Below are 72,089 nucleotides of genomic sequence, written 5' to 3'. Positions count from 1 at the left end.
TGGCAACTCAACGGCTGTAGTGTAGTTCTACTGTAGTGTAGTTCTACTGTAGTGTAGTTCTACTGTAAAGTATTTAAACTGGAACAACCATTTCAGTAATGGAGTCATTATATCCAAGTAACAGATTAATAGTTTAGAAAAATGTATTTTATTTTTCTGTAACATTCAAAGTCAGCAGGCTTTGTATTCTTGAGACCTTAGTCACTCCAAAAGTGAACCACCCACCTGGGAAAACTTCCCCCAAACAGAGTGAGATGGAGGACATTCATCAACTGCCTATGAGCTTAAGTCAAGTAAGTCCCATTAAATCCTCAGATGTACACCAAGATAGAAGCTTATTTACACTTATTTTCTCTGATCTGCAACTATTCTGTTGTGTACATAGAACTTTACTGCTCTCCTGTCCCTGTTTACTAGCGCTTGGCCAGAAGCAGCAATGCATTTCTCACAGTCTTGTTTTCCAGGCGTTTTTCCCATTCGGATAAAATTCATCAAGGAATCTTCAACTGCATCCACCTCTATTGTCGACCAAAACCTTTTTGTTCCTTTGGCACCTTTGGAAAGAGATGACATTATGAATGACTACATTAAATAAAGGTTGAGTACAATACAGTATGTGTTCATCTCTGTATTAACTCTACCAGGTTGCAGCTGTATCTGCAGAGAGTGTTGAGGTTAAACTAACAATTCCAACTAAATAACTACATAGATAAGGATGTGAGAGAAGAATGTGCAATGCTGACATCAAGGCAGAGTCAATCTGTATGGAATCTAAGCCCATCAAAAGGTTTGCAATGTAATCCTTCTAATAAAAGCAATACTTATTAAATTAAGTTCCCTCACCCAGGAAAAACAATGTAAAGTGTGGTAATCCTTCTGACACACTAGTTCAGATCTAACGTCTTGACTTGTGTCCAATCCAAACTGAACCGTTCTGTGCTGGCATGGTTGGAAATACACTAACTGATGAAAACAGGATTGATCTGGACTAGCACAGTACCAGGTCGCAATTGTAAATGAGAACGTGTTCTCAATTTGCCTACCTGGTTAAATAAAGGTGAAATAAAAATAAAATAAATAAATAAAAGCTGACACTACAGAGTCAAAACGCACTGACTGAAGGCAGCAGGAAACATGCTTACTGTGTGAGCCTCTCCTTTGTCCCAGCTTTCCCTTGGCCATTGGCTGTTTGGCCTGAATAGCTGACATCTCTCCTGGAAAACATCAGTGGAAAACATGTCGAAAAGGACATTGTAATTAAGAATACGTCCATGTAAGGTATAGGCATACCGGTCAGATTTTCTTCATAGGATTCTTCAGACGACTCCTCTCTCTCAGAGTCATTCTCTGATGAACTATCAGTGGCCGCTGCATCCATTTATTCAAACATAACATTTTGTAAAAGACAATAAAAACAAAATCAAATTGCAGCAAGTTAAATCAATGCACAACCAATTAGAGTCAGCATTATTCCCAGAGTGAAAATGCACTGACTGAAGATAGCAGGAAACATGTTTACCGTGTGAACGTCTCTTGTTCCAGCTTTCCCTTGGTCATTGGCTATTTGGCCCGAATCGCTGACATCTCTCCTGGAAAACATCAGTGGAAATCATGTCAGTTTCACCCAATCCAACCTATCAACCAATCCATAAGCGATAACTGTTGGAAAAACTCAAAATGCAGGTTTATAACAGCTGTGCCATTCAAGCCTATTGAATATGGTATGAGAGGGACGGCTACAGCCACCAAAACCCTACAGATACAGCCATGTATTGAGAGGGGAAAGCACAATACCATGCTGAAATGAAGGCAGACTCCATCCTAACCTTTTTCACACCACTGTACAATCCAAACTGAACCGTTCTGTGCTGGCATGGTTGGAAATACACTAACTGATGAAGACAGAACAGATCTGGACCAGCACAGTACGGCCAGAATACTTATGGCACCGACAGAGATGGTCGCCTCGCATCGCGTTCTTAGGAAACTATGCAGTATTTTGTTTTTTAATGTGTTATTTCTTACATTGATACCCCAGGAAATCTTAAGTTTTATTACATACAGCCGGGAAGAACTACTGGATATAAGAGCAACGTCAACTACCAACATTAAGTCCAGGAATATGACTTTCCCAAAGCGGATGCTCTGTTTCGACTACCACCCAGGGCAATGCATCAGATCCCTGTAGGTGACCCAAAACAACGGCGCCACAGATGGCAGATGGCGCGGTCTTCTGGTCAGGCTCTGTAGACGGGCACATCGCCCACATCTCACGAGTATACTACTCGCCAATGTCCAATCTCTTGACATCAAGGTAGACGAAATTCGAGCAAGGGTTGCCTTCCAGAGAGACATCAGAGATAGTAACATTCTCTATTTCACGGAAACATGGCTCACTTGGGATACGTTATCAGAGTACGTAGAGTCACCCGGTTTCTTCACAAATCTCAGAAACAAACATCTCTCTGGTAAGAAGAAGGGCGGGGGTGTATGCCTTATGATTAACAATTCGGGGTGTGATCATAACAACATACAGGAAACTCAAGTCCTTTTACTCACCTGACCTAGAAATCCTCACAAATGCCGGCCGCATTATCTACCTAGAGAAATCTCTTCGATTATAATCACAGCCGTGTATATCCCCCCCAAGAAGATACCTCAACGGCCCTGAAAGAACTTCATTGGACTCTATGTAAAATGGAAACCACATATCCTGAGGCTGCTTTTATTGTAGATGGGGATTTTAGCGAGGCTAATCTGAAAACAAGCTCCCTAAATTTTATCAGCATATGGAATGCGTGACCCGGGCAGGCATGATTCTGGTTCATTGCTACTCTAACTTCTGCGACGTATACAAAGCCCTCCCTCGCCCTCCTTTCGCAAATCTGACCACGACTCCATTTTGTTGCTCCCAGCCTATAGACAGAAACTAAAACAGGAAACGCCTGTGCTCAGGTCTGTTCAACGCTGGTCCGACCAATCTGATTCCACGTTTCAAGATTGCTTCGGTCACGTGGACTGGGATCGAGTTTATTTGAAAGTGCATCAGTGATGTTGTACCCACGGTGACTATTAAAACCTTCCCCAACCAGAAACCGTGGATTGATGGCAGCATTCGCGCAAAACTTGAAAGGGCGAACCACTGCTTTTAATCATGGCAAGGCGACCGGAAACATGACCGAACACAAACAATGTAGCTATTCCCTAGGCAAGGCAATCAAACAAGCTAAGCGTCAGTATAGAGACAAAGTAGAATCGCAATTCAACGGCTCAGACACAAGACGTATGTGGCAGGGTCTACAGTCAATCACGGATTACAAAAAGAAAACCAGCCCCGTTGCGGACACCGATGTCTTGCTCCCAGACAAACTAAACAACTTCTTTGCTTGCTTTGAGGACAATACAGTACCACTGACACGGCCCGCTACCAAAACATGCGGGCTCTCCTTCACTGCAGCCAACGTGAGTAAAACATTTAAACGTGTTAACACTCACAAGGCTGCTGGCCCAGACGGCATTCCTAGCCGCGCCCTCAGAGCATGCGCAGACCAGCTGGCTGGTGTGTTTACAGACATATTCAATCAATCCTTATCCCAGCCTGCTGTGCCCACATGCTTCAAGAAGGACACCATTGTTCATGTTCCCAAGAAAGCTAAGGTAACTGAGCTAAATGACTAGCACCCAGTAGCACTCACCTCCGTCATCATGAAGTGCTTTGAGAGACTAGTCAAGGATCATATCACCTCCACCCTACCTGACACCTAGACCCACTCGAATTTGCTTACCGCACCAATAGGTCCACAGACAACGCAATCGCAATCACACTGCCCTAACCCATCTGGACAAGAGGAATACCTATGTAAGAATGTTGTTCATCGATTACAGCTCAGCATTTAACACCATAGTACCCTCCAAACTCGTCATTAAGCTCGAGACCCACCGCCCTGTGCAACTGGGACCTCGACTTCCTGACGGGCCGCCCCCAGGTGGTGAGGGTAGGTATAAACATCTCCACCCCGCTGATCCTCAACACTGGGGCCGTTCTCAGCTCTCTCCTGTACTCCCTGTTCACCCACGACTGCGTGGCCATGCACTCCTCCAACTCAATCGTCAAGTTTGCAGACGACACTACAGTGGTAGGCTTGATTACCAACAACAACGAGACGGCCTACAGGGAGGAGGTGACGGCCCTCGGAGTGTGGTGTCAGGAAAATAACCTCACACTCAACATCAACAAAACAACCTCAGGAGGCTGAAGAAATTTGGCTTGTTACCAAAAACACTCACAAACTTTTACAGATGCACAATCGAGAGCATCTTGTCGGGCTGTATCACCGCATGGTACGGCAACTGTTCCGCCCACACCGTAAGGCACTCCTGAGGGTAGTGAGGTCTGCACAACGCATCACCGGGGGCAAACTACCTGCCCTCATGGACAACTACACCACCCGATGTCACAGAAAGGCCAAAAAGACAATCAAGGACAACAACCACCCGAGCCACTGCCTGTTCACCCCACTATCATCCAGAAGGCGAGGTCAGTACAGGTGCATCAAAGCTGGGACTGAAAAACAGCTTCTATCTCAAGGCCATCAGACTTGCACTGACTGAAGGCAGCAGGAAACATGCTTACCGTGTGAGTCTCTCTTTTGCCCCAATCCCTTGGTCATTGACTTTTTGGCCCGAATCACTGACATCTCTCCTGGAAAACATCAGTGGAAAACATGTCATTTTCAAACAGGACATTGTAATTAAGAATAGGTCCATTAGTATGTAAAGTATAGACATACCTGTCAGATTTTCTTCATAAAAATTGCCCTTCTCTGATGATCCTGGGACATAACCATCTACACTGTTGCCAATGCTGGTTATTGAGTCATCAGTCTTGTATCCAAGCATAGCTTTGGTCAACTGTATTGAAGAAAAAAATTATATTGGATAACTAGACAGATGACAAAGTATTTGGACACCGGCACATTTTGATTAGTTACGACTGTGCTCCTCTACTTGTTTATGTCATAATACTATGAATATGGGATGAAAGTGCAGACTTGCCCATCTTTGATTTACAAAGCTGATTCACAAGAACTTACATACTGTAAGCTGGTGTTGAATGACACTTTAACTTACGTATATACTGTCTGTTCTGATCAACGGTGGTGCATCATCCAACACATTGACTATCGACCCAGAAGTACTGTCCGCCTCAGAGGTACTGGCAGCCTCGGTGTCTGACATCTAAGGATACAATAAAATGATAGTCATGTGCAAATTAGGCAATAGGATATGATAACGATTCAACCATCCCCAGTATCCTCATTCTAAACAACTGACAAACCTGCGCTTCGGGATTTATCTTTTCTTTTCCTTTTCAAATCTGGTTGAAGTTGAACTATGCTTCTTTAGATTTTACATGCGCCTTCTTAGCCTCTGCAGTGCCTTTGTAAAGGAAGACAAAAAGAATAGTTGAGACTTAATAGAATGACAAGATTGCTCGGCACACAACAGGGGATGGGCTGGGGGACACCAATGACTGTTATCATTGACTAAGAGGTCCAACAAACATCTATTACCATTTCTGTTTTTTAAAACTACTTTCAAGGTAAAAAAGCAAGTATAAGCATAAAATAAGCACATTATGCAAGTTCCTGCATGCAACTAAAGCTGAATGTTCTTTTATGGATGGACTAAAAGAGAATCAGTATGAGTGGTTTGGCTAAAGCAAGGCAAGCGTACTCTAAATACTAGGCAAATCAGAAAACATACCGCATTGGTTACTTTGTAGGTTCCTGGACTCTTATCTTCCATTATGTTTTCGATCTTAAAAAATGTGTGTAAGAAATAGGGATTTGGTTAAAGAATCTGCCAATATATGTATGTATTGTATGTATGTATTTTTCAAGACAGTGAATTGTCACAGTCCTACCAAAATTGACACTTTCCACAACCCTTATTCTTGTTGTGGTGTTTCACTCTTTTATGTGCAAAAAAAAGAAGAACGAGGAACCGCACCACGCCCCTCCCCCCACCCAAAATAATGTCCATGGTTTTCAATAAAAAAAATCTGGTCACTTATTTCTTAATTAGTTTAACATATTTCTTATTTTCATCTGAATTATTTCAATGTAAAAAACGGTATTTGGGTAAGAAAGTGCTATAAAAAACGGGCGCAACTTCAATACATGAATTTAATGAGGGGGTTTAAATATTTTAACACACATACAGGCTTATAACTTGACAAAAATGATGAAAAGGAACTGGCTTTTCTTGCTAGCTTGTTACACTATAGCAATATTATCTTCCAATACATGCAACATTGTTAACCACAATCATGTATTCTGAATCAAAGACACGTTTACCAATTATGCTAAACTTATTAGCTAGCTTGCAACCATAGCTACCTTCTTTTTTTTTTAACTAGCATGGGTAGCATGCTAACCGTTAGCAAGCCACAAATACCTATAAGGTAGAAACATGCAAAGTAACAATTGCACATTAATGAATTGTTTGGATAAACCTGCCAATTTCAATCTGTCATGACGCAGTATATCTGACACAATGCGGCTTTCAGACATCATCAATGCATGTTGGATTCCACCGAAAGACATACATGACTGACATTAATTCATTAAAAATAAAGACAACGAGAACATGCATTGCTTGTCAATACACCAAATACAATTTTAGCTAAAATATTGGTTAACAGTTTAGTTAATAGCTTACCTTCTTGCATGAATGCAAACATCTGCAACCATCCTCCTCTTCCTTAAAACACGTGCTGCACAGCTACTTCAGTGGTGATCACGCTCAGGCAGGGACAGGCTTGCCAGGTCAACTTCAAATTTCTAGGAGTCTGCGCAAACCAGACTTCAAAACCCACCTTCACTAGCACAATTTTAGCAGAATACAGGGAAAATAATGATTTTTAAAAAATGCCATGTTGGTAACGTTGCAATATAGAAGTAGTATAACAACTTCCACCTAGCGACCAAAATCTTTCACCTGCCGCAAAGTTTTAAAAGTACATCAATAAACCACAAAATAGTGTACATGGCAACCTTGGGCAGAGATTTATGCTGCAACATGGGGGAGGGGGAACTCTGTATCTTTTATTATTATTATATTTTTATTAACAACAAATCAATACAGGAAGTACATTTGGGAACACAAGTATATATAAATAATATACAAAGGTCAGGGGGAGGGGGGGGGGACTGTTGACCTATAAAACCTTTGATAGTTTGGTACTTTTGTGCACTTTGCAGTGGGGGAGGGGCAGGGTCTCAAGCGGAAATTATGGCCAGTAGATATGCATAACAATGATTCCATCAGCCCAGATTTCTGAATATGTCTGCAATGTTATTACTGTTAGCCACATTTCCTTAGACAATTTGGGTTTGTAGCTTACACAATCAGTATCAGTGAGGTGTTAAGTGCAGCTACTTGAATGGTCTGTACATGAGAGATGGAGTGGTGGATATGTACATTTTTAACTGGGGAGACTTGCTGACACAAAAGTAGCTTATGGCAGGTTAATATTCGATCTAGCAACCTAACCCATCAGCAATCAGATTAATTACCTGCCCACAGACCACTCAAACAGCCTACTGATATTAACAGCCATCTCTCACTATAGGCACTCAGCTACTCCCGCAATCTCTCTTTCTCTCTTATAACAGGCCTTTTTTTAATCATATTTGCATTTATCTTCCACTAGATCCCTGGTTTCACAATGTGGAATAAAATGTCATGATAATACGTGATTTCAGGTTTGTACTGCTGTGAAGACGTAGGCCTTTACATCAGCATTGATCTCTTTGCAAAAAGCCTCAAGAAAACTCATAATAACATTGGGTAGCTGATGGGTAGCTGATGTTCATATCTTAAAGGACAAGTCCCTATAAGCCTTTGTCAGGAATCCGGACTGGGTTAATAAAGCCAATGCAACTGCATGTTTTAGGCTATCAAATGTTAGGCCTAGTTATAAAAGGACATTATAGGCCAACATTGTACACTATAGGCCTATTTCTTTTCCGGGTAGAAGGTCTATTGCAGACTTGCCTAGCGCGCAAAATGGCCGAAACATGGCCTGGTCATGGATGAAAAGCACATTTTAAAACTGGGGTAGAACTGAGGGAACATAAGGCAGACCCCAGGATTTCAGCTTCCTGTGTTAGCTGTTGTAATCCTCTTGCTGCGTATATTTGTTGAAAGCTTCACCCCAACAGAGAGTTATGGGGAGGGAGGTATAATCAAAATGTCTGCTTAATGTTTTTGAGGGAGCAGCAGAAAAGTGTACCCAACCTGGGGTACAACTTGCTAGAATTGGTAGTTGAAGCAGTAGTAGTAGCCATGTAATGGCAGCAGTGTTGTAGTTGAGTCACAAAAGCATAAGTCCGAGTCAATTCACAAGACCCTATGGCTACTCTGAGTTGAGTCAAAGTCACCAATGTTGGAGTCAGGAGTCGAGTCACAAGTCCCTATGGCTGAAATCAGAGTCCCACTGTTTGGTCCAAGAGTTCAAGTCTAAGACAATGGGTCCATATTAACTTAATATTAAGTTATTAACCCAGTCAGATAGTGTCAGGAGGAATTTGATCAATCATTTTTCATATCCCCTTTCTTTCTGTGCCAACAAATGTTTATATGCTACAGGTCAACCAGATTGTCAGCTAGCTAGCTAATTAGGTAACATGTTGAACATGGTGTGGCTGCACAGCTTCTTCATATTTGATGTAGTCTAAATAGAAACTGAAAGACACAGACAGACAGATACACCTCTATAAACTATACTGAAGTCAGATATTAGTGGCTAATGTGCACATTCTGTGGAGGTCAACTAGATCTGTTAAAAGGTCTACAGCAACAACACATTTTATGTTTGTGTTAGAGAGCACATAACATGCCTATCTGAATTTAACTTAATCATTTGAAATCCCATATTTCAATGTTAAGCTTTGATTTGTAACATATTAACTGTTTTTCAGTGCATAGTAGTCTACAAGAGTCTGTAGAACAGGTTCATATTAGTGGTACAGTTGAGTGAGAATTCCAGCCAGCAGTTGAAATTTTGATACATTGTATGACACGCCCTACACTACAGCCAATCATTGAGCAGCCTCCCACCCCCTTCTCTGCTCCCATCCCCCTCTCCTTTACCAGGTCAAATGCTGTATATTAAGGCCACATATAAGTATTAATGAACAAACAGCTATAGACAGTACTGAAGTCAGATATTAGTGGCTAATGTTAACATTCTGTGGTCAACTGCTCCTAGATCTGTTAAAAGGTCTACAGCAACAACACATTTTATGTTTGTGTTAGAGAGCACATAACATGCCTATCTGAATTTAACTTAATCATTTGAAATCACAAATTTCAATGTTAAGCTTTGATTTGTAACATATTAACTGTTTTTCAGTGCATAGTAGTCTACAAGAGTCTGTAGAACAGGTTCATATTAGTGGTACAGTTGAGTGAGAATTCCAGCCAGCAGTTGAAATCCCCCCCTCCCACAACCACAAAGTCATATACACTGCTCAAAAAAATAAAGGGAACACTAAAATAACACATCCTAGATCTGAATGAATGAAATATTCTTATTAAATACTTTTTTCTTTACATAGTTGAATGTGCTGACAACAAAATCACACAAAAATGGTCAATGGAAATCAAATTTATCAACCCATGGAGGTCTGGATTTGGAGTCACACTCAAAATTAAAGTGGAAAACCACAATACAGGCTGATCCAACTTTGATGTAATGTCCTTAAAACAAGTCAAAATGAGGCTCAGTAGTGTGTGTGGCCTCCACGTGCCTGTATGACCTCCCTACAACGCCTGGGCATGCTCCTGATGAGGTGGCGGATGGTCTCCTGAGGGATCTCCACCCAGACCTGGACTAAAGCATCCGCCAACTCCTGGACAGTCTGTGGTGCAACGTGGCGTTGGTGGATGGAGCGAGACATGATGTCCCAGATGTGCTCAATTGGATTCAGGTCTGGGGAACGGGCGGGCCAGTCCATAGCATCAATGCCTTCCTCTTGCAGGAACTGCTGACACACTCCAGCCACATGAGGTCTAGCATTGTCTTGCATTAGGAGGAACCCAGGGCCAACAGCACCAGCATATGGTCTCACAAGGGGTCTGAGGATCTCATCTCGGCATCTAATGGCAGTCAGGCTACCTCTGGCGAGCACATGGAGGGCTGTCCCCAAAGAAATGCCACCCCACACCGACTGACCCACCGCCAAACCGGTCATGCTGGAGGATGTTGCAGGCAGCAGAAGGTTCTCCACAGCGTCTCCAGACTCTGTCACGTCTGTCACATGTGCTCAGTGTGAACCTGCTTTCATCTGTGAAGAGCACAGGGCGCCAGTGGCAAATTTGCCAATCTTGGTGTTCTCTGGCAAATGCCAAACGTCCTGCACGGTGTTGGGCTGTAAGCACAACCCCCACCTGTGGACGTCGGGCCCTCATACCACCCTCATGGAGTCTGTTTCTGACCGTTTGAGCAGACACATGCACATTTGTGGCCTGCTGGAGGTCATTTTGCAGGGCTCTGGCAGTGCTCCTCCTACTCCTCCTTGCACAAAGGCGGAGGTAGCGGTCCTGCTGCTGGGTTGTTGCCCTCCTACGGCCTCCTCCACGTCTCCTGTCCTGATGTACTGGCCTGTCTCCTGGTAGCGCCTCCATGCTCTGGACACTACGCTGACAGACACAGCAAACCTCCTTGCCACAGCTCGCATTGATGTGCCATCCTGGATGAGCTGCACTACCTGAGCCACTTGTGTGGGTTGTAGACTCCGTCTCATGCTACCACTAGAGTGAAAGCACCGCCAGCATTCAAAAGTGAACAAAACATCACCCAGGAAGCATAGGAAATGAGAAGTGGTCTGTGGTCACCACCAGCAGAACCACTCCTTTATTGGGGGTGTCTTGCTAATTGCCTATAATTTCCACCTGTTGTCTATTCCATTTGCACAACAGCATGTGAAATTTATTGTCAATCAGTGTTGCTTCCTAAGTGGACAGTTTGATTTCACAGAAGTGTGATTGACTTGGAGTTACATTGTGTTGTTTAATTGTTCCCTTTATTTTTTTGAGCAGTGTACATTAAGGCCAAATATAAGTCTTAATGAAGAAACTGCTATAGACAATACTGAAGTAAGATATTAGTGGCTCATGTTAACATTATGTGGAGGTCAACTGATCCTAGATCTGTGACTTTAAGTGCCTAAAGCCAACTCTAATATACAGTAACAGTCAAAAGTTTGGACACACAAACTCATTTAAGGGTTTTTCTTTATTTTTACTATTTTCTACATTGTAGAATAATAGTGAAAACATCAAAACTGAGAATAATACATATGGAATCATGTTGTAACCAAAAAAGTGTTAAACAACTCAAAATATATTTGAGATTATTCAAACCCTTTGCCTTGATGACAGCTTTGCACACTCTTGGCATTCTCTCACCCAGCTTCACCTGGAATGCTTTTCCAGCAGTCTTGAAGGAGTTCTCACATATGCTGAGTACTTGTTGGTTGCTTTTCCTTCACTCTGCGGTCCAACTCATCCCAAACCATCTCAATTGGGTTGAGGTTGGGTGATTGTGGAGGCCAGGTCATCTGATGCAGCACTCCATCACTCTCCTTGGTCAAATAGCCCTTACACAGCCTGGAGGTGAGTTTTGGGTCATTGTCCTTTTGAAAAATAAATGATATCCCCACTAAGCGCAGACAAGATGGGATGGTGTATCGCTGCAGAATGCTGTGGTAGCCATGCTGGTTAAGTGTGCCTTGAATTCTAAATAAATCTCTGACAGTGTCACCAGCAAAGCACCACCACACCTCCTCCTCCATGCTTCACGGTGGGAACCACACATGCATAGATAATCCGTTCACCTACTCTGCTTCTCACAAAGACACAGTTGGATCCAAACATTTCAAATTTGGACTCATCAGACCAAAGGACAGATTTCCACCGGTCTAATGTCCATTGCTAGAGTTTCTTGGGCCAAACAAGTCTCTTCTTATTTTTGGTGTCCTTTAGTAGTGGTTTCTTTGCAGCAATTCGACCATGAAGGCCTGATTCATGCATTCTCCTCTGAACAGTTGATGTTATTTGAACTCTGTGAAGCATTTATTTGGGCTGCAATCTGAGGCTGGTAACTCTAATGAACTCATCCTCTGCAGCAGAGGTAACTCTGGTTCTTCCTTTCCTGTGGCGGTCCTCATGAGAGCCAGTTTAATTTGGGCGCTTGATGGTTTTTGCCACTGCACTTGAAGAAACTTTAAAAAAGTTATTGACATTTTCCTCATTGACTGACCTTCATGCCTTAAAGTAATGATGGACTGTTGTCTCTGTTTGCTTACTTGCGCTGTTCTTGCCATAATAGGGACTTGGTAATTTACCAAATAGAGCTATCTTCTGTATACCACCCCTACCTTGTCACAACACAACTGATTGGCTCAAACGCATTAAGAAAGAAAGAAATTCCACAAATGTACTTTTAACAAGGCACACCTGTTAATTGAAATGCATTCCAGGTGACTACCTTATGAAGCTGTCTGAGAGAGTGCCAAGAGTGTGCGAAGTTGTCATCAAGGCAAAGGGTGTTTACTTAAAACAATCTCAAATCTCAAATATATTTTTATTTGTTTAACACTTTTTTGGTTTCTACGTGATTCCATATGTGTTATTTCATAGTTTTGATATCTACAATATTATTCTACAATGTAGAAAATATGAGTATGTGTGAGTATGAGTATGTGTGTCCAAACATTTGACTGGTACTGTATATATATTTTGCGGTTGGCTAAAGACTCAAGTATGAAGGTAGGGTGGCCACGCCCATCTCGTTTATGAACTTTATAGGGCCTAAGGCCATTTCTAATATATAGATGCTGCTATTGGCTCAGTATTTAAGTATGATGTCGGGAGTGCCACGTTGTGCCACCCAGTTAAGCTACAAGTGTCCAGGAGCAAGCCTTCTTATATCAATGGTCTGATTAGCTCGAGACTCACATACGCATCTCCCCTCATTGCCATAGACATGTTTAAGCTATGACCCCCAAGACAAATCCCCTCAATAGCTTTGAAGACTAGAAATGTAAGAATACCCTTAATTAGATAGAATTTGTAAACGTTCCAAAAAGGGCCAAACAAACCGGATAAAAATCTGTTTTTATAATATGTACCGGTTCATGAGGGTTGCCTAATCACACACATGACATTTTAGAAAGATGTGACCTTTTTAACCCTTTGAAACAGCCCCTATGACCCCAATTCAAGGCACTTCCGGTTGTCACAGGAAGCTGAAAATAAACACATATCCTCATTGGGGTAGGCTTTTACAGAATCCTGAGTTTCAAGTCTTCACGTTAAGAACTGACTGATTTACAGAGGGTTGAACTCAGTGTTTATACAAACTGCAGGTTGGGTATATCAAAACCACTTTTAGGGTAATTTAACCACTTCCGGTTGCTCTAGGAAGCTTAAACTCAACACAGGTAATCCTCATAGTGGCCTGATGGATTGTCATTGAAGACAGCTTGAGATGGCAATCATAACCCACATAGGCATCAGGTTGAATTTAGTGCAGCAGGCAATGTATTCCTATGGGGAGAGATGTCAATGTAAACTGTTAGAAGAAAACACCCTGTTTTCACTGTTAAGGGTTAATTCCACACTGTCAAGGTTAGGCTTGCACAGATCGGGAGGACCTTGGGAAGGTTCCTGTGATTGAATTGTGCTTCTAGCCTCAACGGTTCTGCCGCTGTCACCCAAAAGCACCTCACATTTAGGTCAGGCTTCGTTTTGGGCCTTGTGCTAAGACCTTTCTGGATGTCAATATCGTTCCCCAAAAACGTCAGAGACAGCTGCTCTTCACATATGTGGCTCTGTATATGGCCCCCAACCATAATCTGGAAATATATTAAATTCAGACTATACATGGATACATAGCACTACCTAGGTGGAACTTGTAAGTCCTCCAAAAAGAGCCAAAAAAAACGGATAAAAATCTGTTTTTATAATATGTACCGGTTCATGAGGGTTGCCTAATCACACACATGACATTTTAGAAAGATGTGACCTTTTTAACCCTTTGAAACAGCCCCTATGACCCCAATTCAAGGCACTTCCGGTTGTCACAGGAAGCTGAAAATAAACACATATCCTCATTGGGGTAGGCTTTTACAGAATCCTGAGTTTCAAGTCTTCACGTTAAGAACTGACTGATTTACAGAGGGTTGAACTCAGTGTTTATACAAACTGCAGGTTGGGTATATCAAAACCACTTTTAGGGTAATTTAACCACTTCCGGTTGCTCTAGGAAGCTTAAACTCAACACAGGTAATCCTCATAGTGGCCTGATGGATTGTCATTGAAGACAGCTTGAGATGGCAATCATAACCCACATAGGCATCAGATTGAATTTAGTGCAGCAGGCAATGTATTCCTATGGGGAGAGATGTCAATGTAAACTGTTAGAAGAAAACACCCTGTTTTCACTGTTAAGGGTTAATTCCACACTGTCAAGGTTAGGCTTGCACAGATCGGGAGGACCTTGGGAAGGTTCCTGTGATTGAATTGTGCTTCTAGCCTCAACGGTTCTGCCGCTGTCACCCAAAAGCACCTCACATTTAGGTCAGGCTTCGTTTTGGGCCTTGTGCTAAGACCTTTCTGGATGTCAATATCGTTCCCCAAAAACGTCAGAGACAGCTGCTCTTCACATATGTGGCTCTGTATATGGCCCCCAACCATAATCTGGAAATATATTAAATTCAGACTATACATGGATACATAGCACTACCTAGGTGGAACTTGTAAGTCCTCCAAAAAGAGCCAAAAAAAACGGATAAAAATCTGTTTTTATAATATGTACCGGTTCATGAGGGTTGCCTAATCACACACATGACATTTTAGAAAGATGTGACCTTTTTAACCCTTTGAAACAGCCCCTATGACCCCAATTCAAGGCACTTCCGGTTGTCACAGGAAGCTGAAAATAAACACATATCCTCATTGGGGTAGGCTTTTACAGAATCCTGAGTTTCAAGTCTTCACGTTAAGAACTGACTGATTTACAGAGGGTTGAACTCAGTGTTTATACAAACTGCAGGTTGGGTATATCAAAACCACTTTTAGGGTAATTTAACCACTTCCGGTTGCTCTAGGAAGCTTAAACTCAACACAGGTAATCCTCATAGTGGCCTGATGGATTGTCATTGAAGACAGCTTGAGATGGCAATCATAACCCACATAGGCATCAGGTTGAATTTAGTGCAGCAGGCAATGTATTCCTATGGGGAGAGATGTCAATGTAAACTGTTAGAAGAAAACACCCTGTTTTCACTGTTAAGGGTTAATTCCACACTGTCAAGGTTAGGCTTGCACAGATCGGGAGGACCTTGGGAAGGTTCCTGTGATTGAATTGTGCTTCTAGCCTCAACGGTTCTGCCGCTGTCACCCAAAAGCACCTCACATTTAGGTCAGGCTTCGTTTTGGGCCTTGTGCTAAGACCTTTCTGGATGTCAATATCGTTCCCCAAAAACGTCAGAGACAGCTGCTCTTCACATATGTGGCTCTGTATATGGCCCCCAACCATAATCTGGAAATATATTAAATTCAGACTATACATGGATACATAGCACTACCTAGGTGGAACTTGTAAGTCCTCCAAAAAGAGCCAAAAAAAACGGATAAAAATCTGTTTTTATAATATGTACCGGTTCATGAGGGTTGCCTAATCACACACATGACATTTTAGAAAGATGTGACCTTTTTAACCCTTTGAAACAGCCCCTATGACCCCAATTCAAGGCACTTCCGGTTGTCACAGGAAGCTGAAAATAAACACATATCCTCATTGGGGTAGGCTTTTACAGAATCCTGAGTTTCAAGTCTTCACGTTAAGAACTGACTGATTTACAGAGGGTTGAACTCAGTGTTTATACAAACTGCAGGTTGGGTATATCAAAACCACTTTTAGGGTAATTTAACCACTTCCGGTTGCTCTAGGAAGCTTAAACTCAACACAGGTAATCCTCATAGTGGCCTGATGGATTGTCATTGAAGACAGCTTGAGATGGCAATCATAACCCACATAGGCATCAGGTTGAATTTAGTGCAGCAGGCAATGTATTCCTATGGGGAGAGATGTCAATGTAAACTGTTAGAAGAAAACACCCTGTTTTCACTGTTAAGGGTTAATTCCACACTGTCAAGGTTAGGCTTGCACAGATCGGGAGGACCTTGGGAAGGTTCCTGTGATTGAATTGTGCTTCTAGCCTCAACGGTTCTGCCGCTGTCACCCAAAAGCACCTCACATTTAGGTCAGGCTTCGTTTTGGGCCTTGTGCTAAGACCTTTCTGGATGTCAATATCGTTCCCCAAAAACGTCAGAGACAGCTGCTCTTCACATATGTGGCTCTGTATATGGCCCCCAACCATAATCTGGAAATATATTAAATTCAGACTATACATGGATACATAGCACTACCTAGGTGGAACTTGTAAGTCCTCCAAAAAGAGCCAAAAAAAACGGATAAAAATCTGTTTTTATAATATGTACCGGTTCATGAGGGTTGCCTAATCACACACATGACATTTTAGAAAGATGTGACCTTTTTAACCCTTTGAAACAGCCCCTATGACCCCAATTCAAGGCACTTCCGGTTGTCACAGGAAGCTGAAAATAAACACATATCCTCATTGGGGTAGGCTTTTACAGAATCCTGAGTTTCAAGTCTTCACGTTAAGAACTGACTGATTTACAGAGGGTTGAACTCAGTGTTTATACAAACTGCAGGTTGGGTATATCAAAACCACTTTTAGGGTAATTTAACCACTTCCGGTTGCTCTAGGAAGCTTAAACTCAACACAGGTAATCCTCATAGTGGCCTGATGGATTGTCATTGAAGACAGCTTGAGATGGCAATCATAACCCACATAGGCATCAGGTTGAATTTAGTGCAGCAGGCAATGTATTCCTATGGGGAGAGATGTCAATGTAAACTGTTAGAAGAAAACACCCTGTTTTCACTGTTAAGGGTTAATTCCACACTGTCAAGGTTAGGCTTGCACAGATCGGGAGGACCTTGGGAAGGTTCCTGTGATTGAATTGTGCTTCTAGCCTCAACGGTTCTGCCGCTGTCACCCAAAAGCACCTCACATTTAGGTCAGGCTTCGTTTTGGGCCTTGTGCTAAGACCTTTCTGGATGTCAATATCGTTCCCCAAAAACGTCAGAGACAGCTGCTCTTCACATATGTGGCTCTGTATATGGCCCCCAACCATAATCTGGAAATATATTAAATTCAGACTATACATGGATACATAGCACTACCTAGGTGGAACTTGTAAGTCCTCCAAAAAGAGCCAAAAAAAACGGATAAAAATCTGTTTTTATAATATGTACCGGTTCATGAGGGTTGCCTAATCACACACATGACATTTTAGAAAGATGTGACCTTTTTAACCCTTTGAAACAGCCCCTATGACCCCAATTCAAGGCACTTCCGGTTGTCACAGGAAGCTGAAAATAAACACATATCCTCATTGGGGTAGGCTTTTACAGAATCCTGAGTTTCAAGTCTTTACGTTAAGAACTGACTGATTTACAGAGGGTTGAACTCAGTGTTTATACAAACTGCAGGTTGGGTATATCAAAACCACTTTTAGGGTAATTTAACCACTTCCGGTTGCTCTAGGAAGCTTAAACTCAACACAGGTAATCCTCATAGTGGCCTGATGGATTGTCATTGAAGACAGCTTGAGATGGCAATCATAACCCACATAGGCATCAGGTTGAATTTAGGGCAGCAGGCAATGTATTCCTATGGGGAGAGATGTCAATGTAAACTGTTAGAAGAAAACACCCTGTTTTCACTGTTAAGGGTTAATTCCACACTGTCAAGGTTAGGCTTGCACAGATCGGGAGGACCTTGGGAAGGTTCCTGTGATTGAATTGTGCTTCTAGCCTCAACGGTTCTGCCGCTGTCACCCAAAAGCACCTCACATTTAGGTCAGGCTTCGTTTTGGGCCTTGTGCTAAGACCTTTCTGGATGTCAATATCGTTCCCCAAAAACGTCAGAGACAGCTGCTCTTCACATATGTGGCTCTGTATATGGCCCCCAACCATAATCTGGAAATATATTAAATTCAGACTATACATGGATACATAGCACTACCTAGGTGGAACTTGTAAGTCCTCCAAAAAGAGCCAAAAAAAACGGATAAAAATCTGTTTTTATAATATGTACCGGTTCATGAGGGTTGCCTAATCACACACATGACATTTTAGAAAGATGTGACCTTTTTAACCCTTTGAAACAGCCCCTATGACCCCAATTCAAGGCACTTCCGGTTGTCACAGGAAGCTGAAAATAAACACATATCCTCATTGGGGTAGGCTTTTACAGAATCCTGAGTTTCAAGTCTTTACGTTAAGAACTGACTGATTTACAGCATTCGCCACAATAACATCTGCTAACCATGTGTCTTTATATACGGTATGTTATACCATATATGGCATCTTGCCTATGCCGCTCGGTCATTACTCATCCATATATTTATATGTATATATTCTATTCCATCCCTTTACTTGATTTGTGTGTATTAGGTAGTTGTTCTGGAACGGTTGGTGTTGAATTGCTAGATTACTTGTTAGATATTACTACAATGTGTCCTAAAATGGTTACAAATACAAGACTGTGTGTGTGTGTGTGTGTGACAAGAACATTTGATTTGATTTGTTTTGATACGCTGCAGTATGGTATGTTACCACCAGGTGGCTTACAAAAATACCCCCTTCTTAGGACCCTGACAGTTTTGTGTGATTTTCAAACCAGGCATATTAGCATGCTATTTGCAGGCTATTCCAATGGTTTCCCTAGTTGAGACCATGGTTTTGGACCTAACTTGGTCAAAGGTCCTAATATGGAAGGTGTTTATATAAGTTGAGGTCCTAATACGATCTCAAAAACGAGAACACACACACACACACACACACACACACACACACACACACACACACACACACACACACACACACACACACACACACACACACACACACACACACACACACACTCCACAGCACTGTAATGCAGCACCCACTCCACAGCACTGTAGTGAATTGAACTTTAAGGCCTCTAAGGTGCAGGTGCCTTCATACTGTATGTGTCTGTTTTTTTAATCATGTGTTTGTTACATGTCTTCTCTTGTCCTTGTCATTTATTGATGATGCTGAGTGCTAAAACAATTTCCCAAGTGGGGATCAATAAAGTACTACTCTACTCTCTACTCGTCACAAAAAGAACAAGCACAAATTACTTATTTATGAATCCTTTACCATGACTAAATGCAGCTTGATACAACATTGTGAAGATGAACTATCTTGACAAACCTCCTTATGAATGGAGTGATTGTAACTAGATGGGAAATGTGCATGCAGAGTAACTCAGAGGTTGCACCAGTGTAGTCTGACAGGCATTACGGGAACCCCCTTTGGACCACAAGCAGAAATAAGGCAGGTTGTGGGATATGAGGTGTTGATTATGATAGGTTGTATTAGATAGTATTCTACAGACTCAAAAGGGAACTATATATCACTTACTGTATGGTCTCTGAATTATAAACAATGTATATGAGAAGAGGTTATAGTAACAATATAACACTTTACACTTTAATGTCTTGAAATATTACATTTTATTGACCAAAAAAGTATCTCTGTACAATTTTGCATTGAATATCGTCACTAAAGCAGCATAAAGTATAGACAGTGTGTGATAATGTGTAATAATCTATTGCATGTAGGCTCCATCTCCCATTGCCTAGCCTTAGTGCTTATAGAAAACATCAAAATGACATAGAAACATCAACATGCATGGCATATCATGGACAGAAGAACCTTACCCTGAAATATTGCTCTGATGTATTTATTTTCCCCTTGTTTATTATAACAATAACACAAACATAAATAGCAGAGGTGTCATGCCCACAGTGGCACGTTTTGTCCTGTTTAAATAAATAAACTCAGCAAAAAAAGAAACGTCCCTTTTTCAGGACCCTGTCTTTCAAAGATAATGTGTAAAAATCCAAATAACTTCACAGATCTTCATTGTAAAGGTTTTAAAAACGGTTTCCTATGCTTGTTCAATGAACCATAAACAATTAATGAACATGCACCTGTGGAACGGTCGTTAAGACACTAACAGCTTACAGACGGCAATTAAGGTCACAGTTATGAAAACTTAGAACACTAAAGAGGCCTTTCTACTTATTCTGAAAAACACCAAAAGAAAGATGCCCAGGGTCCCTGCTCATCTGCGTGAACGTGCCTTAGGCATGCTGCAAGGAGGCATGAGGACTACAGATGTGGCCAGGGCAATAAATTGCAATGTCCGTACTGTGAGATGCCTAAGACAGCGCTACAGGGAGACAGGACGGACAGATGATCATCCTCGCAGTGGAAGACCACGTGTAACAACACCTGCACAGGATCGGTACATCCGAACATTACACCTGCGGGACAGGTACATGATGGCAACAACAACTGCCCGAGTTACACCAGGAACGCACAATCCCTCCATCATTGCTCAGACTGTCCGCAATAGGCTGAGAGAGGCTGGACTGAGGGCTTGTAGGCCTGTTGTAAGGCAGGTCCTCACCAGACATCACCGGCAACAACATCGCCTATGGGCACAAACCCACCGTCGCTGGACCAGACAGAACTGGCAAATAGTGCTCTTCACTGATGAGTCACGGTTTTGTATCACCAGGGGTGATGGTCGGATTTGCGTTTATCGTCAAAGGAATGAGCGTTACACCGAGGCCTGTACTCTGGAGCGGAATCGATTTGGAGGTGGAGGGTCAGTCATGGTCTGGGGCGGTGTGTCACAGCATCATCGGACTTAGCTTGTTGTCATTGCAGGCAATTTCAACACTGTGTGTTACAGGGAAGACATCCTCCTCCCTCATGTCGTACCCTTCCTGCAGGCTCGTCCTGACATGACCCTCCAGCATGACAATGCCACCAGCCATACTGCTCGTTCTGTGCGTTATTTTCTGCAAGACAGGAATGTCAGTGTTCTGCCATGGCCAGCGAAGACCTCGGATCTCAATCCCATTGAGCACGTCTGGGACCTGTTGGATCGGAGGGTGAGGTCTAGGGCTATTCCCCCACAGAAATGTCCGGGAACTTGCAGGTGCCTTGGTGGAAGAGTGGGGTAACATCTCACAGCAAGAACTGGCAAATCTGGTGCAGTCCATGAGGAGGAGATGCACTGCAGTACTTAATGCAGCTGGTGGCCACACCAGATACTGACTGTTACTTTTGATTTTGACCCCCCCCTCCCTTTGTTCAGGGACACATTATTCCATTTCTGTTAGTCACATGTCTGTGGAACTTGTTCAGTTTATGTCTCAGTTGTAGAATCTTGTTATGTTCATACAAATATTTACACATGTTAAGTTTGATGAAAATAAACACAGTTGACAGTGAGATGATGTTTCTTTTTTTGCTGAGTTTACATTATATACAGTATTACAGAGCCTTCAGAAAGGAAAGGCTTCACACTCCTTGACTTTTTAAACATTTTGTTTTGTTACAAAGTGGGATTCAAATTGATTTGATTGTCAATGATATTCACAAAATACCCTGTAATGTCAGTGGAAGAAAAAGTATATACATTTTGTATTAATGGAAAATAACACACTAATATATCTTGATTGGATAAGTATTAAACTTCCTGAGTCAATACATGTTACAATCACCTTTGGCAGCGATTACACCTGTGTGTTTTTCTGGGTAAGCCTTTAAGAGCTTTGCACACCTGGATTATACAATATTTGACCATTATTCTTTAAAAAATGTGTCACACTCTGTCAAGTTGGTTATTGGTCATTGCTAGACAGCCATTTTCAAGTCTTGCCATAGATGTTAAAGCCGATTTAAGTCCAAACTGTAACTAAGCCACTCAGGAACATTTAATAACGTCTTGGTAAGCAACTCCAGTGCATATTTGGCCTTTTGTTTTCGATTATTGTTCTGTAGAAATCTGAATTTGTCTCCCAGTGTCTGTTGGAAAGCAGACTGAACCAGGTTTTCCTCAAGGATTCTGCCTGTGCTTAGCTCTTAGCTCTTAGCTCTTAGCTCATGCCAACCCATAACATGATGCAGCTATTACCATTCTTGAAAATATGAAGAGTGGTACTCAGTGATGGGTTGGATTTTCCCAAACATAACGCTTTGTATTCAGGACAAAAAGTTAATGTATTTGCCAATTTATTTGCAGTATTACTTCAGTGCAAACAGGATGCATGTTTTAGAATATGTCTTATTCTGTCCATGCTTCCTTCTTTTCACTCTGTCATTTATGTTACTATTGCGGAGTAACGATGTTGTTGATCCATCCTCAGTATTCTATCACAACCATTAAAATCTGTTACAACCATTAAACTCTGTTACATTGGCATGGTGAAATCCAAGAAGGGTGTCTTTCCTCTCCGGCAACTGATTTAGTAAGGGCACCTGTATCTTTGTAGTGACTGGGTGTATTGATACAGTGTACAATTAATAACTGCACCACGCTCAAAGGGATACTCAATGTCTGCTTTTTATACCCTTCTTTGCAAAACATAGGAAAACCTTCCTGGTCTTTGTAGTTGAATCTATGCCTGAAATACACTGTTCGACTTAGGGACCTTACAGATAATTGTATGTGTGAGGTAAAGAGATGGGGTAGTCATGTTAAACAGTATTATTGTATACAGAGTGAGTCCATGCAACTTATTATGTGACTTGTTAAGCACATTTTTACTTCTGAACTTATTTAGGCTTGCCATAACAAAAGGATTGCATATTTATTTACTCAATTAATTTTTTATGAATTTGTTAACATTTCTAAAAACACAATTCCACTTTGACGTTATGGGGTATGTAGATCAGTGACACAACATCTGAATTTAATTTAAAAAGTAATACTACTAGCCACCTAGCAATTTTATGAAGTTGGCTTTAGCTATCCCAGATAGGTTGAGGCAATCAATCAAGTTAGAGTAGCTAGCTTGTCTAACTATCATCTTCACTGGCATGCCTGCTAGCAAGATTGGTAGACTTTAGAAAAGCAACCAATAACTAAATGTACTGAATAAGACTCACATTGCTTTCAATATTTTACCCATATTTTAGCAGAGATGCAGAGAAGCATATTTAGTTTATTTAAAAAATAACCACTAGTCAGGAGGATACAAACATCTCAAAAGGTAGTTGAAGTCATAAGTTTATATGCACTTAGGTTGGAGTCATTTAAACTCGTTTTTCAACCACTTCACAAATGTCTTGTTAACAAACTATAGTTTTGGCAAGTCGGTTAGGACATCTACTTTGTGCATGACACAAGTAATTTTTCCAACAATTTTTAACAGAGATTATTTCACTTATAATTCACTGTATCACAATTCCAGTGGGTCAGAAGTTTACATACACTAAGTTGACTGTGCCTTTAAACAGCTTGGAAAATTCCAGAAAATGGTGGCATGGCTTTAGAAGCTTCTGATAGGCTGATTGACATATTTTGAGTCAATTTGAGGTGTACCTGTGGATGCATTTCAGTGCCTACCTTCAAACTCAATGCCTCCTTGCTTGACATCATGGGAAAATCAAAAGCCAAGACCTCAGAAAAAAAACAAGTCTGGTTCACACTTTGGGAGCAATTTCCAAATGCCTGAAGGTATCACGTTCATCTGTACAAACAATAGTACGCAAATATAAACACCATGGGATCACACAGCCATCATACCGCTCAGGAAGGAGACGCGTTCTGTCTCCTAGAGATGAACGTACTTTGGTGCGAAAAGTGCAAATCAATCCCAGAACAACAGCAAAGGACCTTGTGAAGATGCTGGAGGAAACAGGTACAAAAGTATCTATATCCACAGTAAAACAAGTCCTATATCGACATAACCTGAAAGGCCGCTCAGTAAGGAAGAAGCCACTGCTACAAACCCGCTGTAACGACTCCCACCGAAGGTGGCTCCCCTTCCTGTTCGGGTGGTGCTCGGCGGTCGTCGTCACCGGCCTACTAGCTGCTACTGACTTTTCCTCCTCCTCCCTTTTTGTTGAGTAGGTGCACCTGTTTGTGGTTAGGGTGATTTGTGGGGCTTTATTACCCAGCAGCCCGGCCTGCTGGGTGTGCGGGATTGTTGTATGTACACTCTGTACATTCTTGTTGTGTCTGGGTATCGTGTTGGTTGGTATTTTCCGTGGTTCTCACTCTATGTGGGGTGAAGCATTTGTTTTTTGAGTAGCGTCGTGTTTGCACCCGTGTGGGTAATTAAATTTTGAACGCTACTCTGAACTCTGTCTCCTGCGTTTGACTCCTGTTCATCCACTACACATCGGGCATTACAGAATCCCGCACCATTATTAAGTATGGAGTCAGCAGGAGCAGCGGCAAACCCACTCCCATCTATGGAAGAACGGGTACTACATCACACTACCGTACTCCATCGCATCGGTTCCGCCATGGATCAAATGATGGAGAGAATGACCCGATGGGAGAGGAGTGGTCTCCTCTCTCCACCTGCAGTCTCTCCAGCTCAGGATTCCTCCTCTCCTCTCTCACCATCCTCCGGCTCCAGCGCGCTCCGTCTTGCTTTTCGGACCTTGGCCGCGGGGTCTGGGTGGAACGACAGGGCCCTTATAGATCACTACAGATGTAGTCTCCGGGAGGATGTCCGCAGGGAGCTAGCATGCCGGGACGAAGCTCTCTCCCTGGATGAGCTTATTGATATGTCCATCCGGCTGGACAATCTGCTGGCTTCCCGCGGCCGATCGGAGAGGGTCCTGTGCGTTCCACCACCCAGCACCCCTGCACCCATTCCCATGGAGTTGGGAGGGGCCGTGCCGAGGGGTACCGGAGGAGGAGGCTCCCCCTGCACCAGCTGTGGTCGGAGAGGACACACTGCCGATCGGTGCTGGGGGGGTCCATCTGGGGGTCGAGATGGCAGGCGGAACATTTCTCGGTCACCTCAGGTGAGTAAGCACCAGACTCACCCAGAATACCCTGTTAGTCATATGTTTGTCTTAATTTTTTTCCTTAAGTTTTTTCCCTCTTCCCAGCATAAGGCACTAGTCGATTCAGGTGCAGCTGGGAACTTTATGGATCGCGGACTCGCCATCAAGCTGGGTGTTCCGCTTGTGCCGATAGATTCTCCTTTTCCCGTGCACTCCCTAGATAGCCAGCCATTAGGGTCAGGTTTGGTCCGGGAGGCCATGGTTCCACTGGACATGGTGACGCAGGGGGATCATAAGGAACGTATAAGTTTTTACATTATAGATTCGCCTGCGTTTCCAGTGGTACTGGGGATTCCCTGGCTGGCTAGTCACAATCCTACTATTTCGTGGAAACAGGGGGTTCTCCAGGGGTGGTCAGAGGAGTGTTCTGGAAGGTGTTTGGGAGTTTCCATCGGTGCCACGTCGGTGGAGAGTCCAGACCAGGTGTCCACAGTTCGCATTCCCCCCCGAGTATGCCGATCGCTTTTAGTAAAAAGAAAGCGACTAAATTACCACCTTATCGACCGGGTAGGGATTGTGCGATAGATCTCCAGGAAAACGCTGCGCTTCCTAAGAGTCACGTGTACCCTTTGTCCCAAGAGGAGACGGTGGCTATGGAGACATATGTCACTGAGTCTCTGGGACAGGGGTACATTCGGTCCTCCATCTCACCCGTCTCCTCGAGTTTCTTTTTTCTGAAGAAAAAGGAGGGAGGTTTGCGTCCGTGTATTGATTATAGAGGTCTAAATTCCGTCACAGTGGGTTTTAGTTACCCACTACCTCTCATTGCTACGGCAATGGAATCATTTCTCGGAGCGCAGTTCTTCACAAAACTGGATCTCAGGAGCGCGTACAGTCTGGTACGTATTCGGAAGGGAGACGAGTGGAAAACCGCATTTAGTACCACATCGGGCCATTATGAGTACTGCGTCATGCCATATGGGTTAAAGAATGCTCCCGCCGTTTTCCAATCCTTTGTAGACGATATTCTCAGGGACCTGCACGGGCAGGGAGTGGTTGTTTATATCGATGACATTCTGATCTACTCAGCCACTCACGCCGCGCATGTGTCTCTAGTACGCAAAGTGCTTGGTAGACTGCTGGAGCATGACCTATATGTCAAGGCTGAGAAGTGTGTGTTCTCCAAACGAGCCGTCTCCTTTCTGGGTTATCGCATTTCCACCTCGGGGGTGGTGATGGAGGGTGAACGCATTAAGGCCGTGCGTAATTGGCCGACTCCGACCACAGTAAAAGAAGTGCAGCGGTTTTTGGGTTTTGCCAACTACTACCGGAGGTTTATCCGGGGTTTTGGCCAGGTAGCAGCTCCCATTACCTCACTGCTGAAGGGGGGTCCGGTGCGTTTGCAGTGGTCAGCAGAAGCGGACAGAGCTTTCAACCGGTTGAAGGCGCTGTTCACGGAGGCGCCCGTGTTGGCGCATCCGGATCCCTCTCTAGCATTCATAGTGGAGGTGGACGCGTCCGAGGCTGGGGTAGGTGCCGTGCTATCACAGCGCTCGGGTACGCCACAAAAACTACACCCCTGCGCTTTTTTCTCTAAGAAGCTCAGCCCAGCGGAGCGTAACTATGATGTGGGGGACCGGGAGTTGTTAGCGGGGGTCAGTGCTCTGAAAGTGTGGAGACACTGGCTTGAGGGGGCTAAGCACCCTTTTCTCATCTGGACCGACCACCAGAATCTGAAGTATATTCGGGCAGCTAGGAGACTGAACCCACGTCAGGCAAGGTGGGCCATGTACTTCACCCAATTCCAGTTTACTCTATCGTACAGACCGGGCTCCCAAAACATAAAGGCGGATGCACTGTCCCGTTGTTTCAACACGGAGGATCGGCCCACCGAACCTACCCACATCCTTCCCGCCTCAAGGCTTATAGCATCAGTGGTGTGGGAGGTGGACTCGGATATCGAGCGGGCATTAAGGGCGGAACCCGCTCCTCCTCAGTGTCCGGCGGGGCGGAAGTATGTGCCGCTTGGTGTTCGGGACAAATTGATTCGGTGGGCTCACGTCCTACCCTACTCGGGTCACCCTGGGGTCAGGAGGACAGTGGGGAGCCTTCGGGGGAGGTATTGGTGGCCTACTTTGGCTAAGGACGTTGGGTTTTATGTCTCTTCCTGTTCGGTATGCGCTCAGAGTAAGGCTCCTAGGCACCTTCCTAGAGGGAAGTTACAACCCCTCCCCGTTCCACAACGGCCTTGGTCACATCTATCCGTAGATTTCCTGACCGACCTTCCCCCGTCTCAAGGGAATACTACGGTGCTGGTGATTGTGGATCGGTTTTCTAAGACCTGTCGTCTCCTCCCGTTGCCCGGTATCCCTACAGCCCTACAGACTGCGGAGGCATTATTCACCCACGTCTTCCGGCACTACGGGGTGCCGGAGGACATCGTTTCTGATCGGGGCCCCCAGTTCACGTCCAGAGTATGGAGGGCGTTTATGGAGCGTTTGGGGGTCTCGGTTAGCCTTACCTCCGGTTATCACCCTGAGAGTAATGGGCAGGTGGAGAGAGTGAACCAGGAGGTGGGTAGGTTTCTGCGGTCGTATTGCCAGGACCGGCCAGGGGAGTGGGCGAGATACATCCCTTGGGCCGAAATGGCCCAGAACTCTCTACGCCACTCCTCTACTAACACGTCCCCCTTTTAGTGTGTATTGGGGTACCAGCCGGTCCTGGCACCATGGCATCCGAGCCAGACCGAGGCTCCTGCAGTGGAGGAATGGGTGCAGCGCTCCAAGGAGACATGGAGGGCCGTCCAGGAATCCCTCCAACAAGCTAGTGGACGGCAGAAGAGGAGTGCTGACCGCCACCGCAGTGAGGCCCCTGTGTTTGTACCGGGGGACAGGGTCTGGCTCTCGACCCGAAACCTGCCCCTCCGCTTGCCCTGCCGGAAGCTGGGTCCGCAGTGTGTAGGGCCCTTCAAAGTCCTGAGGAGAATAAACGAGGTGTGTTATCGATTACAACTCCCTTCCTATTATCGTATTAACCCCTCGTTTCATGTGTCTCTCCTCACGCCGGTGGTAGCTGGTCCCCTGCAGAACGGTGAGGTACCGGAGGACCCTCCTCCCCCTCTCGACATTGAGGGGTCCCCGGCGTACAGGATACGAGCCATTCTGGACTCAAGACGCCGGGTGAGGGGCCTGCAGTACCTTGTGGACTGGAAGGGGTACGGTCTGGAGGAGAGGTGCTGGGTACCGGTGGGGGACATTCTGGATCCATCGATGTTGAGGGATTTCCATCACCTCCATCCGGATCGCCCTGCGCCTCGCCCTCCGGGTCGTCCTCGAGGCCGGTGTCGGCGCGCTGCGGGAGCCGCGCGTCAGGGTGGGGGGTACTGTAACGACTCCCACCGAAGGTGGCTCCCCTTCCTGTTCGGGTGGTGCTCGGCGGTCGTCGTCACCAGCCTACTAGCTGCTACTGACTTTTCCTCCCCCTCCCTTTTTGTTGAGTAGGTGCACCTGTTTGTGGTTAGGGTGATTTGTGGGGCTTTATTACCCAGCAGCCCGGCCTGCTGGGTGTGCGGGATTGTTGTGTGTACACTCTGTACATTCTTGTTGTGTCTGGGTATCGTGTTGGTTGGTATTTTCCGTGGTTCTCACTCTATGTGGGGTGAAGCATTTGTTTTTTGAGTAGCGTCGTGTTTGCAACCGTGTGAGTAATTAAATTTTGAACGCTACTCTGAACTCTCTGTCTCCTGCGTTGACTCCTGTTCATCCACTACACATCGGGCATTACACCCGCCATAAAAAAGCCAGACTTCGGTTTGCAACTACACATGGGGACAAAGATCATACTTTTTGGAGAAATGTCCTCTGGTCTGATGAAACAAAAATAGAACTGTTTGGCCATAATGACCATCTTTATGTTTGGAGGAAAAAGGGGGAGGCTTGCAAGCCAAAGAACGTGAAGCACAGGGGTGGTAGCATCATGTTGTGGGGGTGCTTTGATGCAGGAGGGACTGGTGCACTTCACAAAATAGATGGCATCAGGGGGAGGAAAATTATGTGGATATATTGAAGCAACATCTCAAGACATCAGTCACGAAGTTGAAGCTTGTTCGCAAATGGGTCTTCCAAATGGACAATGACACCAAGCATACTTCCAAAGTTGTGGCAAAATGGCTTAAGCACAACAAAGTCAAGGTATAGGAGTGGCCATCACAAAGCCCTGACCTCAATCCTATAGAACATTTGTGGGAAGAACTGAAAAAGCATGTGCGAACAAGGAGGCCTACAAACCTGACTCAGTTACACTAGCTCTGTCTGAAGAGATGGGCTAAAATTCACCCAACTTATTGTGGGAAGCTTGTGGGAAGGCTACAAAAAACGTTTGACCCAAGTTAAACTATTTGAAGGCAATGCTACCAAATACCAATTGAGTGTATGTAAACTTCTGACCCACTGGGAATGTAATGAAGGAAATTAAAGCTGATATAAATCATTCTCTCTACTATTATTCTGACATTTCACATTCTTAAAATAAAGTGGTGATCGTAACTGACCTAAGACAGGGAATTTTTACTAGGATTAAATGTCAACAATTGTGAAAAACTGAGTTTAAATGTATTTGGCTAAGGTGTATGTAAACTTCCGACTTAAACTGTATGCTTAGATATGCAGAAAAACAAAAATGTTTGACAGAATTAAGCATAATGATCATGGCTCTAGATTGCAAGAAAAGCTGTTTAATTAATGTGTTTGAAAAATGCAATTTTCTCCAACTTATGAACAGGGGGCAAGCCCCTCTCCTGACCACCCCCAAGCCATCCTCACATACTTTGTGCCCCTCAGATGTTTGGAGTGCATGACGCCACTAATAAATAGTACAGATATTCAAAAGTTACAACATTATAAAGAACACCAATGAAACAAAAGTGAAGGCATTCATTCATTATTACTGTATTTCATACATATGCTCTGTTCCAATGTAGAAGCGTAGTGACGTTGGCGCGTGTTTTACACACGCAGACCATAGCTTAGCCTCATATCATGATGGGAATGCGATACTGTTACACTGTAGATATTGATTGATTTTATTGATATGTGTTAGGACTTGCAGTGAAAGGCAACATTTAGCCTAGCATTAAGCCCTTATGTATAATTCAACCTTGGGTAGCTAGAAGGTTTAAAATGTAAACTGCTCAAATCATATGCTCTTATAAGAAACCTTATGTATCGAATAGTATGCGCCGCTATTTAGGTTAGCGTTTCCCTTGTAACCCATGCAATGGTCTGCCTGTCTCCAAACAAACCCCCATCAACAAGGACGTCTGTCTTTGGCAACATCCAGGTGTGTGTAGGCCTACATATTTACGCATTCAAACCACCAACAGACAACTCAAATGTGATGCTTATTACCATGATGGCTGTTCACGATGGCTGTTGGCTACTGTTCAGATACATTACCACTTAATTTCTGTTTTTGGTCCTTATTCCGCTCATAAATGTGCTCTATTCTAGTCTGACAGTTGCGGCTGTTCTCATGAACAAAAGGGTCAGGCGTGTGCCAGCAGCTGACATCTCCAGTCCTGTGCTGAAGCCTGTCTCCATATTCTGAATGTACCTAGTGTCTCATTTTTATTCGATTGAATATCATTTTTCATTGTTTACGAATACATAATTTAATTTAAATAGCATATCTGTGCTGTAGTGTTGAGATTCGTTCTGGGCAGGTGTTTCGGAGTTTGTTATTTACGGTTTTAGAAATGAAGACCACGTTTTACACCCTATTTTGACCATGAAGGTGTGGATTGATCTGATGTTGCTTTGGGCAGTTGACGACTGGTTTGGGGATCTTTTTGTTTTAGGACAAGAATCAGCTCAAGTCTGGACTCGCAGGAAAATACTGCCATTTGTTTTACCACCACTTCTACTTTGGAAATACTGTGAAATAAGACTACAAAGTTTTGGTGTTTGTTTTTAAAACACTGGACATTTCTAAAGCATACTCATTTCATGTCTTGATGCCTACTGTCAGATCATGAAATATAGCTGCTTATTCAGGTAGGCTGTATCAAATTTGGTTCAGTCAAGTCTTAAACTGCTAGGCTATGTTTTGTTCATTTTCTGATATTAAAGACTCAATATTTATGTACGTTTATTTTAAAAACATTAGCATGTTATCTAGTTTCAGGACCATACTGTCAACTGAAGGCTAGTGCTGAATAAAATATTATAAAAAAGTGGTAGTTGTATATTGTAGACTATATGGTAAATATGTATAATTTAAGTTTGAGATGATACACCATTGATATTATATGACACCTTAAAATTATTTAAAGAAATAGTTAATTTATGTATATACATATAGTTTTGAACAAGAATGAAGTCCTTACCTTGTGCACTACAGTGCACTACAGTTAGTGAGCTTACCTGTTTGCCTTTCAAAGCACGGACCCCAAAATTGGCATTAGTCATCCACCACCCCTTAAATTGATGATTTGTTCAGTAATATATGAAGAAAAACATTCTTAAAAATTACATGTTAAACTTCAGAAGCTTAATTACCTTCTCATTGTGTGAGTGAAAAGCTCCTTGTCCCACTGGATACATCTCTGCACTTTTGAAGAGGGACAATTGGAGACGGTGCTCTCTTTTTGCTTGATTGCATCATATTCCCACCGGCATATTTTCCTCTGCATTCAAATGGTCAGTTTCAATAAAAAGGGGTCTCTGTGTGTCCAAAATATCCCCTAGCAATGATTTTGAGCCGCTCTAAGAGGCTTCAAGGCTTGGTGAATCTACAAAACCCCAGTGAAAACTCTCTGAGAGCTAATTTGTGCAGCAAGTGAAAATGTCTTCTCAGTATAGGCTGTAAGACTGGTGGATGGGCCATATGATGTGAAAGTCATTGTGGGGAGGACAGAGGGAGTTTGGGGAGGCGTATAGTGCCAGTGTCATCCCATTTGAAAGGGACATGTTGGCACTTGTGGGACTATGTTCCCAAATAGCCCTTACTGAGCATCTGGGGCCTTCTATATTTTACAGTAATGGTTGAGTCCAATATGAGCACCCCTACAAATAAAACTTACATGGAAGTGCCCCTTTTGCAGGGATTTCTGGGAAGAAGAAGGAGGCTATCGAGGTTGGGACTTTGGAGAGAGAGAAGTATAGAGAGAGGCACTTTGTAAAGGTAAGAAAAGTTATGTTCCACTATGGTTAGGGTGCCATTGGATGGATATGGGGTATATAGAGACTCTAATTTCAAAATGTATCCAGAAAAATTGAGATTTTCAGGTGCTAGGTGGTGTCTGTATAATGTTATAGAGAAGGGAGGGACAGGCCATTATGCTGTGCATAAACAAGGAAATATGGCAGCACGGCTAGGGGGAGCCATAGCTGGGAAGGGAATGGAGCTTGCTGGCTCTGTGCTACTGCAGAGGAGATGTGGGTTGGATTTAGTACGCACAAAGTCAGTAAAACTCCGGAAGAAACTGTATTGTTGTCTATTGTGTTAATTAGTCAGCTATTGTCAGCTCTACATTAGTCTCAGGGCTGTTGTCCAAACTGTTTCACAGGCTGTGCTCTGTAAAGAAAGATGGGAAGCTGTGATGATTGAACAGTAAGATACACAAAATTATTCAAATAAAGATAAAACATGCAAATGGTAAACTTTGTAAAGATTTTAGTGTGAGATAACATGTAGAATTTATTTAGCTTGCTTTGCTATGTGCATATCTAGAGACTGTAAAGATGGCCGCTCCTGTAACGACTCTCGTCGTTGGTTGAAGGAGAGGAGGACCAAATTGCAGCGTGGTATGCATCCAAATTTATTCGAACACTTATTCAACACGAACAAAAACAATAAACAGAACTAAACCAACGACGCTACAGACCTGAACATGTGAATCTAGAAAACAAAGAACGCAACGAACAGGAACAATCACCCACAAACAAACAGTGAGAACAGCCTACCTTAATATGGTTCCCAATCAGAGACAACGTAAAACACCTGCCTCTGATTGAGAACCATATCAGGCTAGTTAGACAACCCTAAACCAATGAAAACACATAACATTGAAAATACCCACCCAGCTCACGTCCTGACCAACTAAACAATGACTAAAACAAAGGAAATAAGGTCAGGAACGTGACAGCTCCACTTAGGGAGAGGGGTGAGAGTAACTGCCCACTTCCTGATTGAAGCACCATCGCAGTTGCTTTGTTTGTACTCATGATCAGGCAAAGTATGTTGTATGAATACAAATTACCAGCTTTAACTTAGATTTAAGTTAATTATTTGGGAAATTATGGTGGTATTTGAGGTTTCAGGACATGGGCCTAGACTAACTGCTTCAAACAGGGAGTGCTGCAGTGTCCTGAGTCTCTGAAGGCTCAGCTATACAGTAGCACAGTGGTGATCGGTTAACCTAAAAGGGAGATGTTAGTTTAACGGCCGTGGGGCCTGGTCAGCAGCTTCCCTGAAATAGCATATTGGGTTAACAGCCCATATACATCCACTTTTCCATGCATAAACTTTTCTACTGTGTACAAACAGTTCACTATGGGATGGGTAGAATTGAAACCACCAGTTATAAAGCATTCAATTGGGAGGAACAATTAAACACAGGCTTCATTTGTACAAAGTGTTAAATTACAGTGCCGCCTGCTAGCATTTCTGCGATGATGATAGACAGAGTACTAATGTGAAAATGTCTGTAAATGTGCTTTATGTTTCTTAATTTACTTCACTCTTTGCGGTTTTTGTAGTTTTAGAAGTACATTTCCCCCCCAGGTTAAATAAAACAGTTAACTTTCATTACCTACATTTCAAAGCCGTATTGGGTTGACTGGTGGGTGATGGGTAACGAGTTCTCTCTCGGATGCAGTGTTATCTGTAAAGGGAAAGACACAAACATATAAATAATTATCCAAATTAGAAGTTGTATCCATAGGTATATTTCAGATCTCAGAAAGTGACATGTTGTCTCACTGGTGTGGTAAGGGTTAATTGAGCACCGGAAGGCAGAACATGTCATAAAATGTCATATTCTCATGAAAACTGGGTTTTTAATCAGACTACTTTAAGCTACTATCTCCCCATTTGCTTATTTTCAATTGCCTTCTTTCCCCCATATTAATTTCAATAACATCCTATCCAAACCCACTAACTAATATTTGCCTGAATGTAAAGGGTTAAAATGTGCTCTGGAGTGACACTGTTACTCAGTCCATATCATTGGTGCTGAAATCTGACTGAGTTTTCCCCCCCATAGAAATATGTACATTTACTGCCCCCTCTGGTAGATTCAGGCACAAAAGAGTGAGTGTGACCAAAGACAGACAGGCAACCTGGGTGTTCCTCACACTATATTGTGTGCAGTGCCTCAACTCTTGATAAACCCTTGTGTGCCGCCTGTACATGTGGGTGAACCTCTGCCAGAACCCATGGGCATTTAGCCACTGTTGCAATCCCACAACTGGGGTGCATGTTTGTAGTGGCTGTGGTCTCAGCAGGCATTCATATCCTGTCATTTGCACTCAGTGAGGTGAGACACTAAAAGATTATGAGCAGGCTCTCAACATCTCCACTGCTCTCAGTCTGATATCTGTCAAATTCAACTCGTGACTGTGGTACATTAAAGCTGTGCTTTTTCAAAAACACCTTGGTCTACAATTACTTGTTTTTACAACATATTTAAACATGAGCATAAGTACCACTGTGTAGACTGAGAAAGCACTTCTCAGACAATACACCTCAACTCATACAAGTTAAATTAGCCTCTGAATTCCTCCACTAGAACACAGTGAAATGATTTAACTTCATGTACAGTAGTGTCTTTGATGTAGTACTATAGTTATGCCAACCGTGCTGCCCTACAACAGGTTTCTCTTCCACCAAAATTGAGCTCAGATATTCTGTCATCTCTGCTTCTCTGTGTGATTCAGTGTCCTGCCCAGTAGCTGTTAGCGTTCCATTGCCTCTAACTACCACTCAAAATGTATGACTTCCTCACTGGAGCTATCAGTCCCCTCCATAAAGGCACATTCACATCGGCCTTGTGCTGAAAGGAGGGCTGCTATGCTAATGTAATGGAGGTAAGAAAGTGCCATAAGCTTACTCCAAACAACTAGCTTAAATGTTGCCAATGGAGCTATCGTATCGGATCATTTTCTATAGCGCAACTGGTTGGTAAGTTGTCAAGGAGGGCGGTCACGTGTGTTTGCGATTAGAGCGTCACTGGTTTGAGCCCAGTAAGGGGACACAGGGACAGTGGAGGAAGCTAAGCTGTTAGCAGCACACTGATTTAGCTTTCACTAACAGAGATGGCTGTTAACACCTTCACTGCTGTCCAATATCAACTGGAAATTGAATGGACACTATAAGCTGTGCTCAGGTACGGTAATTAGTAGTAATAAGTGCATGTTATTTATTTCAGGCATCACATCAGAGTCCCAGACCAGGAGCTGTGACTCAGCGTAAGCCATTACAATTCCTCCACTCACTTGTCAACAGATACAAATACAAAATTTTACTCAGAATTTTACTTAGATATTTTACTCACAGCAATGATACAAAGGCTCTGACACTTCTTTCAAAAAGCTTTCACTATTTTACCTACATTTCTGTTTTACGTAAAATTACTGGGAACTTACTGTACTGTGTACAGTTTTATTTTGGCTGTTGCTACACCTCTGTGCACCCCTTAGCTGACAAAGGGTATCAGTTACACGACAGCTGTGGTACTGGTGTTAGTATAATGGACGTCACGCGTCCTTCTTAGTGAGTACCACTTCCTCCTAATTCGGCTCACACAGAGACTCAAACCCAGGATCTCTTCTTTGCTAGCACATGTGACCGCCCTCCCAAAGCGTCTTACCAGTCACGTCACACAAAAAGCTAGCTATTTGGTGGCGCAAGTGGGGACACTTCAGGTCGAGGAGTAAGATTTACATATCGCCATGTGCTACATTAGCAGCTGTCATCTCAGTAGCTTTGTGTGTGCAGTTGCGTCACCTGGCATCATAACTTTCAAGATCATTTCCATCTAAACCTTCTGAAGCCAAAAAAAACACAAAGTATTTCAAAAATCTTTTTGCACTTTGTCACTCATTCCTCTAGTTCCATTCACATTAATGAAAGCTTTCCATGGAAGTTGGCATCACTCGACACTGCAGCCGTGGGAGAGTGAACCAATCAAAAGTGGATTAAAGAGTAGCCTTTTCCCCGTAACCCAATCAGCATTGTGTATGCATGAGCCACTCCCACACCCTGCCCTTACATGGCACGGAGGACTGGCCAAGGTCTACTGATGGATGTAAAGGCTGCTAGTTCAGAGACAACAGAACCACAATACCAAGACTACTACTACTATTACTTTTACTACTACAACTACTACTACTACTACTACAGAACCAGAAGGATGGAAACAGCTACCGACTTGACTCTGGTGGGATCCGATTACTAATCATAATTTTAGATTAAATCAATGGACATTGAATGTATCTAGCACAGTAACATATATTTTTGTCCACAATTTCAGATTGAATAGTGCTAGTTGTAGATCGCACTGATATCAAAAGACGTAATCTCCTCCAATGATTGAATAAAAACTTGTACATTCATCAATACTCTGAGAAGAGTATTTATTTAACTAACATTTCCATCTAATGTGGGGCATATATGGTATTTTAGACTCCAGTTTCAGAACTGGACAGCAACCATCTGCCATTGGCTGCAGCAGAATACTTGCTCTGTTTGTTTAACGGCAGTCTAGCTCTTCCTCCTCAGACGAGGAGAGGCGAGAAGGATCTGAGGACCAATGTGCAGCGTGGTAATTTTCCATGATGAATTTAATAGACAAGACGAACACTGACACGAAAATACACTTGATAATTACAAAACGACAAACAACGTTAAACAGACCTGAACATGAGAACTACATAAAACGAAGAACACACGAACAGGAAAGAACAAACGAACGAGACGAGACAGTACCGTGTGGTGCAACAAACACAGACACAGCAACAATCACCCACAAACAAACAGTGAGAACAGCCTACCTTAATATGGTTCTCAATCAGAGGAAACGTCAAACACCTGCCTCTAATTGAGAACCATATCAGGCAACACATTTAACCCAACATAGAAACAGATAACATAGAATGCCCACCCCAACTCACGCCCTGACCAACTAAACACATACAAAAACAACAGAAAACAGGTCAGGAACGTGGCAGAACCCCCCCCCCCCCCCCCCCTCAAGGTGCGAACTCCGGGCGCACCCCTAAAACTCACGGGGAGGGTCTGGGTGGGCACCTGTCCGCGGTGGAGGCTCCGGCTCAGGACACCACCATAGTCTTTGTCCCCCTCCTTAGCGTCCCTTGAGTGGCGACCCTCGCCCCCGACCCTGGTCCAGGAACCTTCACCAAGGCCCCTCCTAAATAGCGGAGACAACTCAGGACAGAGAGGTAGCCCAGGACAGCGAGGTAGCTCAGGACAGAGAGGTAGCTCAGGACAGAGGGGCAGCTCAGGACAGGGGGGCAGCTCAGGACAGGGGGGCAGCTCAGGACAGAGGGGCAGCTCAGGACAGAGGGGCAGCTCAGGACAGAGGGGCAGCTCAGGACAGAGGGGCAGCTCAGGACAGAGGGGCAGCTCAGGACTAGATGGCAGCTCATGACTGAAGGGCAGCTCATGACTGAAGGGAAGCTCATGACTGGCTGGCGGCTCATGACTGGCTGGCGGCTCTGGCAGCTCCTGACTGGCTGGCGGCTCTGGCAGCTCCTGACTGGCTGGCGGCTCTGGCAGCTCCTGACTGGCTGGCGGCTCTGGCAGCTCCTGACTGGCTGGCGGCTCTGGCAGCTCCTGACTGGCTGGCGGCTCTGGCAGCTCCTGACTGGCTGACGGCTCTGGCAGCTCCTGACTGACGGACGGCTCTAATGGCTCGGTACAGACGGGCGGCTCTGAAGGCTCGTGGCAGACGGATGGCTCAGATGGCGCTGGGTAGACGGATGGCTCAGACGGCGCTGGGCAGACGGATCGCTCAGATGGCGCTGGGCAGACGGATGGCTCAGCTGGCGCTGGGCAGACGGATGTCTCAGATGGCGCTGGGCAGACGGATGGCTCAGACGGCGCTGGGCAGACGGATGGCTCAGACGGCGCTGGGCAGACAGATGGCTCAGACGGCGCTGGGCAAACAGATGGCTCAGACGGCGCTGGGCAGACGGATGGCTCAGATGGCGCTGGGCAGACGAGCAGTGCAGGCAGCTCAGACGGCGCTGGGCAGACGAGCAGTGCAGGCAGCTCAGACGGCGCTGGGCAGACGAGCAGTGCAGGCAGCTCAGACGGCGCTGGGCAGACGAGCAGTGCAGGCAGCTCAGACGGCGCTGGGCAGACGAGCAGTGCAGGCGGCGTTGAGCAGACGAGCAGTGCAGGCGGCGTTGGGCAGACGGCCGACTCTGACCTGCTGAGGCGCACAGTAGGCCTGGTGCGTGGTGCCGGAACTGGTGGTACCGGACTGGAGACACGCACCTCAAGGCTAGTGCGGGGAGCAGGAACAGGGCACACTGGTTTCTCAAAGCGCACTATAGGCCTGGTGCGTGGTGCCGGAACTGGTGGTACCGGACTGAGGGCACGCACCTCAGGGCGAGTACGGGGAGAAGGAACAGTGCGTACAGGGCTCTGCAGACGCACAGGAGGCTTGGTGACGGAACTGGAGGTACTGGGCTGGAGACACGCACCACAGGGTTAGTGCGTGGAGGAGGAACAGGGCTCTGGAGACGCACGGGAAGCCTGGTGCGTGGTGTAGGCACTGGTAGTCTGGGCTGGGGCGGGGCGGGGAGGTGGCGCCGGATATACCGGACCATGCAGGCGTACTGGCTCCCTTGAGCACCGAGCCTGCCCAACCTTACCTGGTTGTATGCTCCCCGTAGCCCGACCAGTGCGGGGAGGTGGAATAACCCGCACTGGGCTGTGTAGGCGAACCGGGGACACCATGCGTAAGGCTGGTGCCATGTACACCGGCCCAAGGAGACGTACTGGAGGCCAGATATGTTGAGCCGGCTTCATGGCACTTGGCTCAATGCTCAATCTAGCCCTGCCAGTGCGGGGAGGTGGAATAACCTGCACCGGGCTATGCACACATACAGGAGACACCGTGCGCTCTACTGCATAACACGGTGTCTGCCCGTACTCTCGCTCTCCACGGTAAGCTCGGGGAGTTGGCGCAGGTCTCCTACCTGACTTCACCACACTCCCTTTTCCCTCCAAAATTTCCTCCCATGTCCAGGAGTCCTGTGTATTGGCCGCTGCTGTCGCTGCTGCCCGTTACCCCGCTGCTTGATCCTTTGTTGGTGGGTGATTCTGTAACGGCAGTCTAGCTCTTCCTCATACTCAGACGAGGAGAGGCGAGAAGGATCTGAGGACCAATATACAGCGTGGTAATTTTTCATGATGAATTTAATAGACAAGACGAACACTGACACGAAAATACACTTGATAATTACAAAACGACAAACGACGTTAAACAAACCTGAACATGAAGACTACATAAAACGAAGAACGCACGAACAGGAAAGAACGAACAAACGAGACAGTACCGTGTGGTGCAACAAACACAGACACAGCAACAATCACCCACAAACAAACAGTGAGAACAGCCTACCTTAATATGGTTCTCAATCAGAGGAAACGTCAAACACCTGCCTCTAATTGAGAACCATATCAGGCAACACATTTAACCCAACATAGAAACAGATAACATAGAATGCCCACCCCAACTCACGCCCTGACCAACTAAACACATACAAAAACAACAGAAAACAGGTCAGGAACGTGACAGTTTGTTAAAAATAAGTGGTATAATGTTGTGTCCCAATGTTGTAGAGAGTCAGTCGGTGTTCAAAGAGCAGACTAATCTGTTCTTCAGCTGTATGACAATATTCTATTATTATTCAGCTAAAATCCAGATGTATTTGCCGAATGTGCGTACACAATAAAACGTTATCAAGGATTCACAAGGCTGCTTTGTGAATATTCTGAATACAAGTTAAAGTAAATCACCCCAGATAATTCACATTCAATAAAGTTGGCACTACTTGCAGACATGAGCGATGTACATACTAAAATACTCTGTTCTCTCTCTAGGACGACAGTGAAGTCGTATGTGTAGCAGCAGCCATGGACAAGGAGACAGTAGTCATAATCCTACAAGGCACGGAGAAAGTCTCCTCTTTCGCCGCCACCATCAACCCACTCTTCGATCTTTAAATTTTTTTAATTGCAATTAAATGCCGTTAAATTAAATTGTGTTATGTCACCCGTTTCATAACATATCAATGAATAGAAAGGTACAATTGTGCATTAACCAAATCTATAAGGAGATTATAATGATTTATAAATAATGATATGCGTAATGGTTTCTGATCATGCGGGGATGGGGTGTAGCTCATGAATCTATGGAGCGCACACACAGAGAGAGAGAGAGATAATAAAACTGATGCAAGTAATTGTTTTAGACACTAGGGAGTTGTTTCAATCCATTGTAAAAACTGTAAAAATGTACCAATTTCATCAATGTAATTGAACTGTCATATAAGCCTATACAATAATAGAGGCACAATATGGCACAATATTATTTTGATTATGAGGTCAAAAGCTTCAAACAGTCATGCACATTCCCAAATTGTATACAGCACTTCATTAATTGGATTTCAGTAAGTAAACTCCTCAGTACAATGCTGGTTAAACAAAAAAGATTAGGCTAGAAAATATTGTATGTGCTATAGGTAGCAGAGTAACGCTTTCCCTGTAGGGGAGATGGACTCGGTAAAAGGTATCGACGCCTCACCCATCGATCAATGTCTTAACCACTAAAACATGTTACACTGTCACACATTTATACAAACGTGCTGTCCTTACCGATATTTCTTGACCATTTCAGAATACACAATGTGTGCACATTCCGCACCCATTTTCAATGGCTGACTCTTTCACGCAAAGTGCGCAATAGTCTATTCGAAGATCTTCAGGCAAATACCTGTACCCGAGAATCAGTGAAAATTACAGTCACAGTCACATCTGTCTTTCCCTCTTGCATGAGATCTTAGCAAAAACCTCTAAATGTAAGCACTGGCTGCTGAGTCAGGGGAGACGGAATCCAAAAATATCCCACCGTATAGTGTGCGCTCCTCTCTCTCTCGCTCTCTATGTGCCCCTCTCTCTTTGTCTCTACATGTCAAACTGCAGATATTAAATGCGTGGCAATGAATCCCGCTCTCGTTTTGGACCTAACCTCAACATTACAGTGAAAAGAGAGCCGTGGGAAAACTTTACACAAAATCTGAACTGCAGCTGTTGGGGCTGATCAGGCGTGAAGGACGAGCCACTACAAGGTAAAGAAACGCTGTGCTGTTGTAAGAGTGGAATGGGTTTCTCTAACAACAAGACAGGGGTAAAGACTGCAAGGTGTAATCAATGTTTCTCATGGGACTTAACTAAATGCATGTACCTATACAGTGTGTCTCCATCATACATGGGCATGAATGAAAACACTGAATTATTATATTATTCGACCTACAATAGTTATTCATTGCAGTTGGAGTAATACAATTGTAGAAGTAAATTAAACTCAGTATCAAAATTTGCTATATGTTGTTATTCTTTTTTTTCTCAAACATTGGAAATTACAACACAGATGGATGGCAAAAATATAGTCTAAGATATTCCAATAAAACACGTCTAATTGGTGTTTTTTATTAAGGCTTGGTTAATTGGACATCATGTATTTGAAAATGACGCAGTGTCTGTATGACCATCCATCCTCTACGGGTTGTGGTCTGACCAAGAATACAATAATTGAACCTATTAGAGTTTGCGGACAAGGGATGAAAGGAGATTTTTTTTAAATATATTGCTTGGGCTTGGTCGGTTCTGAAACCAAATGAGGCATAAACAGACCCAGTGAAGGGGCGCTCACACCTCTGTCTATTTCAGTCATTTTATGTCATGATAAATGTATTATCTCCTTTTGGCTTTAGAATGTCATTTGTTTTATACATGCAAATGTTGCATCTCATTCAATATTATACAGATTTTCACCTTTGACCTTGACAATATCAGACATAAACATGTAGCTCTTGTATACAAGCATCTCTAAAACGTGTCTGTAAATAGTGGCATAGTGCCATTCCAGGCCAGTGATTACACTTGCTGCCTGACTACTGCACTTTATTGAGTTAATTATGATATTCTATGTATTTATTTTTACTGACTGTCAATCATTAAAGGGACAAACAGCAGTAGAAACTATAACAAAAAACACCCCTCCATTATAACGTTCATAACATAAACAAATTATAATATCATAAACAGAGCTATGGATGTAAGGACTGACCATACATGATATAAAAATTATACTTTAACCATGTTTTGAGGCTTTATAGTGTTTGTTTGTATTTACTTTGTTGACAAGCATGGTGTAGAACCAGCTCAAATGTTGGGTTCTGATACGGTAAGATAGTTGAACTAAGCTCAGGCATTTATAAGTTTTATTCTTCAGGAATCAATGGGTACCTATCATTACTTTATAATTCCAAAAATGTGTGTAGGAACTGCTGATTGCCCCTTTAAGAATAAATTGTGATGTGGCCCATAAATGTATGTTTTGGTCTGTAACCACGTGCAGAGCAAAGAGGTATTCCATGTCAAAGAGCAGTTCCTGTCCGTGAGGAACAAGCTGGGCGTACTGTCCACCCAGCAGGAGGACATTGACTGTGAGATTAAGAAGGGCCGGCTGGAATCCTATTACTTCTCAGTGGAGGAGAACATCAGGAACCAGTTCCGGAAGTACATGGACATTCTGGAGGCCAAGCCACAGTTTCAGGTGGTCAAGAAGAGGCTGTTTCTGGAGCACCGGAGGGGAGAAGAACCTGTATGTGCTGTATGATGCTCTGATGGGCACCAACAGCTTTGGGGAGTCCATCTTGGAGGTGGTGGAGAGGTAAAGTGTTCTTAACCATGCTAAATGGGTCTTTATGCATCTGTGGAGCATGTCATTGAGTATTTTAGTTTGACAACACTTGTGGAATGAATTTGAACTGTTAACTTGTGATTATGGTAAATTGGATGATACATTTTATTGTTATTCACAACAGCTGAGTGGTTGGTTCTCCATTTGTCTCAGATAAGAGGCGAGGAACAGGCGCCTACTGGAGGACTTCTGTGTGAGGACGAAGGAGCTCTTCTGCCTGGGCCTAATTGCCCTGCTGAACCACTGGGCCCTCACCAAGGGACCAGGTGAGGAACAGGAAACCATCCATAATTGGAGCAGCAAAATCAGGGAGGTGGAATCAAAGATGAAGGTATGCATCGAGGCCTGCGTAGCAGCCTTCCCTTAACAGGCCTGCCTTGATTCCCAGCATCTTCTCCAGGAAAAAGAGGAACGCAATCTTCAGGACACGGCTCAGGATGTACAGGAATTCCTCACCAGGAAGTGCGACTGGGTGAGCTGGTTGGTCCGAGTGGTCAACCACTCTGGCAGCAGCTATCGGAACTGGCATGCCGGGGTACCACTTCCAACACATGGCCAGTCAGAACTGGTTTGAGGTGCTGCAGGTGAACGATGACACCCTGGTGGTTTCCTACAGTACCAGTCCCCAACCAGTGCCCCGCGACTGCATCCGGCAACTGATGGAGGAGCCAGGGAAGAAGGGTGATGCCCAGGCCGTGGTGGAGGTCCTGGAGAAGCAGCTGGCAGGGTTCGTGGTGCATGCTGTCCGTCACCACAAGGAGAGCGAGGCCACCTGGAGCTTCCCTGAGGACTGCCACTACTGGGAGAGGCACAAGAATGTGGCGTTGTGCGTACACTCAGAGTGACGCTGATAGAGGTGCAACAAGTCAGACAAATATGGATCATTATGTTGTCAACCTGAGGGGTTATTCTCAATTCTGAATTGACCACCTTAAAGAGGATGTGTGGGGAATTATGGTAAATGGGGATGAGGTTTTGTGAATACACCATGCAGTTTGTCCTAGCTATTACGTAACACTATGCACTTTGTATAGCAAGTAGCTTTGGTGGCAATTAGATTCACTGCATATAAATCTGACTGTATTGCTAATTTGAGGCAGTGTTACAATAGCCCAGTGTTTACAGAGTATTTAATTACCTGTATACACATTTTATTATTATAAATGACTAACTCCTACCATAGCTCATGACCACATTTTACTCAATACTCTCTCATAGTTAAATAGCTTAACTCAATGCATCTTACCCTACTGCCAAATACTCACCATTTTTGTGAGGAATAACCTTGCTGCCCACAATTCCACAGAGATGATTTTGCTGAGATTGCAGCTGATGAGCTGTGCTCTCATTTTGTCTCTCTGCGACACAGGCTGGCCTACATTACAATGAAAGAGAACATGGAAGCTGTTTTGCCATCTGGGAAAACGACTTGGCACTCAGTGTTTTCTACTGTGCCTTGTCTTCACAATACACTCAAACTCTTGCTTCTGAACTCATATCGAGCATGCTGCAGTAGCAGAACTTTAATGGTATTACCTCCCGAGCTGTGCCTATTTGTGAACACATTATTCATGCCAGTTGTTACAGCATGGATGTTTAATTGACTAACCTTTCTAATTCGTACTAATTCAGTCAAAATAAAAACATCTAAATTCTACATTTGTCATTATGCTTCGTGACAATAAACGGCAACACATCAACTGTTATTGGACTTATATATGAGTGTGTCTTGCCTGTCTTGTGTAAACATGTTGACGTCTACTGCCATTAAAGCAAGCTAGTGCACCTGCACTCACCGGGGCCCTTACTAATTTAATTGATATTTACACATAAGTCAGCGTTTCCTGTTCACAGCTTTGGTTTGATAGTCTATGAATAACTTTGGCTGCGCTAATATCCTGAAGACGAGCTCCAAAGTGCTTGGATCAGCATTATGGATTCCCACATTAGCCGTGTTGGAGGTGGAGAGCGGTGGAAACGGCCATCATTTCTTGGTCGGTGGAGTAGCTGTATGGTTCTGCTAGGGCTTTAGCCTCAGTGCTACGCTATCGTAAATCAAGCCTGTCAAAATTCATTGAATGTAGTCCAATATACAGTGCAGTAGGAAATATAACTTTTTGAATCGTCCCCTTGTCTTCCATGCACCATCTCTTAATGTGTCTACGGGATGTGTGAGTAAAACAGGGGTTTGGATATTTCTTGTTGTTTACTAGGGTGGCTTAATAGGGTAACATTGCTCCTCTCTCCAAAAGAAGGGTCTCATTGATCAAACATTTACCACCATTGAAAAGCAGGTGTTGTTGAAAAGAGATTGAATGCTGCAGACCAATCAATGGTTGTGTCAAATAGTCACCGTGAAAGAGCACTTCTCTTCAAACACACCATACAACCTGTCCTGCAGACCACTGGTGAAATGCATCATCACAACAGGATAAACAATGCCACAAAGTTGAATTCCATTGGCAACTTTTCCCCAGGAGGACAGTGAGGGTAAACACGGCATCTCTGGACGTCATTTTGCTCTTCATGCAGCCTAGCATAGTAGGCTATAGTATATAAGTATGGAAATAATTGCAACGTCTCAATTCATAGGCTGGTGGATTTTATGTTTTTATTTTTTTAAATACAGGATTGGAGCCATGTTGTCACTCTCCATGGTCTGTTTATCACTGTAGCTTGGTGGTTAGTTCAGCTCTTATTGCAGAAATCATACAGCATAAGCCCATGTAACCTCTTGTATTCATTAGTGGTTTTGTGGGCTTTTCCCGGGTAACATCTATTGATCCATGGAGCTCTATTCCAGCATAAAGAGCTTTCCCTATGACAGCACGTCAATTCCAACTGCCAATGTGGAACAACCAAAGCTTCTGTTTGCCAGCCTGATCTATTGAGGGAATATGCTTTGTGGGGAAGGAGCTAAGGTTACTTTGTTGATCTGGTAAAAATATTATCTGTGTTTCTCTATAATGAATGAGAATGGTTGTACGGTGACATGGAGCCGGTGCTACTCTGACGACAGAGGGCGCTATCAACCAACAGATAAACAGGCTTCTCAATGGTCTTCCTCAAGACTCCCTCGGAATGACACATTTTGCATGGTGATTCTCCACAATATACAGCTGTCTCAAAGCAGTTAGGGACAGGGGTGGAAAGAGTACTGTTAAATTCTACTCAAGTAGAAGTACTGTTACTTTAATCAAATTGTAATCAAGTAAAAGTAAAAGTACTGGTGTAAAAAAAAGTACAAGTAAAAAGTAGCACATTTAAAAAGTATAAAAGCTACTAAGTTACTTCTAAAATAATTTCAATTTTGATGGTTATTTTTATTCTCCTTTTACAAGAACGGAAGTTCATGTGAAAAGGGTGTGGCAATTGAATGCAAGCTTCACAAACATGTGAATATTTAAAAGAGCACAGCTAAAAAGACGCTCACAGGCGGCAGATGCAGGCAGGCCTGCGTTGAGTTTGAGGGACAACTTCTTTATGTACGGAAACAAATGAAGTAAATCCATTTTGTCCGATGGACTAGCAAGATACCCATCCAGCTCCCCTGTACCTTCTGACCGTTTGGTTGTCAGTGATGAGAAGAAATTCTCTTCATCAGACGAATGCTGCCTTAGATGCTCAGTCTCATCCTGTGTGATTGTGTCAAGATGATTCTTCAGGTATGCCAAACCTGTACACTGGAAACAACACAACCTTCCCATATTCAGTCTTTCAGCAAACTCTGTTGTATGTGGCTGGCAACACAATCATATTATTGGCATTGCAATAGCTCTAACACAGACTTCCACACTTGTTATTCTCAGATACTGAGATTGCACAACTCAAATCAAATACATTCAGACCTAACAAATTCTCTAATGTTGAGGTGAGTCCATGTCTGGCTGTACCCAAACATAGTTATACGCCAAGGTTGTTGTCCAGCACCTGTAATGCAACTTAAATAATGAAAAAATTAAAAACATAACAAAAAAACAATTAAAGAAAAGAGTTAAAGACCAAAAGATATCATCATATGGACAATGAGGTTCAAAACTTTGACTAAAGTAATCATACCGGCTGTGATGCCATCAGCTTTGTCAGTCCAAGACGCCTTGAACTTTGGCAGAAGGATTGCAGCAAAAATAAGCTGTGGCTCCTCCATCATTTCTCCAAAGCGCTTTTGGAGACTGTTCTGAATGGCTCTGATAAGTGGTAGGCACATTTGGCAAGATGCTTCCAGACTTTGAAGTTTTGTTTTTAGTAAGAAGATCCCTGGCAGCAGCCACCCCATATGCGTGTTGGTCTTAGACTGTAGAATGTTCAAAGCTGAGACCAAAGGCTTCATCACTTTGCAGTACTCATTCAAGAAGGACATTTCTGCCGGGCTCAGCCTGAAAGATAAGGTCAGGTAAATGTCAGGTAAAATAAAACCTCTTAGAATTCTAACATTTCATGGACAATAAATATTACTGTAATAGGAAAACATTACATTGATTCAAAGAATTGCTACTCACATTTTCACTTTTAATTCTTCTCACACATATTTATTATGGCATCCTCCCCCTTCTCTTGTATGATACGTGTGATCCTCTCCACAGCCAGGTAAGTTGAGTTCCAACGTTTTTGGACGGATCAACTGCAGTTTGCACTCATTCTCTACAAATCCAGCAGCTAAGGTTGACCGCCCCGTTTTATTCCACATGGCTTAGCATTTGGCAAAAGATGACCTGGACAACCTTTTGAAGCTATCACTATTTGTTTCTGCCAACGCAGAATCTGTTGTTGCAATGAGGTTCAGCAGGTGACATGCACACCGTTGATGCTGAGGGAGTTGATATTCTAGGCCACTGTCATTTTCCAGGATGGAATAGGTGTCTTGGTATTCAACCTGCTCTGCTGGCTCTTCAGCATCTGAGTCTCGGTCTGCTGATTCGACTGCCTGGCTCTGCTCACCAAAAACATTGAATGCTTTGATGAAGTTTGTTCCACTGTCTGTTGTGAATCTTTCCACTTTCCCCCTGATACTGTATGCACAATGGATGTCATCGAGGGCACCTGCAAGCACATCAAATGTGTGGGAACCTCTCAATCTCTTGCAAGCATGTGCAGCAGAAAGTCTCACCAGACTTTATTCATCTATCCAGTGACATGTGACCCCGATGTAATTCCTTTGATGAGCTGTCCAACAATCAGTGGTGGTGGCAAAATAATTTACCCTGCCAAGGTGTGCTATAACTGTCTTCTTCATGTGATTGGCAGCTTCATGTATTCTTGAACGAACAGTAGGTCTGGAGATTACTTTGCATTCAGGATGTAGGGTGGTTACCAACTCTTTAAAAGCTGGTTGTTCGACCACAGAGAATGGCTGTTGGCCTTCACAGATCAATTAATGACAAGCTTGTCAACAGTTGCCTGTGAGACGCACCTGGCTCCTCCCACTGCCATTATTTCAGACATCTTTGCTTGCTTGCAAGTTGAAGAGGTGTTTTGATAGTTCCTTGTTTTGTTTGTTTGTGGTTGCCCAGGTGAGCATATTGTAGTTTGTCATCTTTAATGGATGTTTCCTCTGTGGACCAAATTATTGCGGCAATCTGGGCAAAATGTATATAGCCTGACCAGTTTGGTTTTATGCAAATTAACTTAAACCAGCTCAAAGTGCAATCTGTAAGTTTTTGGGTAATGACAACATTTTTGTTTTGGCTCTGTAGTTCCAGCACATTGGATTTGGATTTTAAAAGATACAATGACAATGGGGTTAAAGTGCAGCCGGTCAGCTATAAGGTGTTTTTATTCATATCAAATGAACCATTTAGAAATTACAGCATGTTTTGAATAATGTCACTGTCCAAATACATACGGATGTTGGGGAATATTGCTCTTTCTTTTCCCCAGTTATAAGAACTATAGTTTTGCTGAAGGTCATTTTGCAGGGCTCTGGCAGTGCACCTCCTTGCACTAAGGCGGAGGTACCGGTCCTGCTGCTGGGTTGTTGCCCTCCTACGGCCTCCTCCACGTCTCCTGATGTACTGGCCTGTCTCCTGGTAGGGCCTCCATGCTCTGGACACTACGCTGACAGACACAGCAAACCTTTTTGCCACAGTTCGCATTGATGTGCCATCCTGGATGAACTGCACTACCTGAGCCACTTGTGTGGGTTGTAGACTCCGTCTCATGCTACCACTAGAGTGAGAGCACCGCCAGCATTCAAAAGTGACCAAAACATCAGCCAGGAAGCATAGGAACTGAGAAGTGGTCTGTCGTCACCACCTGCAGAATCACTCCTGTTTTGGGGGGTGTCTTGCTAATTGCCTATAATTTCCACCTTTTGTCTATTCCATTTGCACACCAGCATGTGAAATTTATTGTCAATCAGTGTTGCTTCCTAAGTGGACAGTTTGATTTCACAGAAGTGTGATTGACTTGGAGTTACATTGTGTTGTTTAAGTGTTCCCTTTATTTTTTTGAGCAGTGTATTTCTAACTTTACTTTTCGTACCATTACATGTTTCCTCAAGTTTGACGCAGTTTTATTGGCAGCCACCTCCACCATCTTTGGTAAACAGAGTTTACATTCCATAATTACACTCCTCTTTGCTTGAAGCTGAAGTGTTCTTTGAGATGCAGCCAGGGATTTCCTTCCTCTTGGTCTTCAGAAGACCCGGCCACTGTCTCTGTCTCTGTGTGTGTCTGTATTGTCTCCTACACCTTCTCAATCTCGTTAGGCTCCATTTATTTTTCAAGTTGATTAGGAAACCTTTATTTTTCATGGCATGTAGCTACCTTTTTTTTACTGATAGAAAATCCTGCTACCGATCATCATTTGGTTTGCATACACAGCTGTGATTGGGCCATTTTGGTATGATGCGTGAAATTGAATTGGTCCATCTGGTCATGTTACTTGTCACTGACAAACAAGTGAACAGTTCTAGCTGCTACAAAAGGCGCAAACTTTATGTGCTTGCCATGATGATGTGTATCCTTTTTCTAGATTGAACTCTGTAACGGATGGTTTTGAAAATGTACTTAATTACTTTACTTCATTCAAAATAAACTTAAGTAAAAGTACAGCCTTTGAAAAAGTACAAGTACACAGAAAAGCTTCTCAATTACAGGAATGTGAGTAGTTGTAATTTGTTACTTTCACCCCTGGTTAGGGATTAACATTTTAGGCTATTTACCACATATTGTGCATGAGCATGTTTGATTTTTCATACCAGATTATTTGCAATGTGGTAAAATGTTAAACCTTTCAAAACTAGAAAATAATCATAATCTGAAGATATTTTCCAAAACGGCTTGATTTTTACTTTCACTTTCATAAAGTATTCAAAGATTCACATAATTCAACAGGACCACATGTAGCTGATGTAACTAGTGGCACTGCTGAATGTAAGAGTATTGATCCCTGTCTTCCATCTCCAAATCGCCCCTAGATATGGATGAAATAGAAAAGAAGCCACGACTGACATTTCCATTGAAATCTACGCCTATATACTTCCACTCGGTGACAATCAGCATTGAGTAGACAGGAAACAAAATCCATCATGTTGATTGCACAGAATAGCTGAGCTCGCTAATGTTAAGAGACATTAACAAACAATCAGCAACAGGTTTGTTGGACGTAATATTTTAACCTGCTTAGGAATTCTAATAAACCCTATCTAGTAGATCCAAAGGCCTGTTTAGAGACATGTTCTTCTCCTGCTAGCCACATTTATTACCCGTGTGCTGCCATCCTGTTAGAAGGTAATATATTATTTGATTACAGTGGTTAAAATGGATTTTCATTGTGTTCCATGGTGTTTATCGCCCCCTGGTGGAGCTTTCTGGTACTTAGAAAGACTGCACGGAAACGGAAAGTAGAGTAGTAGTTCTGCACGCTGTAACGGCTGTCGTCCTCTTCTTCCTCTGAAGAGGTGTAGCAAGGATCGGACCAATACGCAGCGTGGTAGGTGTCCATGTTTTAATAGTGAAAACTGAACATGAACACAAATACAAAAACGTGAACAAACCGAAACAGTCCCGTGTGGCACAAACACTGACACAGGAAACACCCACAAAATATCCAAAGAACATGGCTGCCTAAATATGGTTCCCAATCAGAGACAACGATAAACACCTGCCTCTAATTGAGAACCAATCTAGGCAACCATAGACTTACATAAACGTATAAACACCTATAATGAACACAACCCCATCAATCTACAAAAAAAACCTAGACAGTACAAACACCCTAGATGAGACAAAAAACACACAAACCACCCTCGTCACACCCTGACCTAACCAAAATATTTAAAGAAAACAAAGAATACTCAGGTCAGGGCGTGACACACGCAGAGAAGCAGCTAAAAACAACGCTACGGTGCAGGTCTTTCAGTGCAGCTATTTCTTGTCAAGCTTCAGCCTCAGAAAATATGTTTTGTTAGTTCGATTCAAGCATATTGCTAGTGATGATAATATTGTTGTTGATAAAATTGCTTACTTATCAATGTTAGTTGGTTGTATCTACTCACAAATTACCTTGCCTTTCATGTATGCCATCAGCTGTATTAGTTTGCTCGTGCGTCATGTAAACGAATTGTAAAACATTTTGTTACTGTTTATAGTGTAATATGCTTTGTTATTGTACAGAGGTGTTTGCACATTATTAGAGTAATGAAAGGAGTTGGCTAGTTGCTACTTATATGGTAATTGGCTATCTGGTTTGGCATCATTCCAGATACATGGTACCTTGGCACGTGCTTTGTATTTATGCAACTTTAAATGTATATTGTACAGTATGTCGATGTACAGTATGTACAGTATGTCGATGTGAATTGAATACTAAAGTGCATTTTCTGTTTTTTGCAGTTTCACAACATAAACATTTTCAATATTTTCATTCAAGAAAAGTCACGCCTTTGAAGTTTTATTGAAGACTTAGTTGTAAGCTATCTGTCTAGTTTTGCATGGGAACGCAATTTCAATACAGAATAACCCGTCTTCAGGAAGAGATGGCACCTAATATAAATATTTCATAAACAAATGAGTGATTTGATGGAGGGCAGCATCAGAGTGGCCCTGGTGGGTCTGGATCAATGGCAGAATGGCTCTGCCTGGCTGTCTCTGCCAATCCCAGCCCAGGATAATGTTGTTACCATTCAGTCGGTGTGGACCATCAACCAGCCCACTGCTCTTTAAGTGGGTTAATCTGATAAAAAGCATTAAAACATTTGTTCAGTGTCACACAGCAGCAGGTCCAGCCCAGCCCTCATGATCAACTTGGGGCGGCAGGGTAGCCTAGTGGTTAGAGTGTTGGACTAGTAACCGGAAGGTTGCAAGTTCAAATCCCCGAGCTGACAAGGTACAAATCTGTCGTTCTGCCCCTGAACAGGCAGTTAACCCACTGTTCCTAGGCCGTCATTGAAAATAAGAATTTGTTCTTAACTGACTTGCCTAGTTAAATAAAGGTAAAAAAAAAAAAAAAAAAAACTCTAAAAGGTCTCTCTCCTGGCTGGAGGATCTGCATTTAGAGGTTAGGGCTGTAGTCTTGTGAGTGTTCAGCTACGCACTTCTCTAGGACTAGTGGTATATGGGACACTATGAAATAGTGCATGGAATGTCTGTAGAACACATTTTTATTGTGAAACGCCATAGATAAAGTGTGTCCATTGAATACAAAACATGTGTTTTCGCTATCTGCACTGCCTCAAACAGTTCCCTCATGTTGGGCAACACTTCCGGTGTGCCCACCACTCAAGGCCCCACAAAGTTTGTATTCGCAGTATAGACCAGCCACATTTCTCTCCTCATAACGGTTCATACATTGTGCCAGCGATCATCATGCCAGTGATCCATTCACTCCGACCAAGTAGGAGGGTGGTGCAACTTTTTGCAAACAGGTTCCAAGTCTCCAGAGGCCCGGCAGGTCCCCTGGTAGTGGCTTCATCCACACCACTTCACCCACCATGAGCTCAGTTAAGTCCTTTGCTGATTTGTCGTAGATGAACTTGGACACCTGTCTTCTGTGATGAAGCTTCTCCAGTACTTCTGTCACCACACTGCGCTCCAGGAGAGTGTTGGCTACTTGCAGAGCTGCTTTTAAGCGCCGTTCCATCAGGCGCTGGGCCGGGCTACTATCCATGCTGTCACGGCCGTCTAAAGGTGGAGACCAAGGCGCAGCGTGGTATGCGTACATACTTCTTTATTAAGAATGAACACTGAATAAAACTAACAAAATAACAAAACGAACCGTGAAGCTAATATGGATAGTGCAGACAGGCAACTAAACATAGATCAAGAACCCACAAAACCAAAAGGGAAAATGGCAACCTAAATATGATCCCCAATCAGAGACGACGATAAACAGCTGCCTCTGATTGGGAACCAATTCAGGCCACCATAGACATACATATACCTAGACTACCAAAACCCCTAGACATACAAAAAACCCTAGACAACACAAAACTAGCATACCCACCCTCGTCACACCCTGACCTAACCAAAATAATAAAGAAAACATATAACTAAGGTCAGGGCGTGACAGTAGGAGGTTCCGGACTGTGGCCTGTCGTTGGAGGTTCCGGACTGTGGCCCGTCATTGGAAGTTCCGGACTGTGGCCTGTCGATGGCGGTTCCGGACTGTGGCCCGTCGTTTGAGGTTCCGGACTGTGGCCCGTCGTTGGAGTTTCCGGACTGTGAAACATCGCCGGAAGCTCTAGACTGGGTACTGTCGCCGGAAGCTGTGGACTGGGTACTGTCGCCGGAAGCTCTGGGCTGGGTACTGTCACCGGAGGCACTGGACCATGGAAGCGCACTGGAAGCCTGATGTGTGGTGCCAGAACTGGTGGTACCGGGCTGAGGACACGCACCTCAGGGCGAGTGCGGGGAAGAGGCACAGGCCGTACTGGACTGTGGAAGCGCACTGGAGGCCTGATGCGTGGTGCCGGAACTGGTTGTACCGGGCTGAGGACACGCACCTCAGGGCGAGTGCGGGGAAGAGGCACAGGCCGTACTGGACTGTGGAAGCGCACTGGATGCCTGATGCGTGGTGCCGGAACTGGTTGTACCGGGCTGAGGACACACACCTCAGGGCGAGTGCGAGAAGCAGGAACAGGATGTACTGGACTCTGGAGGCGCACTGGAGGCCTGGTGCGTGGTGCCGGCACTGGTGGTACCGGGCTGTTGACACGTACCTCAGTGCGAGTGCGGGGAGGAGGCACAGGATACACTGGGCCGTGGAGACGCATTGGAGATCTGGAACGTAGAGCTAGCTCAATGCGTCCTGGCTGGATACCCATTCTAGCCCGGCAAATGCGAAGAGCTGGAATAGAGCGCACCGGGCTATGAATGGGAACTGGAGGCACTGTGCGCATTTCTGCAAAATACGGTGCCTGACCAGTCACACGCTCCCCACGGTAAGCACGAGGAGTTGGCTCATGCCTCCAACCTGACTCAGCCAATCTCCTCATGTGCCCCCCCCCAACATTTTTTATTGGGGCTGCCTCTCGTGCTTGCTTTGTTTGTATTTGTCCTCATAATATCGCCATTACGCTTTTGCTGCCTCAATTTCCTCCTTCGGAAGGCGATACTCCCCGGCCTGCGTCCAGGGTCCTGCTCCATCCAGTATCTCCTCCCAGGTCCATTTTTCCATAAGACCCTGCCCCTACTTTTCACGCTGCTTGGTCCTTTTATAGTGGGTTCTTCTGTCACGGCCGTGTTCCATCTTCCTCGACTGCCTCAAATCAGCCAAGTGGTGCTGAATCTCCTGCATTTAAGTCATCTGTCATCATATTACATGTTTTCTCTGTGACCTGGAAACATCTACAGGACAGAGAAGCTATCCTTGCAGCTGAAGACAGAGCAGTACACTTTGAAATTTCACCTTCAACCTATAACTGAAACATTCTCATAAAAAAAATTGTGTGCAGGTCCCACTGGGCACAGCACGTAATTTCATAGTGGACATTTGGTTAACATACAGTATGTAGTCTATTTTTTGTTGAACCCTTGGTTGAATTGAAACAATAGCTGTTGCTGACTTCGCAAATTCTATTTAGGCCTAAATATTGATGATATGACTTACATTTAATTTGCTCTGTTAAACCTACCCTTTGGAATGACTTTGATAGCATCAGAGAATCTATTTACAGTAGATTTTATGATACAGTATCTCTCACTAATCATTCTCACAATAGCACATTGATGGCAGTCGGTGATAAATAACTAAGCTAAGCAGGGCTGAGTTAAATTAATAGCTGTATGTAGATCAATTTACCAGCAGGAGGTGCTGCCCAGCCTTCAGTTTTGTTTTCTGATAGCGGATATAACGTTAAAGATCTGAAGTTATTTCAAAGGTAAAAATGCAAAATTTTAATTTTAAGCAATAAATCAATCGAATGTATTTATAATGCAATTTTTTCATCAGCAGATGTCACAAAGTGCTTATACATAACACAACCTAAAACCACAAAGAGCAAGCAATGCAGATGTAGAAGCACGGTGGCGAACACTGCCATGTTTCGTTTTGCCTGACCTAAATTGAGGCAAATACATGGTCTCAATGGGAAAAACTGAGCTGACAACACTGACTGTGCTAAGGGCAGACTACACTAAGCAGGCAGGCATGCTAACAGCCTGCGGCCTGGCCTGCACCCTATCTAATACCATGATGACATAATCGTGCGGTTGAATTTTGCCCTCAAAACAATAGTTTGGCATTGTTGGGAAAGGGTTCGCGAGTAAGCATTTCACAGTAAAGTTGTTTTCGGTGCATGTGACAAATAGCATTTGATTTTACAATACGTTGACAAATTACATTAAAACAACATGGATACAACCTGTTTGTGCCCAGTGATGTGTAAGATCTTAATTTGACCAATCTCAGGAGTAAAATATTCCTGGAGCAGGAGGATTCTCAAAGGGTGATTTCTAACAGGAAATTGGTTTTGATAGGCTACACTAGGCTATAATTCAGGTATAGCCTACAGCTGGCTGTATTTCAGATACACTTGTATGTTAGAATGAAGACCAATATCTTAAGCTATAAAAAATGACAGTTGTTAATGTGTATGGCTGTATTTCGGATACATTCTTGTACTTTTGAATGTTGCAGTAGTAGGACTTACAGTAGTAGGACATTTATTCTGTCTGGTTCTGTAGAGTTTGTGCGAGCGAAAGAGAAAGAAAATGTATGTAAATCATGAGGCTCATTTGAATTTCATGCAGCGTATGAAAATTCTTAGCGACAACAAAGTGATCAAATTAAGATACCACACCTGTACATGGTTGACATAAGTGACCTAATAACTAAGCAGTATACCATGCCATGAAGTGATATTATATTGTGGTATGACAGTTTATGCTCATATTAGCACTCACATATGTTGATGATACAGACATATGATGTTGATGCACCTACAGTATCTGGCTGTGACCCAACCTGGCTGTATCTCATGTCTTATAGCACCCACTATGCCTGAGAAGCACTTTTATTTCTGTGGCTCAACCCTATTTCTAGGGAACTTTCAATCCAACCCACATATGATTTCCAATGGGAGTTGCTCAAATCCGGGATGACGGATGCAAAGTTCTCTTAATGGTCCCAACTTTTTGTTTGCATTCCAAGTATCTCAACAGTTATTACCTATATGTTTATTTTAATGTGTTTGTCAAACGCCATTTTTCTGGTTTAGTCTTGTGTAATCTTTCTAAATTGACTGCAAATGAAATACCAGTGAAGTCAGTGGCAACAATAATCTACAAACCAGACTATTGTGTGAATCAGGGTGTAGTCTGAAATTCACACACCTCTCATCATAGCATGAAAGACTCTTCCAATTTGCCCTCACCCAACCATATTCAGGACCAACTAATTATAGAACAAGTACATCATGTCTATATACATCATGCAAAAAGCTGTCCATTTCATGCCCAACCTACCTCTCTGGCAAACATGTATGTTCTGTGTTGGATGAGACACTGGGGGGCTTTCCAGTGAACTAAAGTGACATCTTGTGGAAAGAAGGAAATACTATAGCTGGTGGCCAAGGTCAGAACGATCAAATGTGGTCAATAGCATTGAGGAAAAATAAGAGTTCCTTAATGCTATTGACCACACTTGATCTTTCTGACCTTCAACTTTTGAGGAAATATACATGCCATTCTACGAGGGTGTCTCAGTGGAGTGGAAGATGCAAAAGAGATCGAAACACACATATATATATTGTGTGTTTGTTTCTATGTGTGTGTGTTTCTAAGAGTGTGGCATAAGTGACCTAATAACTAAGCATTTCTCAGTATACCATGTCATGAAGTGATATTATATTGTGATATCACAGTTTATGCTCATATTAGCACTCACATTTGTTGATGATACAGACATATGATGTTGCATCTACAGCATCTGGCTGTGACCCAACCTCTCATCTCTCATAGCACTCACTATGCCTGAGAAGCACTTTTATTTCTGTGGCTCAAACCTATTTATTTATACACTCTTAGAATTTTTTTTGCTTTATAGAACCTAAATGGGGTTCTTGGATGAGACACAGGGGTGCTTTCCAGTGAACTGAAGTGACATCTTGTGGCAAGGTGGAAATACTATAGCTAGATATTCAACAAAATGATTAGACACAACCGTTTATGATAACCTTTCATTTGAGGAAGTATACGTGCCACTCTCCAAGGGTGTCTCACGGTAGTGGGATATAGAAAAAAAGAGGGCATATATTTTAAGAGTGTGGCAGAAGTAACCTAATAACTAAGTTGCTCTCAGTGTACCAAGCCATAAAGTGATATTCAAATCAAATTGTATTTGTCACACACATTTAGCAGATGTTATTGCGGGTGAAGCGAAATGCTTATGATATCACATTTTATGCTTATATTAGCAGTGTTGATGATACAGGCACATTATGGTAATGCACCTACAGTATCTGGCTGTGACCCAACCTCCATATGTATCTCACGTCTCATAGCACCCACTATGCCTGAGAAGCACCTTTGTTTTCTGTGGCTCAACCCTATTTCTAGGGAACTGTCATTCCAATCCACATCTGTTTTCCAATGGGAATTGCTCAAATCCGGGATGATGGGTGCAAAGTCCTCAAACAGTAACACATTTTTGTTTGCATAAGCATCCCTCCTCCCAAGTAACTCAACAATACACCGTGGTCATGTGGATTACAGAATGGTTTCCTTTTATATAAAACAGCAAACAGTTATTACCTATAACTTCATTTTCATGTGTTTGTCAAATGCCACTTTTTTTGTTTAGTCTCTTTTAATAAATGACTGTATAATCTTTATAAATTGTCTGCAAATGAAATACCAGTGAAGTCAGTGGCAAACTATAATCCAGAAACCAGACTATTGGCAGCAGGCTGTTGGCCAGCCTGCCAGTTTAGAGGAGTCTGCCACTAGTACAGTCAGTGTAGTCAACTCAGCTATCCCCATTGAGACCGTGTCTGTGCCTCAATCTATGTTGGGCAAAAGAAAACATGGCGGTGTTCGCTTTAGCAATCTCACTGGAATAAAGACCTCCTCCAATCCTGTCATTAATGAAAGAGATTGTGATATCTCACATCTCAAAATAGGGTTACTTAAACCTCTCTGGGATATGTGGGACGCTCCACCGGCCAACATCCAGTGAAAATGCAGAGTGCCAAATTCAAATAAATTACTTTATGAAATCACACATGCAATACACCAAATTAAAGCTACACTTGTTGTGAATCCAGCCAACGTGTCAGATTTCAAAACGGCTTTACGGCGAAAACAAACAATGCTATTATCTGAGGATAGCACGCCAGCAAACAAACACAGACAATCCTATTTCAACCCTCCAGGAGCAACACAAAATGCAGAAATAAAGATATAATTCATGCCTTACCTTTGACGAGCTTCTTCTGTTGGCACTCCAATATGTCCCATAAACATCACAAATGGTCCTTTTGTTTGATTAATTCCATCGATATATATCCAAAATGTCCATTTATTTGGCGCTTTTGATCCAGAAAAACACCGGTTCCAACTCACGCAACGTGACTACAACATATCTCATAAGTTACCTGTAAGCTTTGTCCAAACATTTCAAACTACTTTCCTAATACAACTTTAGGTATTTTTTTACGTAAATAATCAATACAATTTAAAACGGGATGATCTGTGTTCAATACCGGAGGAAAACAAAGTGTAGCAAGCTTTCAGGTCACGCGCCTCTAACAAAGAGTACACTTCCCTCTACCCTCGTTCTGAACAGTGCTACTTCTTAATTTTTTTAAAGGAAAAACCTCAACCAATTTCTAAAGACTGTTGTCATCCAGTGGAAGCGATAGGAACTGCAAGAAGGTCCCTTTGAAATCTGGATTCCCAATGAAACCCCATTGAAAAGAGAGTGACCTCAAAAAAAGAAAATCTGAATGGTTTGTCCTCGGGGTTTCGCCTGCCAAATAAGTTCTGTTATACTCACAGACATGATTCAAACAGTTTTAGAAACTTCAGAGTGTTTTCCATCCAAATCTACTAATGATATGCATATCTTAGCTTCTGTGCCTGAGTAGCATGCAGTTTACTTTGGACACGCTTTTCATCCGGACGTGAAAATACTGCCACCTATCCCAGAGAAGTCAATGTAAGATCCCTCACTTTCAAGGTAGTCATAGTCAATTAACCAATCACTGATTATAATCTTGATGTGATTGGCCTGACTGAAATATGGCTCAAGCGGGGCCTCCCGGGTGGCGCAGTGGTCTAGAGCACTGCATCGCAGTGCTAACTGCGCCACCAGAGTCTCTGGGTTCGCCCCCAGGCTCTGTCGCAGCCGGCCGCGACCGGGAGGTCCGTGGGGCGACGCACAATTGGGCTAGCGTCGTCCGGGTAAGGGAGGGTTTGGCCGGTAGGGATTTCCTTGTCTCATCGCGCTCCAGCGACTCCTGTGGCGGGCCGGGCGCAGTGCGCGCTAACCAAGGGGGCCAGGTACACGGTGTTTCCTCCGACACATTGGTGCGGCTGGCTTCCGGGTTGGAGGCGCGCTGTGTTAAGAAGCAGTGCGGCTTGGTTGGGTTGTGCTTCGGAGGACGCATGACTTTCGACCTTCGTCTCTCCCGAGCCCGTACGGGAGTTGTAGCGATGAGACAAGATAGTAATTACTAGCGATTGGATACCACGAAAATTGGGGAGAAAAGGGGTTAAAATTTAAAAAAAAGAAAAAAGAAAAAAAAGAAATATGGCTCAAGCCTGATGATTTTACTGTGTTAAATGTACTGTGTTAAATGTACTGTGTTAAATGCCTCTCCTACTGGTTACACTAGTGACCATATCCCCGCGCATCTCGCAAAGGTGGAGGTGCTGCTAACATTTATGACAGCAAATTACAATTTACACAACAACAAAAAAATGCTGCTTTTTCATCTTTTGAGCTTCTAGTCATGAAATATATGCAGCTTACTCATTCACTTTTTATAGCTACTGTTTATAGGCCTCCTGTAACGATTTTCCTCCTCTTCTGAGGGGGAGTATGAAGGATCGGACCAATACACAGCGTGGTAAGTGTCCATGATAGTTTATTAAACTGAACACTAAAAAATACAAAATAACAAAGTGAATGATACAAACGAAAATTAAAACAGTCCTGAAAGGTGAAAACACAAAACAGGAAACAATCACTCACAAAACACAATCACACAATCACTCAGAAAACAGGCTACCTAAATATGGCTCCCAATCAGAGACAACGACTGACACCTGCCTCTGATTGAGAACCATACTAGGCCAAACACATAGAAAATTACCTACAGAACAAAACATAGAAAAACAATATAGAATTCGCACCCCAACTCACGCCCTGACCAAACTAAAATAAAGACATAAAAAAGGAACTAAGGTCACAATGTGACACCTCCTGGGCAGTATACAGCATTCATCACTGAGTTCCCTGAATTCCTATCGGACCTTGTAGTCATGGCAGATAATATTCACATTTTGGTGACTTTCGGAGCCATCATCGACTCAGTGGGTTTTGTCCAACATGTCTCCGGACCGACTCATTAACACAGTCATACCCTGGATCTAGTTTTGTCCCGTGGAATAAATATTGTGGATTTAAATGTTTTTCCTCATAATCCTGGACTATCAGACCACCCTTTTATTATGTTTGCAATCGCAAACAAATAATCTGCTCAGACCCCAACCAAGGATCATCAAAAGCCGTGCTATAAATTCTCGAACAACCCAAAGATTCCTAGATGCCCTTCCAGACTCCCTCCACCTACCCTTTTGTTGAGTACAAACATCAGTTAACCACCTAAACGAGGATCTTCATTTAACCTTGCGTAATACCCTAGATGCAGTCGCACCCCTAAAAACATTTGTCACAAGAAATGTACTCCCTGCTATACAAAAAATACCCGAGCCTTGAAGCAAGCTTCCAGAAAATTGGATCGGAAATGGCGCTCCACCAAACTGAAAGTCTTCCGACGAGCTTGCAAAGACAGTACCGTGCAATATCGAAGAGCCCTCACTTCTGCTCGATCATCTTATTTTTCCAACCTAATTGAGGAGAATAAGAACAAACCAACATTTATTTTTGAAACTGTGGCAAAGCTAACTAAAAAGCAGCATTCAACAGGAAAGGATAGCTTTCACTTCAGCAGTGATAAATTCATGAACTTCTTCGATGAAAAGATTGTGATCATTAGAAAGCAAATTACAGACTCCAATTTGAATCTGCATATTTCTCCAAAGCTCAGTTGTTCTGAGTCTGCTCAGAACTGCCAGGACCTAGGATCAGTGGAGACACTAAAGTTTTTTAATCCTGTATCTCTTGACACATTCATGAAAATAGTAATGGCCTCTAAAGCGTCAAGCTGCATACTGGACCCTATTCCAACTAAACTACTGAAAGAGCTACTTCCTGTGCTTGGCCCTCCTATGTTGAACATAATAAATGGTTCCCTATCCACCGGATGTGTACCAAACTCATTAAAAGTGGAAGTAATAATGCCTCTCTTCAAAAAGCCAAACCTTGACCCGGAAAATGTAAAAAAAACTAATCGGCCTACAATTACCAGTCAAATGTTTGGACACACCTACTCATTCAAGGGTTTTTCTTTATTTGTACTATTTTCCACGTTGTAGACTAATAGTAAAGACATCAAAAATATGAAATATCATATACGGAATCATGTAGTAAACAAAAAAAGTGTTTGAGATTTGGCTACTTTGAGATTCTTCAAAGTAGCCAACCTTTGCCTTGATGACAGCTTTGCACACTCTTGGCATTTTTTGATCCAGCTTCATGAGGTAGTCAACTGGAATGCATTTCAATTAACAGATGTGCCTTGTTAAAAGTTAATTTGTGGAATTTCTTTGCTTCTTAATGCATTTGAGCCAATCAGTTGTGTTGTGACAAGGAATGGGTGGTATACAGACGATAGCCCTATTTGGTAAAATACCAATTCCATATTATGGCAAGAACAGCTCAAATAAGCAAAGAGAAACGACACTCCATCATTACTTCAAGACATGAAAGTCAGTCAATGCGGAAAATTTCAAGACATTTTTACTGTTCTTCAAGTGCAGTCGCAAAAACCATCAAGCGCTATGATGAAACTGGCTCTCATGAGGACCGCCACAGGAAAGGAAGACCCAGAGTTACCTCTTCTGCAGAGGATAAGTTCATTAGAGTTAACTGCACCTCAGATTGCAGCCCAAATATATGCTCCACAGACTTCAAGTAACAGACACATCTCAACATCAACTGTTCAGAGGAGGCTGCGTGAATTAGGCCTTCATGGTCGAATTGCTGCAAAGAAACCACTACTAAAGGACACCAATAAGAAGAAGAGACTTGCTTGGAAACACGAGCAATGGACATTAGACAGCTGGAAATCTGCAGAGGTGTAAAGTATTTAAGGAAAACAACTTTAAAGTACTACTTAAGTCGTTTTTGGGGGTATCTGTACTTTACTATATATATTTTTGCCAACTTTTACTTCACTACATTCCTAAAGAAAATAACATAGTTTTTACTCCATATGTTTTCCCTGACACCCAAGTACTTGTTACATTTTGACAGGAAAATAGTCCAATTCTCACACACTTATCAAGAGAACATCCATGGTCATCCTTACTGCCTCTGATCTGGCAAACTCATTAATGTCACTGTCGTCTTGAGGTGAGAGAGTGGACCAAGGCGCAGCGTGAGAAAAATACATCTTCTTTTATTAGACGAAGATGAACCACGAACTAAGCACTTACAAACTTAACAAAACAACAGTGAAGCTAATGACGTAAGTGCATACACAAGCATCAAACGTACAACATAGACAATTACCCACATTAACCTAATGCCTATGGCTGCCTTAAATATGGCTCCCAATCAGAGACAATGAATGACAGCTGTCTCTGATTGAGAACCCTTCAGGCAACCATAGACTTACCTAGACAACTACACTAGACACTGCCCCATACACATACAACACCCCTAGACACTACAAAAACACATACATTCCCCATGTCACACCCTGACCTAACTAAAATAATAAAGAAAACAAAGAAAACTAAGGCCAGGGTGTGACAATTAAACACGCATGCTTCGTTTGTAAATTATGTCGGAGTGTTGGATTGTGCAAAAATTCTGGTTTGTTTAAGATAAGGAATTTTAAATGATTCATACTTTTGCTTTTGATACTTAAGTACATTTTAGCAATTCCATGTACTTTTGATACTTAAGTATATTTAAAACCATATACTTTTAGTCAAGTACAATTTTACTGGGTGACTTTTACTTTTACTTGAGTCCCTTTCTATTAATAAGGTATCTTCACTTTTACTCAAGTATAACGTGACAATTGGGTACTTTTTCCACCACTGGTTTAGAGGGACAGATTCACTCAACCTTTAAGTCAATCAAACAATGAAAATGAATGAAAAGTGAAATAGGAACTAGATTAAAATGTGTGATAGCTATGAGCTCATGGTAAAGCAGTCATAACTAAAAGACAAAAGGACCATTAAAATGCTACTTCCTGTTGTGCTCTTTGTTATTTTCTCTTTAGGACCACCTGATTACATCCAACATTTACACACTGCCACCCGAAAATGTGGATTACTATAAAATGTACCTTTTCCCTAACACTTAAGTTGTGGTTTCACTCACTTCTCATTAAGGAATTCATTCATAACCACACTAAAAAATACTATGATGACTATCATGGGTATTGGATCGGTTTGACTGACAAAGTTGAAGACGGCAAATGGCTCTGGGTTAATGGAAGTCGTCAGAATCTGACTGCTGGGTAAGGACATTTTATTCAGTGTAAACACAACAAAGAAGCATTGTTAAATCATTATTTGACTCAGTAATTTATTTTCATTAATGGTGGTGGTTTTCACAGGTTTTGGAACAGTCAAACTGGGGGTGATTGCGTGTTAACTATCCCAAAGAATGCACCATTGGCTAATTGGAAAGCTGAATCGTGTGACATGCAGAACCGTTGGATCTGTGAGAGTAGAGCATTAATATGGTCAGATTAAATTGCAGGAACACTCTCTTAAGAAGTATTCTCACATACTGAACTCATATATTATTGCATCTTCCTTTGAGAATTAAATGAGGTTTTATTCTTCTAATTGAAGGACCCCTGCATCTGCTTGTTGGGGTCAATTCAGATTCACTCAATTCAGGAAGTGATTTCAATATAGAATTCACAAAGGAAAACCTTATTTGGCTGACGCAAACACAGGTCTGTTTTGTACGTTTTTTGAAATGTTAACAATCAACGATCTATTTTAATGTAGCTTTGGTGAATTTAAAAAATAATGTTTAGTTTTGAGCTTTCATATAAATCAGGCACATTTTCTTTAATATCAATTATTTCATTATGACAATGAATTAGTTCTCTTATATTGTCTTATTGTATTATGTTCATACAGTTGTTGCTATGTTCAAAATCAAAGATCAACTACAGTGGGGCAAAAAAGTATTTAGTCAGCCACCAATTGTGCAAGTTCTCCCACTTAAAAAGATGAGAGAGGCCTGTAATTTTCATCATAGGTACACTTCAACTATGACAGACAAAATGAGAAAGAAAATCCAGAAAATCACATTGTAGGATTTTTAATGAATTTATTTGCAAATTATGGTGGAAAATAAGTATTTGGTCAATAACAAAAGTGTATCTCAATAATTTGTTATATACCCTTTGTTGGCAATGACAGAGGTCAAACGTTTTCTGTAAGTCTTCACAAGGTTTTCACACACTGTTGCTGGTATTTTGGCCCATTCCTCCATGCAGATCTCCTCTAGAGCAGTGATGTTGCCCAGCAACAGCCCCAAAACACGGACTTTCAACTCCCTCCAAAGATTTTCTATGGGGTTGAGATCTGGAGACTGGCAACCTTGAAATGCTTCTTACGAAGCCACTCCTTCGCTGCCCGGGCGGTGTGTTTGGGATCATTGTCATGCTGAAAGACCCAGCCACGTTTCAACTTCAATGCCCTTGCTGATGGAAGGAGGTTTTCACTCAAAATCTCACGATACATGGCCCCATTCATTCTGTCCTTTACACGGATCAGTCGTCCTGGTCCCTTTGCAGAAAAACAGCCCCAAAGCATGATGTGTCCACCCCCATGCTTCACAGTAGGTATGGTGTTCTTTGGATGCAACTCAGCATTCTTTGTCCTCCAAACACGACGAGTTGAGTTTTTACCAAAAAGTTATATTTTGGTTTCATCTGACCATATGACATTCTCCCAATCTTCTTCTAGATCATCCAAATGCTCTCTAGCAAACTTCAGACGGGCCTGGACATGCACTGGCTTAACCTTTCACGAGCCTCTACCCCGGGTCCGGGTGCACCCCCCCCCCCCCCCCCCCCCACACACTGATTAGCATCGCTAGCATAGCGTCACAATTAAATAGTAGCATCTAAATATCATTAAATCACAAGTCCAAGACACCTAATGAAAGATACAGATCTTGTGAATAAAGCCACCATTTCAGATTTTTTAAATGTTTTACAGGGAAGACACAATATGTAAATCTATTAGCTAAACACGTTAGCAAAAGACACCATTTTTCTTTGTCCACCATTTTTTCTCTCCACCAGTAGCTATCACCAATTTGGCTAAACTAAGATATTGATAGCCACTAACCAAGAAAAAACCTCATCAGATGACAGTCTGATAACATATTTATGGTATAGGATAGGTTTTGTTAGAAAAATGTGCATATTTCAGGTATAAATCATAGTTTGCCATCACAAATCTCACCAAAGCGACTAGAATTACTACAGAGAGCAACTTGTATTACCAATTTACTCATCATAAAACATTTCTTAAAAATACACAGCACATAGCAATGGAAAGATACAGATCTTGTGAATTCAGACAACATTTCAGATTTTCTAAGTGTTTACGGCGAAAACACAATAAATCGTTATATTAGCATTCCACATATGCAAACGTTACCCGAGCACTGATTCAAGCCAAAGAGAGCGATATCGTTATCATCGCCAAAATATATAAATCTTTTCACTAACCTTCTCAGAATTCTTCAGATGACACTCCTGTAACATCATATTACAACATACATATAGAGTTTGTTCGAAAATGTGTATATTTAGCCACCAAAATCATGGTTAGACAATGACAAAAGTAGCCCAGCTGGTCAGAAAATGTCGTGCGCCATATTAGACAGTGATCTAGTCTTATACATAAATACTCATAAACTTGACTAAAAAATATAGAGTGGACAGCGATTGATAGACAATTTAATTCTTAATACAAGCGCTGATTTACATTTTTTTAAATTATCCTTACTTTTCAATACAGGTTGCGCCAAGCGAAGCTACACCTAACAAAATGGCGGAACGTGCGTTTAACATTTTTCTACAGAACAACGATTTATCATCTTAAATATTTCTTACTATGAGGTGATCTTCCATCCGAATCTTGGGTAATGTATCCTTTCTTGGGTCTAATCTTCTTTTGGTCGAAAGATGTCCTCTTGGTTGTCGAAATGCCCACTAACGTTCGACCGGGACCCCGAAACGTGCCCGGCGCTTCAAAGTGCACAACAAAGCAATGCCTCAAAATCGCACTAAACTGATATAAATTGCTATAAAACGGTTCAAATTAACTACCTTATGATGCTGTTAACACCTATAACGGGTAAAAACATGACCGGAGAAATATTACTGGCTAAACTAAAGCTTGGAAGGAGGCGAGTCCGATGTCCTTCGCGCGCCAGGCGCAGGCAGCCAAAGGAAGTTACTTCCGGTATTTGGTGATTTATAGAGGCACTGATTGCGCAATCGACTCCATTCAAAGCGTCATCACGTACTGACATCCAGGGAAGACGTAAGAAGTGTCTGTTTCTCCATAGCATTTACACGGACCTTTAAACTGACTCCAGATCAGGGGCCAAGATGTCTGAAATCTGACTCCCTATCATGAAAAGTGCTGTAGATTGAGTTCTGTTTCACTCAGAGACAAAATTCCAACGGCTATAGAAACTAGAGAGTGTTTTCTATCCAATAATAATAATAATATGCATATTGTACGAGCAAGAATTGAGTACTAGGCAGTTTAATCTGTAGAGCAAATTATGCTAATGCAAAACAGCACCCCCTATAGTTGCAAGAAAGCAGGGGGACACGTCTGGCACTGCAGGATTTGAGTCCCTGGCGGCGTAGTGTGTTACTGATGGTAGGCTTTGTTACTTTGGTCCCAGCTCTCTGCAGGTCATTCACTAGGTCCCCCCGTGTGGTTCTGGGATTTTTGCTCACCGTTCTTGTGATCATTTTGACCCCACGGGGTGAGATCTTGCGTGGAGCCCCAGATCGAGGGAGATTATCAGTGGTCTTGTATGTCTTCCATTTCCTAATAATTGCTCCCACAGTTGATTTCTTCAAACCAAGCTGCTTACCTATTGCAGATTTAGTCTTCCCAGCCTGGTGCAGGTCTACAATTTTGATTCTGGTGTCCTTTGACAGCTCTTTGGTCTTGGCCATAGTGGAGTTTGGAGTGTGACTGTTTGAGGTTGTGGACAGGTGTCTTTTATACTGATAACAAGTTCAAACAGGTGCCATTAATACAGGTAACGAGTGGAGGACAGAGGAGCCTCTTAAAGAAGAAGTTACAGGTCTGTGAGAGACAGAAATCTTGCTTGTTTGTAGGTGACCAAATACTTATTTTCCACCATAATTTGCAAATAAATTCATAAAAATTCCTACAATGTGATTTTCTGGATTTTTTTCCTCATTTTGTCTGTCATAGTTGAAGTGTACCTAGGATGAAAATTACAGGCCTCTCTCATCTTTTTAAGTGGGAGAACTTGCACAATTGGTGGCTGACTAAATACTTTTTTGCCCCACTGTATACTGTATATATGTGATGGGATGTATAGACAATATGGACAGTAAATGGATATGAAGTTGAAAGTTTAAATACACTTACTTAGGTTGGAGTCATTAAAACTCGTTTTTCAACCACTCCACAAATTTCTTGTTAACAAACTATAGTTTCGGCAAGTCAGTTAGGACATCTACTTTGTGCATGACACAAGTAATTTTTCCAACAATTGTTTACAGACAGATTATTTCACTTATAATTCACTGTATCACAATTCCAGTGGGTCAGAAGTCAACACTAAGTTGACTGTGCATTTAAACAGCTTGGAAAATTCCAGAAAATTATGTCATGGCTTTAGAAGCTTCTTATAGGCTAATTGACATCATGAGTCAATTTGAGGTGTACCTGTGGATGTATTTCAAGGCCTACCTTCAAACTCAGTGCCTCTTTGCTTAACATCATGGGAAAATCAAAAGAAATCAGCCAAAAATTGGAGAGCTCCCAAGTCTGGTTCATCCTTGGGAGCAATTTCCAAACACCCGAAGGTACCACGTTCATCTGTACAAACAATAGTATGCAAGTATAAACACCATGGGACCACGCAGCCGTCATACCGCTCAGGAAGGAGACGCGTTCTGTCTCCTAGAGATGAACGTACTTTGGTGCGAAAAGTGCAAATCAATCCCAGAACAACAGCAAAGGACCTTGTGAAGATGCTGGAGGAAACAGGTACAAAAGTATCTATATCCACAAAAGTATCTATATCCACAGTAAAACAAGTCCCATATCGACATAACCTGAAAGGCCGCTCAGCAAGGAAGAACCCACTGCTCCAAAACCGCTATAAAAAACCCAGACTACGGTTTGCAACTACCAAATACTAATTGAGTCTATGTAAACTTCTGACCCACTGGGAATGTGATGAAAGAAATAAAAGCTGAAATAAATCATTCTCTCTAATATTATTCTGACATTTCACATTCTTAAAATGAAGTGGTGATCCTAACTGACCTAAAACAGGAAATTTTTACTAGGAGATGTATGTAAACTTCCGACTTCAACTGTAGTATATCTGAAGAATAGTATATGTACAGCAATAGTTAAATAGGAAAGGCCTTGACTAGAATAAAGTGTATCCATATGAAGTATGTAAAACAGTATGTAAACATTATTCAAAGTGACCAGTGTTTCATTATTAAAGTGTCCAGTGTTCCTTGACTATGTACATAGGGCAGCAGCCTCTACGGAGCAGGGCAGAGTAACCGGGCAGTAGCCGTCTAGTGACAGTGACTAAAGTTCAGGGCAGGGTACTGGGTGGGGACCGGCTAGTGGTGACTATTTAACAGTGTGATGGAGAAGCTATTCTACAGTCTCTCGGTCCAAGCTTTGACGCACCTGTACTGTCTCCGCCTTCTGGATGGTAGTGGGGTGAACAGGCCGTGGCTCAGGTAGCTGAGGTCCTTGATGATCTTCTTCGCCTTCCTGCGACACCGGGTGCTGTAGATGTCCTCAAGGGCAGGAAATGTGCCTCAGGTGATGCGTTGGGCAGACCGCACCACCCTCTGAAGAGCCCAGCAGGTGCGGACGGTGCAGTTGTCGTACCAGAAGGTGATACAGACCGACAGGATTATCAATGGTGCATCTGTAAAAGTTTGTGAGGGTCTAATGGGCCAAGCCAAATTTCTTCAGCCTCCTGAGGTTTATGAGGTGCTGTGGCTCCTTCTTCGCCACACTGTCTGTGTGGGTGAACCATTTGAGGAACTTGAAACTTTTCACCTTCTCCACTGCGGCCCTGTCGATGTGGATGGGGGCGTGCACCCTCTGCTGTCTCCTGAAGTCAACAATCAGCTCCTTTGTTTTGTTGAAGTTGAGGGAGAGGTTATTTTCCTGGCACCACTCCGCTAGGGCCCTTAACCTCGTCCTTTTAGGCTGTCTCATCGTTGTTGGTAATCAGGCCTATCACTATTGTGTCATCTGCAAACTTGATAATTGAATTGGAGAGGTACGTGGCTACGCAGTTATGGGTGAAGAGGGAGTCAGGAGGGGGCTGAGTATGCACCCTTGTGGGGTCTCTGTGTTGAGGATCGGCGTAGTGGAGGTGTTGTTGCCTACCTTCACCACCTGGGGGCAGCCCATCAGGAAATCCGGGACCCAGTTGCACAGGTCAGGGTTCAGGCCCAGGGCCCCGAGCTTAATGATGAGCTTGGAGGGTAATATGGTGTTGAAGGCTGAGCTTTAGTCAATGAACACCATTCTTACATAGGTATTCCACTTGTCCAAATGGGTTAGGGCAGTGTGCAGTGCGATTGCGATTGTGATTGCGTCATTCCTGGATCTATTGGTGCGGTATGCAAATTGCAGTGGGTCTAGGGCAGGCCTGGGCAAAGCACACACATCACAGCACCACTCACTATCAGAACCTTCCCTTCCACATCATCCAGGCATTCGTACACAAAGTCATCCTCAGCCTCCCGTGGCTCCAACGACATGACCCCACCATGTCCTGGTCGAGGATGGAGATCACGGCCTGGGAATCCGGATACTTTCTCTTACCCTGTGGATCCAAGTCGGTTGAGAGTCCTGTGGTTGCCGTCCAGGGCAACATCCCGCAGGTTTACCAGGATCTCCGGGAGGTTTTCTCCAAGACCCGCACGAGCTGTCTCCCTCCTCATCGCCCCTGGGACTGTGCAATCGACCTGCTAACAGGCTCTGCGACTCCGCACAGCCGCATCTACCCCCTGTCGGTGGCTGAAACCAAGGCTTTGGAGGAATACATCCAGGAGGCTCTCCAACAGGGTTTCATCCACCTCCCCTGCTTTGGCAGGTTTCTTCTTCGTGGTCAAGAAGGAGGGGGTCTTCGTCCATGTATTGACCACCAAGTCCTGCTACCCCCTCCCGTTGGTGCCGGCCCCCATTGAACGGCTCCTCAGTCCAACGGTCAGGTGGAGAGGACCAACCAGGAGCTGGGGAGGTTCCTGATTAGTCACTCTCAAGACCGGCAGGGGGAGTGGGCCCTGTTCCTTCTCTGGGCCGGAGAACGCCCAGAACTCACTTCGTCACTCCTCCTAAAGTTCCGGCGCACCGAGGAAGTTTGGAATGCTGCCCAAAAGGAGCAGGTGGATTTACCACCGCAGTTTTATTTTTATTTTTTTATTTCACCTTTATTTAACCAGGTAGGCAAATTGAGAACACGTTCTCATTTACAATTGCGACCTGGCCAAGATAAAGCAAAGCAGTTCGACACATACAACAACACATAGTTACACATGGAGTAAAACAAACATACAGTCAATAATACAGTGAAAAATAAGTCTATATACAATATGAGCAAGTGAGGTGAGGCTCCTGTGTTCCATCCTGGTGTCTGGCTCTCCACCAGTAACCTCCCGCTTTGCCTGCCCTGCCGGAAACTGAGCCCCCAGTTTGTGGTGCCATTCAAAGTCCTCTGGAGGGTCAATGATGTAACATACTGATTACAGCTTCCCACTAACTACCGGATCTCACCCTCTTTTCACGTTTCACTCCTCAGGCCGGTGGTTCCTGGAACCACTCCTCAGGCCGGTGGTTCCAAGATTCTAGATCCCAACGTCATCCGAGAATTCTGCCTTCGCCGACCGGACCGGGCCGCTCCTCGCCCTCAGGGCATCGTCCTGGCCGGAGTCGTCTTATTTAGGCTTGCCATAACAATGGGAATGGATGCGTATTGACTCAATATCATTTTAGCTTGAAA

General features: G+C 43.3%; 2 long non-coding RNA genes and 1 pseudogene across 9 annotated transcripts; 1 reads left to right on the top strand and 2 right to left on the bottom strand.

The window, feature by feature from the left end:
• Window positions 1-125: 125 nt before the first annotated feature.
• On the bottom strand, window positions 126-8,253 carry LOC129837757 (uncharacterized). Of its 7 annotated transcripts, XR_008756749.1 has the most exons (9): window positions 6,724-8,253; window positions 5,767-5,820; window positions 5,339-5,439; window positions 5,131-5,238; window positions 4,791-4,911; window positions 4,634-4,702; window positions 1,520-1,589; window positions 1,143-1,368; window positions 126-554 (listed from the first exon to the last, which is right to left on the bottom strand). It is a non-coding gene; the product is annotated as an uncharacterized LOC129837757 (long non-coding RNA). The 7 variants fall into 7 exon arrangements; XR_008756748.1 differs by having other exon boundaries at window positions 1,143-1,214; window positions 1,291-1,368; window positions 5,339-8,253; XR_008756746.1 differs by having other exon boundaries at window positions 5,767-8,253.
• Window positions 8,254-19,698: 11,445 nt separating this feature from the next.
• On the bottom strand, window positions 19,699-41,450 carry LOC129837758 (uncharacterized). 2 transcript variants are annotated; one of them, XR_008756753.1, is made up of 3 exons: window positions 40,931-41,443; window positions 33,838-33,905; window positions 19,699-32,596 (listed from the first exon to the last, which is right to left on the bottom strand). It is a non-coding gene; the product is annotated as an uncharacterized LOC129837758 (long non-coding RNA). The 2 variants fall into 2 exon arrangements; XR_008756752.1 differs by having other exon boundaries at window positions 19,699-33,905; window positions 40,931-41,450.
• Window positions 41,451-42,665: 1,215 nt separating this feature from the next.
• On the top strand, window positions 42,666-51,915 carry LOC129837558 (protein rapunzel-like; annotated as a pseudogene).
• The last annotated feature ends 20,174 nt before the right edge of the window (window positions 51,916-72,089 follow it).

This window comes from Salvelinus fontinalis, chromosome 38 (genome assembly GCF_029448725.1).
Source record: "Salvelinus fontinalis isolate EN_2023a chromosome 38, ASM2944872v1, whole genome shotgun sequence".
NCBI classification, from domain to species: domain Eukaryota; kingdom Metazoa; phylum Chordata; class Actinopteri; order Salmoniformes; family Salmonidae; genus Salvelinus; species Salvelinus fontinalis.
The sequence above is the reverse complement of the archived record's forward strand: the minus strand, read 5'-3'. Positions and strand labels throughout refer to the sequence as shown.